Source organism: Metopolophium dirhodum, chromosome 1 (assembly GCF_019925205.1).
Source record: "Metopolophium dirhodum isolate CAU chromosome 1, ASM1992520v1, whole genome shotgun sequence".
NCBI classification, from domain to species: Eukaryota; Metazoa; Arthropoda; class Insecta; order Hemiptera; family Aphididae; genus Metopolophium; species Metopolophium dirhodum.
In genome coordinates, this window is record NC_083560.1 from 76,472,726 (window position 1) to 76,544,814 (window position 72,089).

Sequence of the window (72,089 nt, forward strand, 5' to 3'; positions counted from 1 at the left end):
GGCGGCCCGTTCCCGAACACGTGCGTTTTTACTGCAGACGAACACTAATCGATTCCGACCGATAACGCGAAACCAGTAGACTGTGCACGGCAGCAGGACACGGGCCGCAGCGGAAAAGGAACCTTTTTTTCGGAACGCGTTAGCGTTATTCAACACAACAAATAATTATTGCTTAGGTACCTACCTAGAACTATATCATACATGGCCGGGCGTCTGGTTTTGATTTTCGGTGAAATTCAAAGATTTATTTTTCTTCCAAACAGCCAGAGTAACTCTCCAAATACTTTCAGCGTGCGAGAGGGCGGCGGTGCTGCTGATGAGAATATAATATTGTATATAGATGGCGACGCGCAGTGTTTGTATACCAGCCAGCTGAAAGAAAACGAAGCGGTCACGCTACAGCGAAAAAGCGCACAGTATAATATGTACACCGCTAATGTGTCTGAAGGGTTGAGACACCATTTATATATTTTTTTTCATCTATTATTTTTATTTGCCATCATCGAGGGTCCATGCAGTTTGAACGTTTGAGTATTTGCTACGCTTGAGGAACAACACAAAACTCATTTTAGTATAATATTGGTAATGGACAATGAAATACAATCATAGGCCCCCCCAAAAATGTCCATAGCCCCTCCCCCCCCCCCCAAATGTCAGACGCTATTATTTGCGACTATGAATACAATCTACTGTTTCGCGGTGAAATTGTAATCGCGTAAGTCTATAATAAGCACTGCAGTGTCTTATATTATTGATCATTGACAGGATTCTGTTTCGTTTTGGATAATTAAAATTATTATAATCTGCAAAATCAATAAAATATTATTATGATTTATGTATGACTCTTATTATAAGTATGGCAAAGGTGTACCATATTTTCTTGATTCAGCTGCAGTCTGTAGAAAATATTATTTTGCATTGCAATCAACTGCCAAAGCCGAAAATCCAAGACTTTCGTGGGCCATGGCCCTGTATATGGTTTGCTACTGGGTTTTACCATACAAATATAGTGGATTCAGTTATATTAACTTTAACTGAAATAAGGCCATAAGGGGACAGGTTCAATATTTAGCTTACTTCTGAATTTTATCAAGCTGCACCAGGTCCGATATGCGACCTACCGGCTTTCATCAGTTTTTTATCATGCGCATACCATGGTATTGTAATTTTTATTACCATTTATCGGGCGTCCGTGCACTTATAATATAAAATTTAATATTTGTTTATTATTATAAAAAAAAATATAGCATATCTTTATTTCTCTCTGATTTATGAATCACTGCCTAATATGCGTATACACATATTGACTTACATAAACAATACTTATTCGATTTTACTGCGTCTTAACGTTAAACGCACATCATTATAATAATTTGGTGTAATATAATATAACCATTTTCTATATAGTAATAGGTTGTTGAAAAATTTGTTACTTGTATTATTATTGGAGATAATTTATATTGGAGATATATTAGAGATGGATTGAACTTAAAAATATGGTTTTTAACCAAACTCATTCATTGCATGTCAAACAGAATATGAACCGAACAATTCAGTGTAATATAAAACATTAACAAACATTTCGTTTAAAGCTGCGCATGAACTAAACCCGTACCAAACTTTTGAATTACAATTTTTAGTATAAACCAAAATAACCAATTTAATACTAATACCTATTCAAGTTTTAATTTAATATTTAAGCCTTATCGCCAAACGGTTCTCTGTTAACTACTAACCGCCAATCGGTTTATTAAAATAATACGGCTGTATTTTTCGTAGATGAAAATATAAAATATAGAGTATAGGCAATAATATATAAAATAAAAATTTTAAATAAATTCCTGAGAAATTTTATTAAAACCAGGTCTGACTTTGGAACTCGAACTGATCACCTAAAATCCAGTTGAATTTTATTATATGATTTGTTATAATTTCATACCTGTATTTTATATTTGGCAAAACCACCCAAATTACTGTGTTACAAATCTGTGTAGTTAACATTAAACGGTTTAATACGGGGTCTTATTTATTACGGGCAACGTCGTGAACGATCAACTAGTATATTATATTATATAAGATCGGTTGATATATTTATATATTATATTATCTATGTAACAAAATAGTAAATATTTAAAGTGATTGGTACCTATAGCTGATTGCTATAGATGTCGACAAGTCAAAGTTAGCTGTAGTGCACATTATACTGGTAGGTACCTACATAATAATATTATATTTAACGGTATAGGTCATACTCATGTACATAGTGTATTGAACCATTGTCAAAAAAAGTGCCCACATTACAATAAGTTCACTGTTTAGTGTTCCATGTTAGGTGTCTGGGATACGGGTAGATGCGGGTGGGGGCTGGTGACATGTATACGCCATATACAATATAACTGTGCCAAACTATACCAAATTATCAGATTCGCGCAGTGGACGTTACCATCTTCACTACCACGCGCGGTATAGAGATATACCAGGTATACCATATAATATTGAACAGGCATTAACGCTTAAAATAATAATAATATTATTATTATTATGTGTGCGAACGACGCGCGTGCGAACTGGCATCCCGACAAGACGAGGACGAAGCATTCGGGGACTGCACGTGTCGTGCGACCGCGACGATTCGCCGACGCCGAGTTTCTGTGGAACGCCGCGGATGACAGATGAGACGACCTTGTCGCGCGCGCGCGTGCCGCCGCGTCGTGAATACACGATACACATGTCGTCGTCGTTATTCAATTATGATGGTGATAGCTCATACGGAGACGGGAATCGAATTACGGTGCTGGGAAGTGGGCGCGACGTGTTGTATAATATGCGCTGTTATTTCCGACGGTAAAACAATATTACGATACGTACCTATAATATGTAAAAATTCAATTCAAAGAATAATGTTGACAAATATAAATATTATAGTTTATTATAACAAATGTAGACGGAACTACGAATCGGGACGGCGACAATTATATGTACGCGACAGGTAGGTATATCAAGTTATCGTTAGAAATTAGAATCAACCGCCACATTGGCGTCCAACGACGAAAAACATTTTCAAACCATATTTCCATACACGCATTGTCGTTCGTATTCATGTAGACATATAGAACAACTAGATAGCCGACGATAATTTGTTATTGAAGTCGCTCCCCCATCCCGTCCGCTCTATGCCTAAACGGCAATGCTTACTCCTTTTTATGATAACAATGATAAATATATATTATGCATAATAAAATATAGAAATTGCCGTTTAGACAAATGGCCGCACAACCTCAACGCATTGCATGACAGTTGTATAGTAGTCGGCTATCTAGTTGTCCCATATTATCCTATGTTGGTATACGACTAAAAGTTGCCGCGTTCGATATTATAATATTTAGATCTAACGATATCTAAAATGTAAAATCAATATTACCGATATAGATTTCGACGAGGTAAATATACGTCCTGTACCCAAACAATCGTCGTCATTGTTTTCTATACGCTATAATATCACCTGCCTCCAGTATTTTAGACGATTCTATTGGGTGGCAAGACGTACACATATTATATACAGGTATCATCACAACATTATATTTCACGGGACGAACAAACAAATTTGTTTTCCGCCGGTATAATCGATCGATAGGATTACAGCGGGCGGCAAAATAACGAGATAACGATGAGCTCGGTGCACTGTGTGGCTTCTTTTTTTCTTTTTGAGACGATCGCGAAAACGCGTTCGTTTGCCAATCGTTTTACCGGCGTACGCCGCTACTGTGTAGAAAAAAAAAAAAGATACACGTTATTATTATCATCATTATTTATACTTACACGCGTGCACTTTTGCTGCATTGGCGATTGCTGCTCAGGCCCCGGCCGGTATAATATTATACAAACGCTGTCCGGCGATTACAATATTATTATAATATAATAATAATAATAATAATATGTCACACACGTGCACCGTGCATATCCAGACACACACACGCACATTTGTATATTATAATATTATTATCGACCAGACAAACGCTGCCGACGCACACGTGGTGTTTTGGTCCAGTGTCGACCAGCCGCCGCGAACACGCTGCACCTACGCACACACAAACACACGCGTTCGGTCGGCTACCCACGCGCACCGCGAACCGTGCGATAATATTATAAATTATTGCCAACGGTTTTCATTATAATAATAATAATAATAATAATAATATCGTCGCGTGTACAATAATCATTATATTTGCGGTCCGTCGTATACCGTGGTATACGAAATCTGTCCACCGTCACTGCGTCTCAGGGGTGGAGAGGGGGGGGAGCGTATTTTGTACCATTAACATGTACGGCGATTATCGAAAAAGGTAGCGCAGCAGCAGCCGCGGAAGACGTAATATAACGATAATGTTATTAAGAGTTAAGACACGATGGAGGACGGTGATGGATGATGGAACGGTTAAAATAATGTTATTTTATTATATTACAATGTGTACGCGACTGCTGCGCATAAGGACGAACGCGAAACGTCAAACTTGAATCGCTTTCAACACCTGAGGCTTGACGAATTAATTACTCGTAAAAGTTATTACAACTGAAACAAAAAAGTTTAGTGATGTAAGGCCACGCACATTTTGTGATTGACATTTTGACGACATTAGATATTCTCAATCTTGAAATATATTTTTATATAACGTAATAACGATTTATCCTCTTCTTATATTTCTAGGTATAAATATTAATCGCAGAACCTTGTAACATTCCACTATTACTTTAATAAATTATCTTTTTCTATACACGATGAAATTTTCAAAATATTTATACTACTTTTACCTTGAAATTTGCATCAATTTTTTTCTCTTTAAATGTTGATAAACAATAAATTTCATATCCGCTCGAATAACATGAAAATGTAAAACAAGATTCCTCATATAAGTTGTGATTATACCAATGAAAATAACGATGTAATTTTTATTTTTAATATGCGTTTGAAGTTAAAAATTATTTCCACTTAGAACCGTTTTTCGTTTGAAACGATATTTTATATTTTTATCATTGAATTCAAATTTAACACATTAATTACAGCCTACAGGAACGTCAGTGACGAACTGACGATTGACGAGGTACATTACGACACCTGTTATACAGCAGAGATATTTGGGCGTATATAATTACTAATTTGTGCCAAAAGCAATCTCCCCAAAAATATATATACCTATGTAACTTGTGCCATATCTAAAAATTAACTTTGGTAATTTGCGACACTTTTTAAGGATGTAGTTTGAATTACACAAAACTAAATAAAAGGGCAATGAATTATGTGCGCCATACCCACCTAAAAAAATTGTAATTTGCGCCATTATTCACCTTGTGAAAATTGTAATTATTGCGCCACTTTAAAATAACTAAATTATTAAGTTTATCTTAATAGGAAATCAGTAATATTATAATTATAAATACACGTATATAAGTATACATACATAATATTATTAATATATTTGCGATTAATATCGGATAAATATCATGATACTGCGCTGTTCAATATTGTTCGATATTTTAACGATTGATAATTTTTATTAGATTAGACGTAATCGATCTCGTCTCTACTTATTATTAGTAGTACACAGCAATATTATATATTTATATCCGGCATGTATTAGTATTATCATCGTATACCGATGCGATATCGGTAAATTTATCTACCGGTAAATTCCAACAATTAAAGTTGAAAGTGTGGCGCAGATTACATATTCCATTTCGTTTTCTGTAGTGGGGCAAATTACCAAAAGTAATTTTTAGATATAGCGAAAATTAAATACGCGCAAAGCACAAGTAATTAAATTGGCGCAAAATACCATATGGTTCCCAGGTTTTTTCGTTTTATTTTGATATCGATAAATATGCAGGAAGTACTGGGGGGGGGGGGGGGGCATAGTATAACCTCCACGTATTATTTTGTTTTTGTCAATATTACACGGGAATCCAGCCCCCCCCCCCCCCCACAAATTGATCTATTTGTGCCTATATAATAATATGAAATGTTTATATAGAGCAGTTGTATACCCTAAGCATTGTTTCTCAAACTATGGGTGGTCCTGAGATATAATTGTTCATATTTATTATATTCATATACCTATATAAAGAAAATAAATCATAGCTATTCACGCATTTAATAATACATAGGATAAGATCACGATTTTATATTTATTTGAATAGATTCATGTCAAAGGCAACTACAAACATATAGATCATGTCTTATTTGACATGTGTATATACTGCGGCCCACGAGGGAGTATTACTGTCGCCCGACAAAAACACGTTCGATTCCGCGCATCGCCACGTATTTGATATACACTAAATAGCACAAAGTGGGGTGGGGGTGGGGGGGGGGGGGAATGCCTACAGCCTGCATGCGCAAAACTGTAATACTCTCTCGAAGTATAGTGTATAGTGTACCTATACTTGATTTGGGTTTTTAAAACTGTTCCGCAATTTCGTACCAGTATAACATAGAGGAGACGTAGAAAAAAGTGCAGGAGCTACTCCATTTGACGACATTATAAATGAAGAGACTGCGTGGCCTTTAGAACGTTAAGAAACACTGCACACTGCAAGGACCATCATAAAGCAGATAATATTATATTGATAATAATCAATGATGATGATTATAATATTCTCGACTATCAAGTTTATGATGACTAATCAGCTAGGCGTATTTGTGACTCGGTCGTAATAATTATTTAGATTTAAGTAATTATAGATGATTAATACATTTTTATTCGAGTAGATAATATTATATTATTTTTTTTGTACCTACCTATATCATTATACTAGTTTCGTCGCGGGTACAATCTCCGTGTTTATATTATTTTAATGATAATAATATTATATTATGCAATAATAAAATTTTTAAAAAAACCTTACCACTGAGGGGGGACCGCCGCCGTGGATGATACCTGCAACCCTTTGTGCACGCGGGTCGCGGGGAGTGGTCGGGCGCAAGCGCACTTCGCGCGCCGCTACCACTATCGCGGATGCCCTGCCACTCCAGTCACCCCACCAACACCCCACCACCCACCGGTTACCGGCCGTGCGTTGTCGACGACTGCGACTCGCGGTAGTAGCACTCGAGACGTCGCCGTAAACCGCTCCGCACCCGCGAGGACACACTCGCGTTCGCGCGCGAATTCTTCTCGTCGCGCCCGCCCTACGCGTAATAGGTACAACTGCAATACTACGCGATTATTATAAATTTTTGTTTTCCCGCTAACGACGGCCGTTGTGAAACGTCATAATTTATTATAAAGCCGTCGAAACCTTCGTGCAACCGGTCTACTTTAATATATAATATTATTATATTGTACATAAATCGCGATCGCTGCGATCCGTTTTTATACGCGTCACACATAGTGCGAATTTCGTTTGATCGAACGACGGTGACGACGCGACGGACGAAAAGTGAATAATATTATAATAATATCATTTGCGGCAGCGGCAGCGGCGTCGGAGACGTCGGCGTGAACTTCCGATCTCACAACAATTGGCCACTGAAATTATTCAGATCTAGCTGGTGGTACGTACCTATACTTAATATATATTTCTCCCTAAAATATATTATTAACTGCAATATCAACATAATATATACACGCACTGTATTTAATTTGTAATTTATTTTTATAATATTCCTATAACTTTACCATCAATGCGCATAAAATTATCATCTAATATAATATTATATAGCGGAGAACGACGAAACGTCGCTGCAGACGGACTACGGCGAGTGATAATGTATTAATATTAAAATATACGAAATAATATAATATATAGACAGGTGAAGCTTTAAAGCACAGTCGCGTGCTCGAGATAAATCGTGAATAGACTATAGGTCGAGTTAGACGGATAATAATATTATAGTGACGGGCCGGAATAACGTTTGAGAGAAAATATACGCATCGGCGATAATATACGACACGCGTGTACAACCCGATGTGTATTATATATTATGATTTGGTTAAACGTTATTTCGGGGCGGCGAGGGACTGCAGCCGCGGTGTGGCGAAACAATATGATTAAAAAACGAAATATATACGCGACCCCCCCCCCCCCTCCACACTCCTCACCACCATCGGGGACGACGTCCCTCCGTTGAGATATTATAGCACATGGGGACGCGCGGTAGTTTTTTTTACGTGCGGCGGAACATTGTACGATTTGCATAATTGCATACCGTGGTTTTAAGTTTTTGTTGTTTTTAACGCGCATACAAATCGGGCGAATGTCGAAGGATCGAAAATCTTCATAATAACCATATCGGGCGCTCTGCACGAATTGCCTCCCATCTGACCCCCCGAATTGCCCGCCGTGAATTTTATTTTAAAAAAAAGTTAAACCGAATTGCCTCCCGATTTCAAAAATATTATTCACTCGAATTGCCTCCTATTTTAGGTAGTGACCCCTGTGTACTGGAATCGCCTGCGATACCTAAATTAATCCTTTTAGGTACCTATAAGTTTTAACCTTATATTATTAAAAATATTAATAAATTAAATAAACTTAGTAAATCGAGTCAATGCTGATTGATTTAATGTAAATTAATGTTAACTAAATGTTTTAGTAAATAGCAGTAATAATTAATAATAATAAAAATAATAGATAATCAATATAATTTAACATAATTTAGATGAAATATCAGTCTGTTACAGTGTTACACAGTCAAAAACTTTTCGAACTGGATTTTATTATAATAAATTATAATTGATTGGTTTTCAAATAAGCTGAACATATTTATTTTGTACATGTCCATCGTTTATGTCATTAGCTAAGTCTTTTTGAAATCCAAACTTAAAACCATCACATATTATAATTGTTTTACCTTTTTCGCTGATCACGCTGATCACGTTCATTTTTATAAGAAATATATGAACGTATTGGTAGGTATACTATAATAACGTGTTTATTTATCGTAACAGTTGGACAAACGAAACTGACTGTGTTGAACTGGTGATGATAGACTAATCATTAACTGATAAGTGATAATCACTGATCGATAAGATTACTGCATTCGAAAAATTAATCAATCTGAGAAATACTGTATGCCTTAAAAATAATATTTTTGAACTTTACGGAATAATAATATAATAATTATATTATATTATAATAATCGATAGCAGTACACGTACAAGGTACAACTATCGATGTATTAATTAACAATCCAGCTATGTTATTCGAGCAGACCGTTTGGATGTACTGGAATTGCCGCTGAAAACACACAGAGGCAATTCGAGTAAAAAAAGGTCACCTACCTAAATTTGGGTGGCAATTCGAGTGTCACTATAATACCATCGGGTGGAGGTCGCGAATCGAGCAATCAAAAATTTAGCTTTCGCATAAATTTTTTATTGAATAAGTTTGGTTTTGAGTTACCTAGATATTCCGTATAATACAGTGAAACCTCCATATTATAACAAACTTCTATTTAACAAAAGTTTCTGTTTAACGAAATATTTCTGAGAACGAAATCAAATTAGAACCAGATGTACATATTTCATCCTATTTAACGAAATTCTCTATGGTACGAAATTGTTTTGTTACCCATGAGACTATTCGTAGTATGGAAATTTCACTGTATAACGTGTTATTACCACTAGGAATTTGTTTGATGCATGAATAACTGGTTGTCGGATTTACTCTACTATATTATACTTATTAAACTAATACTACATTAATACGCCACCTCGTACGCCACCGATTCGTGACGATAGCTATTATGACTTGACTTATGGTCTCATACTTAGTACTATACAGCGCCGTATCTTAATCGCCCTCAACCTGATAAAGCTCTAGCCAGCCCTCGTCAACAATTAACTATTATAATTTTTACATAACATCGAATATTGTTGTGTCTTGTGCTCTTATTTCAAAAAAACCTTTTTAGGTTCTATATAGGTAGACGCGATCAAAATAGAAGCATCGAAAATATTATATTCTTTTATACATTTAAACGTATGTAATAAACATTGTACATGTGAATGTCAAAGTTTAGTTCTTTCACTCTACGGCTTAACAGATATTTGAGACATCTTTTGAAACTATATTAACGCATTTGTTATTAGAAAAAGCTTCAAGTTTCTCTTTATTTTTTACATTTTGTATTGTAAATTATTCAAGAATTTTATTTCACGATTTTCCTAGTTTAATTGTTGATAAAATCGTACAGAAATATACAAATAAGTATGTCTTACATTGGTACTTATTATGGTGTATAAAATCTCAAATCTGTCAATAAAATCATGTTCATTTTAGCGAAAACACTTTAAAGACTAAACAGTGATACATTCGTAGACAATTCTAACAATAATAATAACTGTAGTGTCCAAATTATTGCGGACTCCGTAATAAAAATAACCTAACCTAACAATAATAATAAATAATAATTCGTGAACCCTCTTCAGCATTTATGCGGATCCCTATGGGTCCGCAGTCCACATTTTGGGAAACGCTGGTTTATAGGATACCTTTAAATATGTATATTGTGTACTTAGGCTAAAAATGCAAGTCTCAACTCTCGAGTACTTACTCAACAAAACTGGACGGTAAAGTTATATCCTCTATACCTAACCTAACCTAACCTAACCTAACCTAACCTAACCTAACCTAACCTAACCTAACCTGTACCTAATACCTAGTTAAGCACAGTAAATAATATACAATTTAAAAAATTTAATATATTTAGGTAGGTACTAAAACATTGTAAATATGATCGTAATTTAAACACTTTTTATACCCTATTGACGACTTAATCGAGTAATCGACTATAAATTGCTGCCTGATGATGGCTATTAAAGTGAACTAATATTGACTTTTATTAGCTTATAACTCGTGTATAACTCGTTAGTGCCTACTTTTATGTGTTTCATTACATGAAACATGTAGACAGTCGACACGATAAAAATAAAATTAGTCTATTTGCGCTTGGGTGTTTTTAACACACTGCAGTTTGGTTGTTTAGAAGAAGGCATTTTTTTCAATTTTAAATATTAATATTAAATAAAATATAATAAATATAACACGCCCCTATTGGGGCTATTCGGGGAGAAGGGAGTGGGAACAAATTAAATCTAATCCAATAAACATCAAATACCTGTCTAATTATATCTATATAATTAAGCACTCAATACTTACGGGCGAATACACTAATAAATAAATGCTATTTATGGTTCTGTTAAATTATGTATACTATTATGTGAACTTATACAACCCCAATTCTAAAAAAACGTAATATGCAATTGGCTTATATATTAATATAATTTATACCTACATTGATAGGTATAGAATATATAGTCAATGTACCTACATAATATACATATATCATATATTCAATGCTAATACTATAAAAAAACTCACATTAGTGGATATTAAAGAGCTGAGGGACCACACAACATAAATTATATATAATTAAAATATTTAAATGTGCGTCCTTTATATTGAACATTTTGTTTATGTACTATTATCTATAACGTTTCAGTTAATTTTTTATACATAACGATTTCTATTTCTATTATGATACATAAATAAATAATATTTTGAAGCGTAGTCCCATAGACTGTACTTAATTGTTTAACAATACATATTATCTTAGGTACCTATATTTATGTTTTTTTTTTTAGTAATTCATTTTTTTTAATAACTTTGTCACTTTTGATTGTTTATTCTGTGTAAGCGTATTCTTTTCTTATTTATTTTTTCTTAAAACCTGATTAAAAAAACTATGACTTATGATATTATATATCCACATATAAGTACAATAAGTTATGTTATTTAATTTTAGTTTTTAACTTTGATTACATTAAGTCATCATTTGTAAATCACGGTTTTATTTGTTCTTTAAATGGATCAAAAAAAATGTATAAATGTCTAATGTATATATTATGTGTCTGCTAATTAGATACTTATGCAATATTCGTATACGCAATATTTGGCGGTCTTTCACGATGATCTGCTATTGTAGGACTTATCAGCTATTCATGATAAGGTTCGCTGCAGGACGTGGATAGAGTACTTAAAGAAAAGTTTTATTCCTGGAGGTTTCACTGTAATTATTGTCAATTAGTACGTAATATGTATAATAATATACATATCTTATAAATCAAAACATTCATAACATTCACCTAATCCAATATTTTTCTAACTACCTAAAAAAAATTCGTGAGGTTAAAAATTAAAACTATGATTGATAAATGTGAAAAAACGGCTCGAAAAATATCCCTTCAGGTACGAAATGATGTGCATATATGTAGGTGCGATGTGTTTAAAAACAAAATACCTACATACGGTGCATGGTATACCCGCGGTGTCCCTCCCACCCCGACTTCAAGTGTACAGATTTTTAGTGTTTCATCGTCCGCACCGTTGCATTCGTTAAAACGCGGTGTCGCCACAGTCGTCACGCGCGACGGTATTTACGACGTCGGTTGCGTAACATATTATTACAATAATAATAATAATAATATAGCATAATAATGTTCGTATCGCGTCATCCGCGCATTAAAATAATGCTTTTTATTATATACACGTGAAATACAAACAAATTAAATATATTAATATATTGTACACGAGTCAGATACGTTATACGCGTGTGGCCTCGTACGTTAGGTCTGTGCGTTAGGTTTGTCGAGCGTCGGACTTTTCCAGTGTCACACACAAAGTACAAACCATAAACATTATTATACGGGGAGATTCTCCAAGCGTGATCACCCAATTTTTAATTTAATAATTTATGTATTCAAATTCTGAATCTAGGAACTATAAAATAATATATCTACTTCAAGACCATATTTTAATTCTTGAGATTTTTTGTGTTCTGCAGTGATACAAACTTCTGTTTTTAAATAAGAACCCCCCTTTTTACTGTAAATGATTAAATGGATAATATTTTTGAAAATTTTGATGTACATAATTAGAAATTTGATTATTAAAATGTATATATTAAGGATAATAGTCGTAAAAAATGGCTTAACAAAAATATAAAATAGGTACTTGTAATACAGGATTTAATATTCATTGAAACATTTTTTATAAATTATAAAGTAGGAACATATACATTTTATAGACTAATGTAGATTATTAAAATTTTCAATTTACTATTCCTTCTATACTTCTCTTCCAAAGAAATCAAAAATGTTCAGAAAAATTATCCGATAAATAATTTACCGTAAGACGTATCACGCGTTGAAAAATCTCAAGAATTTGAAAATATTGCCCTTAAGTGGGTATATTTTAAAATTCCAAAATTCAGATTTTGAATAACCGCTGCATCGTCGACGTAGTAAAAGGGGATGAGGAATACTCGGTGAATCATCCTGTATAGTCGTAATAATATTGTGTATATTATATATTAAAATATTTTACTGCTCTTTCGTCGTCGCGTTGTCGTACGACAACAATAATAATAATAATAATAATCATATAATACACGTATTTTATTCGGTCGTTTGTTTTTCTCGTGCTCGCGAGCTCGTGCGTATTATGGCTGGCTGTGACAGTATGTATATATATATATATATATATATTATATACATACATATTATCATCGTATAGATGTGTATACCTAATACGCGCGCAGTCGGCCGCGGCCCGTTATCGACTCAAGAGATCTCGTCGCCGCGTCATCTCGCCACCGCCGGACACCACCATACTCCGGTATACGGTCGTCGTTGTCGGTAACCGCGCGTGCCCCGCACACACACACACACATGATGGGCACATAAATATATTATAATAATATATATAATGTACATGCTCGCGCGGGCTTATCGAGTCGTTTACACGCGTGTATATATGTCGTAAGTATACATATTATATTATGTATATACGAACAATCCGACTTACGAGCGTATATTATGAGCGTGTGTGTGTGTGTGTGTGTAATATGTATGATAATATTTATATACAACGACTCACGGCTGCAGACACGCGGGTCGCAATATATTATCACGGCGACGTACATAATAGTGCTGTATACACATATGTGTGTGTGTGTGTGGAGGTAATACCTATCGCTCGACGTCTGCAGCGCGCGCGCGTTTAAATCTCTCCGCGTATATATACCGAGGTACACGACGTCCATTCCGTTGCAGTCTTCGCGGTTTTTACTTTTTACCCCGTTCTGTCGTATTGTATATACCTACGTATTATACCTATATGATATAGTCGCGTGAAATCGTCATAAATTAAAACGATATTATTTGCAATATCGGTTATATTATTGCCCATCGGACAGCGGGTATAGGTAGGTACTACGATTATTATTATATTTTATATCGTTACCGTCGTGCATTATAAACTATATGTATACCGGCTATAGTATGTATACATGTATATCGTGTACATGCGAATACGTCGCGGGTGTTCACGATTTCTGTGTCTAGACATCATCGCGGGATTCAACAGAAAATCCGACCGAGCACAACAACTGCACATCCACTACATAGGTTAGGTTGTATACTTATATACATGTCATATCTATAATATAATATAAAATAGTGAGCACTGCTCGGCGTGCATGTATTATACAGTACAATATTTTTTTCGTTACCGCTATCGCCGGTCTTACATAATAATAATAATAATAATACAAATAACAATAATACGATCTATAGAAAAAGCTATAATCGTGATGCGTTATTATAATATATATTATTATTATTATATAATTTATATAATAATATTATTATACCTACAATATGTTTGCGGTCGTTTCGATAGATCAGAGTCTATATATCGCGTGCAGCACCCGACATCGTCGCCCACGAAATATTATACGTGGTTTGCGATATCGATTTCCGTATATACAGAGGCACATCATATATTATAGTATTAACCTATATAGCTATACGCAGCGGTGCTGGTGCATCGCGCGGACTCTGCGGCGGGTTGAGTTACGGCGAAAATCATCGGTCGTGTGTGCCGTAGGTACCTATAGGTATACATCTGTATACCCAGGTATACCTAGTGTTGTACGCACTGAACAGTGATCGCGTTGCACCGCACCGGTTTCGCGTTACCAGCTGCTGCACCGTGGCGGTCCGCCTCGCCACCAGTTAAAAGCGCGGATGGATAACGTACGTGCGTGTGGCGGTGGACTTTCAAAGTGTTCGCCGCGTCTGTAGTGTTGTTGGCGTGAGGTTAATTTTTTTGTCGGGTGTGGGGGGAGCCGCTCGTTCTGGATCGGTGACGATCCGTGACGGCGACGCGGCGGTGCGAATCGCGTGACGTGCAGTGGGCCGGCCGACTGAAGAAGGGACGAGCTATAGATATATAGATGTATATAATATCTATTGCTATAATATACAATACAAGCGCGTAAGTACGTAACGTCAAAATGGCCGCGACTACCGATGGCGGATCGCCTGCAAGCGACGCTATATATAAATACGATATATTATATATATTAATATAAATTGCGTCGGCTTAATATATATATTATATAACATCGTCATCGTTTAATCACTTAAAAGTATTAAATACAATAATTATTCGTAGGTTTAGGTATACTGCGGCTACTTAAGAGAGGATTACCTGCAGGTATTCATATCTTTTTCTCACAACACGCCAGTGGGAAATGGGGGGGGGGGGGATCTTATTGCTAACACTTTAACTCCTGGTGCCGTTTATTAAATAAATAATTACACAATAAGCGTCGAAGGGCAGTGAGTGGACAATGCCCTAGCTTTTAACACTCTCTTACATAACACTAGATTTTAATTGACAAATAGCTTTAGCCATACAATACCTTTGCCTGTGGATGGCGCACACTGTACTTAATCTAATATTACTCCGGGTTCCTCTCGCCTATAGCTGTTCAAGTTTTCAACTTGTTCTACCTCTTACTTTTGTCCTATCACCAGTCTTAAAAATGTGCTGCTACAGACTCCCGTATTCTTCAGTTCTCAACTATTTTTCCCACTATGGTCGTCGTCTGTCGGGTCATGTGATCCGATCACGCTTTCCTGCAGGTCCTGCCGTTCTTTCCTTTCCGCAATGCATACTGAAAGCGCATGAAAAGTATTATCCCGGGCCTTGGTACAGTCCTTGCATGCCGGTATTACCTTCTTGCCGATGCTCTAGGACCTAGGCCTTCATAATGTATATAACTTTAATATTAGAGCGTATTGATCTATTATCAAACTTATATTATATAGTAGTGTACCCATAAGAATATTATCTGTGTTCTCTCCTTGGCTTTTTAAGATTTTAAAATTTTAAACAAGTATTTTTAAATTTTAATATTTTACACTACCTATATAGGTACTATAATAACTCGGTAAAAATGTAAACATCAAATAACGCCAACAAGAAAACATAGATATAATGTTTTTACCTTTGAGTTTGATAATATATAGGTCAATATAAATTTAATAATATTAAAGCACACAACACGAGCGTGGCGTCCTCTTAAAGCGCAACTTTGTAAAGTTACATAATTAATAATAATAATAATGTATAGCGAATGTATATGCTCGATACAAATAAATTTGTCGTGTGTTTTAACCTATTGATCGATGACGGCGTGGCCGCAGTGGCGTAGGCGTGTAGAGGCCACCACCTCGTCTCCCACCATAACAGTTGTCACTTGTCCCCCCCCCTCAATTGGTAGGTTTTAGGGAACGCGCGTCGACAAGATGAGCTTATGACGGGACGGTAGTATATTATAGCTATATAAAATATATGATATATGAAGTATGAACCCATTATAGTATAATATACTATAATTTCTAAAGCTATTTTGAATTATAGCTTTATAATGAAATGGCATACATTATAATATCCTTTTGGGAAATTTCCTATAACCATACCAGTACCTAACCATATTATAATATTATGCAGCACCCCAGCTCCAATCTTTTTTTTTTTTAATGCTCTGTGGCTTTATTATTTAAACGACCCAGAGATCTTTATAAATATATGTTTAACAATTATATTTATTTTACATACTAGATATAAATTATATATACTTTATATGTTGATGGAGTCACTTCCAATGAAGTGGCTCCTGTCTTAATCTAAGATCTTAAAGTACATAAAGTTACATAAAGTAGACGTTTGCAGTTTTTGATGGTTAACTCGGAGCTAGTGGGGTCCGATTAACCAATAAAGTTTTCACATTTTTTCTATATTTTTGAGCTGAATTATTACAATTTATACGCATTACATCTATACAAAACAACAATAATTATAAATTATTATCATCATAAAAAATGTAAGTACCTATGACATACTCCGAATGGTTGTTTTTAGTTTATTATTATAATATAGTATATACACTACTATATCATATTTTGATTATAATACCTACTTAAAGAATGATTTATTTACACTTTATCCTAAGATTTCAATTAAAAATATAAAGCAACTACTTCAACAAATTATTATATTTTTTATTGAACGCGGCTTATCTATGAATTTTGGTAGTCCGTGAAAGTTCGTGTTGAATGATGGTGTACACGCAACCTGCAACTGCTCGAAATATTTCAACACCCTGAAATATTTATAACAAATAATAAATATTATTATACTTACATATTTATACTATGAGACAATTAGGTATATACTATTGTATACAAAGAACATAATAATATTAATATAGGTTTTAGCCTTGGATGATAATATTATTGACTCATAGATCGATGATGATATATTAAAATATTTTCTCGTTACAATATTTTCTAGTAACTGTTGAAAATATGACTGGAGATAACAAATTAATTGAGTATAGCTTCATTTGTATAATATGTTGCTGTATCTGTCATCTGTATCGATTAGAGTATGTGCTCGCCTATATTATAATAATATGATAAAAGAATAATAATGTATAGTAATATAGCAATATATAGTCATACTCTTTACATCAGCGTAATATAATTATGTATGTGTTGGTGCATCGTAACAACTGTACAGTTTATTGGTATACCAGCTATACCGAATAACGGCTATATAATGGTCATAGCTGACGCACGATAATCAGTTTTAATAAGTATTAATGTATTATATTGTGTTATATGTTGAAACCGAGCTATTGTGGTTCCGCGCGATCATGTACAATATACTTATACCAAAATACCGGTTAATAGTTAGAATCACCGTCGGTTATTATTTACTGGTCCCTTCTGAATGTCACTATACTAAAGGGACTACAGTCGGTCGTTTTTCAAGGAGGAAACTATATAGGGACATTTATGTGACGGTATTTTTATGAATTGTGAGTGTGGGACAAGTACCTGACAAGTACAATATGGTATATTATAATGTATGCTAGTCTAATCTAGAAATACCAGGCGTATCAACGATAATATCATGGTAATTATTTTCAAGTCACTCAAAACGATGTATAAAATACGATATAATATAGCCTGATAAGATTGTAGGACATTACTACCTAGGTTTGACAGATTTTAATTTCCAAAACGTCTTTTGATTTATAATCTTTCTAAATTTCAATCGATGAGTTTATCATAATCCATATACTGCTTATGTTAATCAACTTATAATTAAAATATAAAATTCCGTTTTTCATTCACGGATATTTCAGTTATTGAAAAAAACGAATGGGTGCGTGGCCAACTGGCAACCCTTTGCATCGTTGTACCCCCTTTTTTTATGGTAATTACAGAAAGGTTCTGCAAAGGCCACCGTAACTTAGTATTACTGCAGGTCATTTGTGATTTTTTAGTCTTTTGAAAACGTTGCTTCACTTCAGGTCACATGCGCAATGATATATACATTATATTATACAATATACATATTATTTATATACCTATATAATATATTATGTTTGTATTTCCACGTGAATACGAGATCCCTTGTATATTATATACTATATATAAGAGAAAACGGTAAAGGAAGGGACGGCAGATGGATGGATAACAAACACCTGTAATCATAATGGGCCGTAGTTTTATTATTTATTTTATACTAATTTTAGTGCCCAACGCGGCAATTTATATGCTTAACGTTATAGCACTGTGTGATGATATTATTATTAATGATAATGGTCGTTATTCCTAATAGAGACACAAAAACGATGTATTGCTAAATTAATATGTCTATAGTATAGTAAATATGTACGTTGTACAATATGTACATTAACATTATTGAAATAATAAATAAAAAATAATATACACGACGGAGTCGTCGAACGACAAACCGGGCGTGGCACTTTATAGTTTATGTGATTATAATGACCGGTCGTGCCGCGATATCGTAATGCCACCGGTAATCGCGGGGAAACGAGGCGGTAATTAAAATAAAATCGTCTTAAGCCGGGTTCACACTATACGTACACCGTGTCGTGTCGTCGTGTTCCGTACCTATATATATATATATAGGTATCCAAATATTGGTAACACTTGTTAGCTACAAATTCAGATACAAAACGGGTGTAGTGTAAATCCGGCTTTTGACGTTGCCGTTATAGGTAATAATATTATCTTTTAGACGGTCGTCACGACGTATTGATTTTTTTTTTTTCATTTGTTTCGTACCGAACTGCAGCTATACACGGGATTATAATCACGTGGCAGGATTTGATCGTTTTAATATACCTTTTTTTCCGGTTCGCCTATATGCTTTTGTCACGTACGTATAATATTATGCGCGGTGTCGCGATCAGCTGCAGCGTAGGGGAAAGGAGGAAAAAAATAACAAAACGAATACCGAAAAACAAATGACGACGACAGAAATCATATAATTAAAAATAATAATAATAATGTAAAACCATACGGTTCGACGTGTGTTTATATGATTTTTGTCCTCGGCACTGGGGAAGACTTAACCTACACACCGCGGCCTCCGACCCGTTGTCTACCGTATGACGACATGCCGCGCGCTCAGTGTTGGGGAGTAAGTTAGAAGTTAGTACTTCCAACTGTAACGAACTAATGAAATACATTTTTCGTAATAAAATTACTAAATGTCTGGTTACTTTATTTTTTTAAATTAATCTTGTGAATCAATTGATCGTATATTATGTTTAAATATAATATATCATATAAATATGATTTTCTGACAATAAAGTTTTTGTAATAAGTACCTAGCTATCTTTTTGACAAAAAAGTTATATTCTTAATAAGTTTTAATTTTAAGTAAAATACGTAATTTTAGAAAATGCTTTGAATTATATTTTAAAATACATTTGAGTATAAAGAATACAATATTATGTGTTAAGTGGACGCTACCCATATTATTTGTTGTCTCTGTCTTACACACGCACGACATAGCAAATTGTCGTTCACTAGTGTCAATGGCGTGTGCTGTTCTTTTGATACTAATGTGAATTGACCTATTATAAAACTTTTAGGTAAGAACATTATCTATTTTTCAAAATATTCATTTTTAAGCAAAATATGGGGTATGTGAAATATCAAAAAATAAAAATGATCATACCTCGTTTGAAAATTAATATATCGAATAAAAGCCAACGCTTAAGCACAGATAATATTATCATCTCAAAAATTGATAATAGGTCAAATCACTCTAATATCAAGACTAATAGCACACTATTGAAACTAGTGAACGAAAATTTGTTATGTCGTGTACGTGTGTAAAACGGAGACCACAAATGCATGGGTAGCATCCTCTTAAACCATTATTGGGGGACGGAGTGGCCGACCCGAGTTCGATCCCTCGGCCATGGGTGGCAATTTTCTTCGGACAAGTCACGGATACCTACTTGTGCTCACTTGAAAAGAAATCTGCCAAAAACTACACACACGTGTTTACCAACCAACAGTATCCTCCCCTACAAATAAACAAACAAACAGCTAATGGCCATAGTTGCCGGGCTTAATGATAAAAAAAAAAACCATTATTATTGTCTTCTTTGGTTCTTAAATAAATATTCAATATTGTGAAGATATACTGTATATTGACTGTATATTTAACTTGATAAAGTGATGTAAATTGACTAAATACAAAAAAAAAACTTAAGAATAATTTTGTAAGGTACCTAATATTCGTGATAAAATTTAATTTCCCAAAATATGTAACTTCCCTAACCTAACCGCAGGACGGTGCGGTAGAGGCGGCATAGAATAAAAATACAAAAAACAAGCACACACACACACACGCACACACACACACACACACACACACACACGAAATACGCACCGACCGGGCCGTCGAACGTCAGGAATTTATTATTATTATTATTACTATCATCGTTATTATTATTATTATTATTTTTACGCGCGTTTAATGCGTAAAAGACAAAACGAAAAAATTAAATTAAAATAAAAAAAATACGACCGAATGCGACGACCACGAAAAACCCGGTTCGACGACGCGTGTCACCTACCCGCCCCGCCGCGGACCCGCTCGGTGATGTATGCGCGCCGATAACATCATCATCGTTGTCGCGGCGGCGTGTGTGGGCCCCGTCGCCCGTCTCGGCGGCGGCGGCGGCGGCGTTGGCCGTGTCACACTTTTTTTCCGTATTTTTTTTTATTATTTTCCCATTCGTCCGTATTTTTTCTGTACAGTATATTATTATTATTATTCGTATTCGTATTATCATTATTCCTTCGTTTCACACGAGTCTCGTGTCGTCGTTTCCGAAAACCGGCGCTGGCTGCGACGACGAAATTTCACATTTATAATAATATACCTACCTTGTGCATTAGGTATAGGTACTATACATATTTTAATAGGTACGTTATAGTATTATATTATTATTCCACGCGTAAATCAAATTGATACGTCATACATACGAATATAATATTATTATTATGAGATACATGCTATATATTTTATTTACTAATACATAGGTAGGTATATTATTTGTGTCATCAGTTCTCTTGTTCGAGTTAATAATGACAAATATTAACACAAGTAAGTTTAGTTAAGTCGACGCTGAATAAGAACGTCGCAAAGTTCTAAGTTGATGGTTAACAAACAATAGTATACTATTTACCTGTCAATACGGTAAGAAATATTTATTTATTTAACTTTAAAAAAAGTTAATCGATTCTTTTTAACCATTTCCTGGGCTATACATTGTTATTAGGTACTGTATTAGTTATAGTGATCTCGCAACTCTTAACAAAATGCATCCTATATAATATATAGGTATACTATATGACCACATAATCCTATTCTTATTTATTGGCTATTGCAAAATCTAGCTGTAGTGTTTTAAGCAATTATACTGTGTCAACTAAATTATTGAATCAAGAAATATTTATTTATTTATGATATATAATTGAATGCCTATGCAGTTTCTTGAAGCAAAAAAAAAAACGAATTATTTATTAATTTTAACCGCATAGTTAAACATTAAACATTAACATAATCATTTTAACTGTGTGAATTATATTTCTAGAAAAAAACTAAATTATTACAATGGATACTTTAATTACCTAGTGAATGCCCAAGTATTAAGTATAGTTAGGTTATAATCGGGATCAGACCTAAGGAAAATTCCAAATATTCAATAGGAGCGCATGGTCAGTTAGAATAAAAATATAATCATGTCCGTCTATGTTATCTAAAATATTCTTTTCGTTATTGTCGTAATGATATCCTATTAAAAATTAAAATATATTAATATCATCAAGTATAAAAAAAAATATTGCTACTACCTCGAGCATCTGCAGAAAACCAAACCCAACATATAGTTTACTTTAGACTTTCTAAAAATCACGAGAACCCGATAGGTCCTTTCTGATTAATATAATAATATAATACAAAATATAATATTGTCTAATATACCGGCTATACCTTCGTTCCATACCTATACTATACCCTATACGATATAAAGGTATATGGGTATAGTATGGACCACCGCTTTAATTGGACTAACCTATATTTTAATATTTCAATTCGGAGAGGCTGAAAATCGCGTACTATTTAACTAAACGTCGATATACTATTATTATAGTTTTTATATTTTGATTACCAGCATTAGCCGAGGCGCATACATGGGTGGGTATACACTATACATGTGATATTATTATAGCTACCCGATGAGTGAGTGGTACACGGGCTTTATATATTTAATATTATAATATAGATTCCTGAAATTTTTTTTAAATCCCTTATAATAGAACATCTATAGAGCATTGCAAGAGGAACCACTATTAAAAATCTATAGTTCATGCGTTATGTTGTTTATGAGAAGTAGCCATGAGTGTTTGAATTTTGTATAATATTATACACCAAACTATCAGGATCTAAAATTTTACGCGTATAAAATATTAAATAGTTGCATGCAGGGTTTTAGATTTCAGGATATATGAATTCCATAAAACGAAGAACACAAATAATTATACTGTATTAAAAACTTATAGTAACATTTTTAAATAGTTATCACAAATAATATCCGTAACCATAACTTTCTCACGAGTCACGGTTGTTGATGAATTACAATAATAATAATACTGTTATGCAATAATAAATATTCATAATAATTATATTGACATAATAAATTATCATATTACTATGCTAAATCGTGTGATTGTTGTATTGTCAAAAAACGTTTAATAAACACCGCCAACAATTTAATAATAAAAAATCAGATTATATTACGCCTATGCAGTTTTTTTTTATATTCACAATGTATGACTTAAGAACACTGCAGTTTGTGCATTTTTGAAGAATAACTTATAATAATATTTCACATTGTCAATTTTAATTATGTGGTAAAAAAATAAGTTTGTTAGTCATGTATGCCACATTAAATTAATACATTGATACGAGTTTTAAAATATTATATTATGGACAATTTTCGTGGCCTAAATTACGCTATGACATGTATGATATATCACATATTGAATTATTTTTTTTTGTAAAGATATGATAATAATAAACTATTAGGTAAGTTTATTAGGGAACTCTTGTACCTAATCTATTATAGGTACGATTTTATATTTTTTGTTAAATTATTAATTGTAGGCATGCCATTTTCTATGTACAAAAATATTTTAATTCCAAACCATCAATGCTTTACCGAAGACGTTTGATTGAAGTAGGGATATATTGATATATTATGGTTGTAAATTTTTTTTAACACTAATTAGGTAATTGGCTATTAAATTTTTTAAATGTTTTTATATAATGCCTTTTTTGTCTCTTTTTACTTTTTGCGTGATTGCATATCAATAAATCGGATAAATATTTGTTATAATTTACAAACTAACCTTCGTGTGGCTACACCAAATTTTGATAAGACATCAAAGTAAGATTTTTGAAGTATATAGTACCACGATATCATGCATACTACAAAATAAAATATGCTTGATGGTAAATTGGTAGGTAACTGTTAAGAAATATTGATAACATTTGATAGATCACGACCATACACCATACACTTATACGGTTAAAATATGGTAGTAAATCACCTGCTACACGAATGCCTCAAAATCAGATGCTAAAAGTTTAATTTTCTCGAATTACACATACGATTAAAAGGTATAGTAGATCAACTACTACACAAATGCCTGGAAATCAGCTGATTATATATAGCTAAAAGTTCAATTTTTCTGAAAGTGCTATAATATTATCTCAACCCGTTACAAAGGGCTGGTATTATACACAAATATTATATTATATTATTTAAAGTGAACGTTGTCGCGCGTATTCACAGTGATCTCCGAATCGAAGTGTCTTTCGAAGCATTAGGTACAATAATATAATCTCGCAAACAATAAACGACCTCTTACGAGTACACCGTTAAATAATAGTAAGTTATAAGAGTTATAACACTTATAAAGTTGTAATACTGCGATGTACCTACCTATATATAATTTATAACGCCTGTTGTATATAATCTTTCGTTTCCTGCGCGTACCGTCGTGTAATCCGCTTATGTACATTTTTGATGCGGTTATCGTCGACTTCCGGCACCACCGCCTATAAGGCGATTTACGCACGACATCGAAGTGCAATTTTTCATCTCCGTTTCCTGCGAGTGGCCGCCGTGCTGACGCTCGCAAATTTTTATACCACTACGATAAATAGTAGGCAATTAACGCACGGGGTATAATAATATCACGTCATACGATTACAGTATTTATATTTATGGCGGACGTTGCAACTGCAGTAAACAAATAAAAAATATATTGTGCATACCTATATAGTTTAGACGTACGTGAAGTGAGGTCCCAGGACTCTATGCAAAATTGTTCAAACTTATTGCAAACAATATTGTAAATTCGCAGGGATGGAATGTAAATATTCCATCCCTGTGAATTTGGAAATGCCCGCCCCTTAGCCATTAAGTCAAAAATACATTTTGAGGGTATATTTCATGTAACCCCACACCTCCTCCCACGCATACTAATGTCCGGTCGCGCTTCTGGACAAATTGTACACAAATGGTTGACTTAACAGTCGATGGGACGAATTTGGGGATTGAATTTACAATATGACCTATTAACAATTTATTTATACAATATTGTTTGCATCAAGTCGAGGGGTCAATTTCGTGACATATTAGTACGGTTTAATGTAGTAGTAAAATCACGGGCATAATAAAGCCTATTGTGACTTTTCGCTGGCTGCAGTCATAACGTTTTATCCTATATATTTATACTTGATTTTGATGCGCCGAATTTGAATGTGAAATCGGTTTATAAAACTATATTACAATACACCTAGAAGGTTAGGTTTTTCGTCACTTAAGTATTATTACCTATACAGTCATATATTACAGTCAGTAATTAATGTATAAAACCATAAAAACAAACATTTCAAAAACATTTTTAACTTGATGGATTATTTTAAAATCAACTGAAATAGCTAACTTACCAATATCAACAGAGAATTGAAGTAGTTAACTTAAAAAGTTTAAAATATTAACATTTTAATTTGTTAATGCGCCAGACCCCATACCTTAGCTTACAGAAATAGACAATAGCATAGGTGAACATTTGGAGGAAAGCTTACCTACTTAACTCACAAAAAAAAACCCATTGCTTCAAAAAAGTTATACATTTTTTTGGTTGACAAGTATTGTTACTGTGTAGAATGTAATATTGATAAACGTTCAATGATGTGCTATATTAAAACAATTTATAAGCTGGATTAATCTTGGGTTTAATTTTTGAAATCAGTTATCTTCATTTTCTTTAATAAAATTATCCTTTTATTCTTGGTCGACATTCTTTGTCACCTTATCCTGAAAAAAAAAATATTGTATATTTTATTATTAATTATTACATAATATAATACTATGCATGTGTAAGTTGGAAGGTTACTCACCAATATTTTAAGTAAAAAATAGAGAAAAAAGAATGTTACGATTGATTATTATTAATAATCAATTTAAATATTTTGTCCTTTATGAATCATAATATTGTTGATTGCAAAACTAGTAATATTTCTGATATACAAAAGGGAACGAAAATATTTTTAACTTATAATGGATATTAGAGGGATGGGTTAGTTAAAAAATAGTTCACACCACCCTAAAATTAGAATTCCTCCTATTAGCATCATTCAGTATAATTTATAAGCATATTAAACATTATGTATTTATGTCTAATGTTATTATTATAGTTAGTATTAGTTTGAATGTTTTAGCTCTATAAAACCTTAAAAAATACTTAAAATAAAGAAATAAGTACTAATAATTATTTTAAGAAACTCGTTTGAAATACTTTTTATTCGTTTTAATTTTTTTAGTCTATAGCATACGCCATAAAGTGTGTAACAAAAATAACCAAAAGAACTAAAGAACTAAATAAACGTTAATTTTTTCTAAATATATACGTAATATTAATAATTATTATAATAAAATCATAATCGATATTTAAAAAAATAATCGACAATATTAAAATATAATATTTTATTAGGCTGTTAGAGATGATAACATTTGTCAGTTCTTTATATATTATCCATAAACTACCTACTATATATCTATTAATTGGTTAAGAGTGTGTTTTACCCGCGTATAATATACATTATACATAATATATTATGTGGGTTGTCTCTGTATTACTATTGCATATAACATGGACATTTTTATGTTAAGATGCATCCTTTTACCGTGTTACTTCTAATATTAGAATTAATTAAACTATTACCATACTAAAAGGTAATATACTATTATCTAGGGTATCTAGATAGGTCAAAGTAATTTCGTATATTTTTATTTTGATGTTATAGTTATGATAATTTAAAATTTTTAAATGAATGAATCATTAAGCACACACCATCGCAACGCATCTGAACACGTTAAAATATGACACGTTACCGTGGTTCGACAAAAGACGTTGTACTCATTTTTTGGTTTTTTTGCAGATTTTGACACACAAAAATTAGCGTACGAGAAGTGGCATCGGGGTTCGGTCGGATGCGCGACGATTTTGATCTTCAGCTGGTGCGGCAGCAGCAGCAGCAACAGCACCAACAGTTGCAACAGGAAGACGTGGTCGTCGCTGACGACGACGATCAGCGGCGGAGGAGCAGACGGCGGATGCACCAACACCAGCAACACCACCATCAAAACCACGACGACGACGACGACGACGGTGACGACGACGACGACGACGACGACGAAGACGAAGACGACGAAGACGACGGAGAAGACGCTACTGACGACGGTGAAGGCGGCGGCGGCGGCAGCAGCGGTGTCGGTGTCGGCGGTGACGATCGCGACGGTAACCGCGGTCAAGGGCGGCGTGGCCGTGGTCAGCGGAACACCGACGACAGTGGACCGGACGCTAATCGGCTGTTGAACGATACGGACGAGACGGACGACGAAGCCGACGTGGTCGGCGGTGGCGTTGGTGCGAGTACGAGCGGCGACGCGACTGCCAACGTGACGGCCGACAGCACCGGCGACGGTGGCGTCGGCGGGGACGTGGACGTGAACGACGACGACGACGAGGACATGATGATGATGATAGATTCGAGTAGACAGCCGGTGGCCATTGGTGGCGGTGAGTCTTCTTCGCCTCCGCCACCAACGTCGGCCACGCTTGGGTCTACCAAAGTCGACCCGGCCACGACATCCTCCTCATCATCTTCGACGCCTCCGCTGCCACCTGCGCCGACGACCACTTCGACGGTGCCGATGCCGTCCATCACCACCAGCACCACGAGTACCACCGCCGAGGGCCAACAGGTATAAACTACGAGTGAAAATAATATTATTTTAACTTGGACTGCGCGTTTATAGCATATCAAATATTATGTGTTTCTAATACAAGGTGAACCTAAAAGAAAGACCAGACAAATGAAAAAAACTTTTGTTCTAATCAATATTTTTAGATTTTTTTTAATACTAAAAATTAGAAAATTTAAATCGATATAAATTTTTATTGAAAAGTTCAAAATGCCTAGCTAATTTGTAAATCTAGTTTTTAGAAAAATGTTGATTGTAAGACATTTAATTAAAGTTAATCCAGCTGTAAAACAACTTTTTAAATTCAAAAAGTATAAACTTTTTAAAAACATTTCATGAGAATTTTTAAATTGATAATTGTTAAAACTTAAAAATTGTTTAAAATGTTACTACTTTTAAACCAATGAAATTAAACCACTTGACTTTTATAAGTGTTTTTTAAATCAAAAGTTTTCTAAAAACCATATTAATAAATTGGCTTTTTTGAATTTTTCAAAAAACATTTAAATCAGATTTTATATGTTAAGTACGTGTAACGCAAGAGTCAATAAATTATATACATAAAAAAAAAATTAAAAAAATTGACTAGAACAAATGTTATTTAATTTGTCAGGTTTTTCTATTGCACTCTGATACTGTATAAATGTATAATATATTAATATGCCATACTCACATAGTTAAAAGTTGTTTTTTTTTGCGAAAAACAACACATTTTAAGATTCCTATTATTGGCATTCCCTTATCAATTGAAATATGCAATATATTAAATCTGTTTGCTTATCCAAAAATGGTATGTTGGCAACTTGAATATTTAAGAGAACTTTCGTCAGGAAGTTCCATGACGATGGAAGTGGTATTTTATCGTACTTATTAATTTAACCGATACGTTGAAACAAAAGTATTAAAATTATCAAACTAGAAATAGTAATGATATTGACTTCAACAATTTATTAAATCCAACATATTATGACATCACACGACAAAGTTAGGTTGCATTTCGTAATTGTAAGAGGTTCAAATTAAAGAGATTCACTGAATAATTGTCACCACGCTTAATTGTCTTGAATTAAAAATAAATATTGTTCTACGAAAAAATCAGTATTTCTTTTTCTACATCCTATCGTTATAATTTTCATGTGGATCAGCAGGAAAATGTATTTATATTACTCTTATATTCATGTAAAAAAAAAGTATCTGTCATAAATATGTTTCCCTTACAGCTAACAGTTTGAATCCATTACCCCTGGACACTAAGGAAAATACAAACCAACTTTGAATCCACGAAAAGGACGCAAATACACATATATGTGATAATACCTAATGAAAATTAAAAACTAAATTACTAATAATAATTATAAATTATAATCCTTAAAATAAAAATTAAATTAAATATCAGTTTTAAAATTGTAGGCATATTTTATACATGGGTAATTTATAATAATAATAATAAAAAATAATCTTTTCTGGTTTTAATTTTAGTAGTATCAAATGATATCATTTTGGTTGTGATATTTCCACCGCTAACAATTAACAATTATTTGCTCATCCAATAAACTAATATATACCGATTCGACATTTTTCGTATTACAATCGATACTTCGCCAATTCATTTTTTTTTAAATCTGTATAATATATATGTATTATTATTATTTTTTTTTTATTGAACTTAAGCCCGGCGACTATGGCCATTAGCTGTTGTAGGGGTTATGAACTGTGGTAGGGGTAAGGTTGGTAAGGTAGGTTGATTTTTTTACGATTGTTTTAACGGTTGTTACAGTAGGTAGCAAACACGTGTATGTGTGGCAAGGTTTTTAACTACTATGAACCCGGGTGGTCACCCATCCGGGAGCTAGTAGCTGTGGCCGTTACTTACTCCCAGTCGCATTCCACGACTGGTAGCAGCCAACGCGCCACGCCAAGCCACTATATATATATTATATTATATAATATCCGTTTTAAGTAGAGATGTTCCGGGAAAATTTTTTATTAACTAACCGGGTAGCGAGTATTGGCTGAGTAATAATGTCTGTTTAAACCGAGTCTAGGGTACTGGTCCAGTAATAATTTACATAAATTAACAACATTCTTATTTATTATCGGTGTGGTGGTAACTGTGGTAACTCTATTTTTAAATTGTTATCGGTAAACGTAACGTATGATTATCATTTATACCCATAACAATAATTAATAAATCTTGGAAATATTCTATTTCTATTTTCTACTACATCGCGATAATGCAATGTAGGTACTATTATTATAAATGTATAAAATATTTTCGTACGTATTATTATTGCAGGCAAAAATTTTTTTATTGTTAAATTAATCAGTAAGCCGGGTACCGGGTATATTCCAGGGAAAAAATGTAGGTTTACACCGGGTACCGGGTACCAGTGGCGGCGCGAAATTGTGGAGACTTTGAAGCATATTGTATATTTTAAATATTTTTAACACCACACCATTTATTGAACCAAAATTAGCAGCAGGGGTCATTAATAATTATTAATTATAATATTTACCATGATATTTGTGTTGAGGTCTTACGATTATATATATATATATATGTATACACCCACCCACCCATTTCAGACATGAAGCAATTTGCTTCAAATAATCCTATATCCCGCCGCCACTGCCGGGTACTGTCCAAGTGAACTTTTAATAACACGCCGGGTGACGAGTATCGGTGGGGTACTGAATATGATATCGGGTACCCGGTTTGGACTCGTTGTTCGGGTACTCGGAACACCTCAAGTTTTAAATACAAAAATCACTAACCTTTTTCACTTTTAAATTTTAATAAAATATTTCGTACGTAATACATTGCATACCTACCTATACCCAGAAGCGAGAAGTAAAAACTTAAATAAGATATCATTTACTTACACCGTATTCGTATAAATGATACGTAAAATTTGGTGTGATTCATCTATCGTTTGTTAAAATAATTAGAAATTCAAAATAAAATGCCTATTTTATTTTTGTCTGATAGTCGCCTCTTTCAATTTTTTCGGCAGCCCAATAAAATTGTCGTGCACTCAATATACTGCAGCGCTCAATATTTGTCGGGACACCGATTATTTGTGCTATAGCAACTACACATAATATTGATATTAAAATCGTAGTAAATAAACACGGCATGATTATTATTGACTGTATTTAAATTATTAATTTCTGTATGTGTTTGTAACAGGACGATTACGATATGACGACAACGGTTTCCGGTGTCGGCTACAGTGGCATTGGCGACGGTTATCCCTCTTCCGTGACGTCAGTGGGTCTCACCGACATGATAGGCGGCGTCGGCAATCACCTCCATCCACACCACCATCACCACTTGCTCCTTTTACATCACCAGCAGCAGCAACAGCAACAGCAACAGCAGCAGCAACAACAACAGCAACAGCAGCAACACCACCAGCACTCGCACCCGTCGCAGCACCAGACCGGTGGAACATCGGCCACCGGTTATTACGGCGCTGACGCGGTAGGCAGTCAACATCACCATCCGTCAGTGGCGGCGGCGGCGCTGTCACTACCACCACCACCGCTACTGCTTCACGAACAACAGCAGCAGCAAATCGGTGGAGACTTGCAGTTGCAACTCCAGCTGCATCACCAGCACCAGCACCAACAGCAACAGCACCAGCACCAGCAGCACCCACAACTGATGCAGCAGCACCAACATCAGCAGCACCAGCAGCAACAGCAGCAGCACGAAGACTTATCCCGACATCACCACCACCACCATCATCCGCTGCAGCTGCAGCAACAGCATCTCGTCGATCACCAGCACCACCATCACGAACTCACCAGCGCCACGGCACACCACCATCTGCAGCAGCAACAGCACCAGCAGCAGCACCAGCAGTTCACGGCCACGCACCCACACCACCCGCAGTACCTACAGCAGCAACAACAGCGACAACAGTTCTCGCCGGCCACGGCTGCCGCCACCGCAGCTGCCGCCCTCGCTCATCCGCACTATCACCCGCAGCAACACCACCACCTGCAACACCAGCAACATGGCGTCAGTGACGGTGCTGGTGCTGGTGACGACGATGACGACGATGTAGTAACCACAGCTGCAGCCGATAACGGTGGATATCCGTCGTCGTCGTCGTCCAGGGATGCTGCGGCCACGGCTGCCGCTTACGCTGCGGCGGCGGCGCTGTACGGTGCTGGAGCCAGTGGCCAGGGACACCACGGCGTCCACCACCACGGTGGCCATCACCAGCAGCCACAACAGCAGCACATGTTACTGCCACCGGTCGTGCCGACCGCGTCTCACCAGCAACACGGTTTACAGCAACAGCACCACCATCAGATGATGGTGATCGGCGGCGGCGGCGTTCCTTCGTTAACAGCTCCACCGGCGTCCGGTTAGTATAATTCATATTGTTCGTCCTCAGTCGCTAGTATGTATACAACAGTGACACATTTGGGGGGGGGAGTCCTTATTTTTCCGCGTTTTATTGGCCTGCCACACGCAACTTACAAAGGTCCACTGTATGCGTTAAAAAGTTCAAAGTTCAAGTATATCATGTAAATGAAGTATTGTGCATGAAGAATAATATTACCAATTCTCCGGACAACAATAATGATAAACCTGGAGAAATATCAATCATTAAAATGTTTTGACAAACAAATACTACAACCCTATACACGCACCACTAACTATAGGTACCTATTAAATATGATGGAGATAAAGTGCCTCAATGATGAATAAAATTGGCCTGCTTTAAGTTTGGCACTGCTATTATAAAACTCAAATGACTCCACTGATGTTTATTTTTCATTTGGGGTCTGTACCTATAGGTCTGTACCTATAGTATAGTTCGATAATAAATAGGATATTTTGGCGTAAATTACATGACATTTGTTTAAATGTTTATAAATGTAAATACCGTTAGATTTTCAATTAGCTGAAAAAAATATATTTTCTCAAATATTACGATTTATAATATAGTTGTTTCTTACGTCTGACAAAAATTTCAAAAAAGAAACTGGTGAATTGCATTTTATATAAAAATATAATAACGATGCATATTTTTCTTTTTAAGTTAATATGATGATTGCAGTATTGCATTTATTTGTATCCAATCGATGAATTGGATGCTTATTAACCGGAAGAACTTCAACTTTTGTTTGAATGCTTTTAGTGGATAATTATGAAATATCAGAGTCTTTGATGACAGGTCCTTGTGAATAAATAGCGTGCAATTGCGACCATTTCGATCGGTATTAAATATGGTTGTGACTTGACTATTGGTGATGTCCTATAATTCAATAACTAGGCCAAGTCTAGCCACCTACCATTCCAAGTCATAGAGTGTGAACATTTCAGCATTTCTTTAAAATTAACTATAATTATAAACATACGTCGTTGCATTTGGTATCTGTTGTTTTATCCTCATCTCTTGCATAAGCACCAACTTCGAACGGACAACGATGCCCAATAACTGAAGTTGCTGTTATCACCGTCCACGTCCAGTGTTATGAATAATGATTATTAATTAATAATAAAAAATAACTATTAATAATAATGATATGACGATAGTGTCATCGTTTTTCCATCTTCCAATTTTATTTCAAATAACATTTTTTTTTATCGTGCGCAGATAGTCCTCCTACACCCGCCTTGATGCAACTGAGAGCGGCGGCGGCCGCAGCTGCCGCCGTAGTGGTAGATCCTACCGCGGGAGCGGTGTTGTCTTCGCCATCCGCTGTCAAGTCCAGGCGGACGGCATCATCGGTGGCCATAAACGACGCCGTCAGTGGTGGCGGGGGTGGTGGAACAACCGGCCGTTGCGGCGGTGGTCGGGGCAGGGGTCGGAGAGCGGCTGCGGCCACAGCGGCTGGCGGCCTTTCAGCTGCAGCGGCATTACAGGAACAGCAACAGCAGCAGCCGTTAATATTGCACCCACACCACACGCACCCACATCACCACCCACACATGCAACAGCAGCAATTCGGAACCGGTGGTCCTCCAGTCGGGTCGGTGTCTGCGACGGCGGCGGCAGTGGCTGTGGTGACCACGGAACAGCAGCAGAGCCCGCCGCTGGACAGGGTGTTCGTATGGGACCTAGACGAGACCATCATCGTGTTCAACTCGTTGTTAACGGGTGGATACGCGGTGGCTCATGGCAAGGTATGATATTCCATATAGTATTAAAGACTAAAGTAAAGTTATTAAAGTTATTAGAATATTAATACAGTTAAAATTTGGCCAAGAAACTAAAAAAAATCACTTAAATAAAACAATTACACATTATAAAAAACATAAGACAAAACATCCCCCAAAAATCCTAAGAAAGCACAAAATATAGTATCATTTTATCCTGAAACTGTGAAAATTAATTCAAGAGTATTAACGGATCATTTTTATATAAATACCTACAGGTAATGGATATATCCGAAACAATTTCAGATAAATTTCTTTAAAATTCGATGTATTATATACTATTATACTTATCTATATAATATAGTATTATCACAACAAAAACACTTTGTCAAACTCCATGGAAGTAAAAAAAAAATAGATCTTTAAGCACTATAAAAATGTGGTATCATAAATAAATGCTAAATAAATTGAATTGAACTACACAAGTTTTGTTTCAATAATTTATTTACTTGGCGAGAAATTATTTTGAGTAGAATTAATGTAATATTTATAATGAACTTCTAATGCCTTTATTGTTTAATTTGTTCACGTTATTTCGTGGGCTGTTTCATATAAAGTATATATTTTTTCGCCAAGTAAATAAATTATTGAAACAAACAAATTTTACTTTAATTCACTTGTCACTAATATTTGTAATAATTACAATTTAACAAATTGCATTATATAGAATATAATACATTTAATGTGATTCAACCCGCCAAAAAATTACAATTAATAACGACGCGGTGCTCATCAATAGTTGTTCATCCCTTATTGTTTGCACAGGACCAGCGAGTCATGCAGCAACTTGGGTACCGCATGGAGGAGATGATATTCACGTTGGCCGACCAGAATTTCTTTTTCAACGAAATTGAGGTAAGTCGTAATCGATCCACATACATTTCGGTTCTTATTATAACAATGACGACAATATAACCACATACACCTATGTATATAGCAATATAGGTATAATATATACAATTATACAACTAGATAGCTGACTTGGCTTTAATGTTGACGTCGGTAAAATTGCCGAAATCAAATAAGAGTGTTTACAGCGGGTTAATTGAAATGTGACAAGATAATCACCAAAATAAACAAATTAATTGAATTTTATACAAGGATAAGTTAGTCCCCAATTTATAGATTTGGTTTACACGGTATATAAAGTTCATTTCAGCACTCAGTGATCGTCTAGGTTTTAAAAAATCAGTGGTCTGATTTGGGTGCACTCGGGAGATGAAAATTTAATATTTCCAGTAATATTTGGAAGCGTTGGGGAAAAAAATTAAGGAATAATATAATTATTCGTACACAAAATCTTTGAAAAAAATCGATTTTATTCTTTCGGTGTAACTCAAAAAGTAAACAAACTTGAAATTTTCACCATAATATACATTTATACTAGCATTTTTGTATATGTAACATTTTTGAACTATTTTGACTCTTTTAGATTTATTTATATGAAATTTATATGATTTATTTTTGAATTTTGCAAAATGTTTTAAAATTATTTTCACTTTGTGAAGAAGCTTAACAATGTAATGCAAGCGTCCTCGTAAGTTTTCCCGGTTTCAAAAAGTTTAAATGCGGGTATAAGAAGTCGCAGCTGCCTATAATAGTTGTATTATAATAATATATCTACGAAAAAAAAAACATTATTTACTTACTTCATAACCGTGTTGTGCGCTGCAGGAGTGTGGCGGCGGCGACCAGGCGCAGCACATCGACGACGCCGCGTCCGACGACAACGGCCAGGACCTGTCTGGCTACGACTTTGGCGCCGATGGGTTTTCCGCGTCCACGGCCTCCACCCAACACCACCAGCACCACTTCATCAATCAGCACCACTTCAACAGCACCGGCGCCAATACGGGCAACAACCACCAGCAGCACCTGCAGTACCACCAGCAGCAGCAGCACCCGCAGCAGCAGCAGCACCACCACCAGCACCAGCAGTACCAGCAGCAGCCGTACCAGCACCAGCAGCCGCAGCAACACCACCACCTGATGAGTGCCGGCGGCGGGGGAGCGTCCGTCGCCAATCCGTCGTCCGCGGGTGGTCTGAGGGGTGGTGGTGGCGGCCTGAGGGGCGGGGCCGGTGGTGGAGGTTCCAGCGGCGGTGGTGGCGTAGACTGGATGCGGAAGTTGGCGTTCCGGTACCGGCGGGTCAAAGAGTTGTACAACCAGTACCGGAACTCGGTCGGAGGTAATTATAATACCAGATGTTACCTATGGTGTATATATAGGGCTGGGAAATCGTTCGATTGACATTTGAATATTAATAATCGATTATTTTAAAATTGAAAACATTAGGAAATAAAATTATATAGAAGAATTGAAAATAATTGAACGCAATACGAGAAAATAATCAATGTAAATAAATTATTGCTAATAATCGAGTAATAAAACTAGGAACACCACTAATATTATACCGTAGTGTAGTCGATCGTATACGCGGTATTATACGACGTATAACGACTCTCCATTTTTTTATTGAGGCGTATGTATACGGTATACCTACTTATGATATAATGTGTCTTACGCAAGTATACGTGTAACGTGTATAATTACCTAAACTAGCTAAATGTAATTTTGACCGTTGTGTTTATACGAGAATCAATAATATCAAATCAATTTCCTTGTATTACGTTTAGTAGTATCTACCTAACAACTATCAATGTTTTTATATTCAATTTTGGAAAAATAGTTTAAGACTCAGTTGGCAACTGCTGCGGGCTGCAGCTATGATTGTTTTATTTTCACTTCTCACCAATCATGTAGTGTAAATTGTAATGTACTAATGTGTAATATTTGTTGACCTTTTTAAGTCTTATGAGTAAGCAGTAACAAGTAACAACTAACAACTTACTATCACTGAAAAGTTATCCCTCCAAATTTGGTGAAAAAAAGATTATGGAAAATGTTGTGACATAATTATGTATAATATGTATTAATGTGTTTTAAATTAATTACAATATTATGATACCTAGTTATATTATACTTTTAAAAATACATTTACTAGATCCGCATGCATACAATTTGGAAATTGCCTATTTCGAACTCCTTAAAAACTGTCCATCTGGAATCCCCTTAAGAAACGTTTTTCACTTTTTATACTATTCGGGTAGTATACCCACTATAGGTATGGCCCAAGGGGGGGGGGGTCTAAACTCGTGGACCCCCTCCTCCGGTTGCTCCACTATGCATTAATAAATATTGAGTTATATATTTTATTTGATTTATTTGATTTATCAAGTATTTTGTTTTTATTGTTGAATACCAAAACTAAATGTTTGTGTATTATATTATTACTAAATTAAAATTAATAAAATTATGACAAGTGGTGAGGGGCTGCGGGGTGAAGCCCCTGCGGGTATATGTGTATTTTATAAATTTAGCCCCCCTACAACAGTTGTCCAAATTGCGCCTATGAATATACATTATATACACCAAAGTACATTAATTTATTACAATTGTGGGTAAAAATATTGCTGTTTGTTGCATAATACATAATGAATCTACCAGGTTCCTACCTAACATAAAGTATAAAATATTAGTACATAGTATAGTTAAAAAGTTATTTGGCCAACTTAAATAGTTACTTTATGCATTATTATCAGTAAAATAAATACTAAATAATTTTTATCGTATTATTGTTTTGTATAATTTTAAAATTGTTGGCACAATTGCTATTTATTGCAAAATATATTATACCTACCAACTTACCTATTAAATTAGTGTAGAAAATTAATAATTATCCATCCGTTTAGCTGACTTAAATATTTACCTAATGCATTATTATTACTATGAATAAAATAAATACTAAATAATTATTTTCGTTATTATTGTTTATTTAATTTTTTTTTATTAGTATTTTATTTTAGATTTTGGGCGTACCGATTTCATTGATTTTACAATGATGTGTTTTTTATTCTTGTAACAGCAGGCAATTTTTCTAGCAGATAAAAATGCACTTATTATCAATTTTGAAGGAGTTCATCACTTATCATAAAATTCGATCTAGTTGGTACTTTTAGGAGTACAAAATTAAAAATTATCAGTGCTTTTTAAAAATAATCGGGAAAAACTAAAAAATACAAACATATTTTGTTAAAATTGTATTACTATTATAAAAATGTATGGTTGTTTGGTTGTCTTGGTTAGAACATCTTCGTTCAGAATCGGTTTTCATGTTTACGATGATTTATCACTGAATTTAAATGTAATACATCCATTAATGTGCTTAATTGAGATACTACTTATCCCACTTAACAGCAGAGCGGCTACCTGTTTTTTTTTTTTAATAATTAATTATTATTATTATTATTAAATAAGATATTTACAATTTACAATTTATCGTTCGATTAACTGTCCAAAACCGATTGTTTTTCAATTATCGACACTGTCTATCCAAGTAAAACATCTACCACACAGGATGATAATATCCAAATCCCTCGTGGTGCAATATTTGCAGGGTTTCATGATAACCGGTCGTAAAATTCGAAAACCTAATAAATTATACTATAATGTGTGACTTAGACAAACTCTCGTTGTTTTTTTATTTTTATTAAAACTAAGATATTACTTTTTAAAATAGATTTGCGCCTTAGCACTCCTATTTTTTCCTATTTATCTGGCCTTTGCATGTTTAAGTTTTATGAACAATTTCGATTTTTGTGTTGTAGGACTGCTGGGACCCGGCAAACGGGACGCTTGGCTTCAACTTCGGAGCGACATCGAATTGCACACCGACGACTGGCTCACGATGGCTGTCAAGTGTTTGAACGTCATCAATTCGAGGTGCGTTTACATGAGTGTACAATATAATATTATTCTTATTTCACACAGACCATTATTTATATTTATATTATTACATTGTATACATTATAGGTTCACAGATATAACATCATTATGCTAGGGCTTGAAATCTTATACGATTTTTCTATTTCAAAATCAATTTTGCATCAGTTTTTCTGATTTCAATTTAAAACAATGTGTAGATTTTATTATTTTATGATTTTTATATCGTTGCACAATACCATCGATTAAATATTTTTTAAATTTGTTATTAGATATTTAACATACATTTTTTTTCATTCGATTTAAAATATTAGTTTTTACATTTTTACAATATTTTAATTTTGATTTCGATGCCTACGATACGTGCAAGATCGTCGATTGTGCGTTCCATATAAATGTTTCATTACGAGTGGGTGTAAAATGGTCTTAGAAGACAAAATTGACTATAGCGATTTTAATTTATTAATAGCTTTGTAAGACAATTTTGATTTTGATATTATACTCTTGATTTAATAGAGGATTTTTAAGGATTTTTTGTACGATTATTATCAATATTTAAAATCGATTTTGAAATTGATTTCAAACCCTAAGTCATTATACATTACTTTAAGGGGGAAGAGGAGATACCACTTAAATCAAATGTCTTCTACAGTGCTCTTTACCGACCTATTGTTGAGTATGGGTCGGTTGTATGGGATCCGTTGGCTGGTGATAGCTTGCAAACAACTTGAGCATGTCCAGTAAACATTTGTTATATAGTTTTGTAATAGTTAAGATATACTTTTAATGTTAACGGTTCTCAGTGACCTTACTCTCCCCCTTAGCTGACCGTCGTCGCTCTCATAATGTTTCCTTTCTGGATCTGTCGACTTTCATTCCCATCTTACACACCTATATAAACTTAAAGGTCCCAATGTACAAAACACCCACAATAAATTCTCATCTGGATGACGAAGTTTGCCAATGAAAACTCCTCGTTACTCTTTTTGCTTAAGGGGATTCACTATTGACCATTTCAAGGCGTTCTATATAGGCAATTTTCTAGGCTCGTGTCGTGTAAATAAGTACGTAGTAAGTGATCATTTTAGTATTTTACCGTCAATAGTATCATTCTTTTGCCAATTGTTTTACGTTTAGGTACCTAACTCATCCTATAAAATTTCTTAAAACGTTTGAATTTGTCATCCAATTTACTTGAAAACGACTTTCTTGCATTTTTAATTCATTTGTTAATTTATGGTTTCAAATTGGTATAGTAGTTACTAGTTTTGGAGTGCAATGCACGCCAACCCGTTGTACACTAATTTTTTTTATATATTAAAGATATAAATTAAATAGGTACGTTATCGGAACCATCCAAAAGTCTTCCTTTTATAATATTTTAGGATATACAATATGACATTCGGATAATTTACAACTACTTATTATAAGTTTAATTTAACATACGAATAATGTAAAAAAAATATCATAATATTCCCGATAAATTCCCGGCCTTGTGAAAATGCTTGGGAATTTTCCGTGACTTTATTCCCGGGAATTTACACGTCACTAACTATACTCACTCCCATTATTAATAATAATGTACCTAATAACTAAAATTAATATTATACTGAACTGTTCTTACGATTATCTCAGGCCAAACTGCGTCAACGTGCTGGTCACCACAACGCACCTGATACCGGCGCTGGCCAAGCTGCTCCTGTACGGTCTTGGGCCACACTTTGCAGTAGAAAACGTGTACTCGGCTTCCGGTGGCGGTGGAGGTCCGTCGACGGGCGGCGGCAAGTCCGGTGGTGGAGGTGGAACTGCGGGGTCCGCAGCATCGGTCGGATCGTCGAAGGAATCATGTTTCGACCGGGTGGTTCAAAGATACGGTAGAAAGTGCACATACGTGGTGATCGGTGACGGAGCCGAAGAGGAACGGGCCGCCCGACAGGTACTTATTATCAGCATAATTATATAATTATTATTATTTAATATCACTAGTTGTATAACCTGACATCACCTAGGAAATAATGAAGAAATATGAAATACGGTTAGGTAGGTGTATCTCGATTTTAGTGTAAGGAATAGGCACCTGAGGACACGGAAAATCGCGACATCGGTGTACCTGGTCGCACTTGGTATTTTTTTGACGTGATTCAAACTACTTTCTAAACTTTCCCCACATCTCCAACTAAAATCTCTGGACATGTCTTTGAAATCGGTCGAATTGTTTTTAAATATATAGACTATATTAAGCTATAAGCTATACAAACATACGTTCATTTTAGATTGTGAGTGGAGTGATATAGAGTAGAAAAAAAGCTTCGATCCTCAACTTTGAGAGTAATTTCTGCAAGGCTGGACAAGTTAATTATTTTTTTTTACCTCGTTACGTGAAGTTATAGAAAAATTTAAGTTTAAAGTTAAAAATACCTTTATTTTTTTTAACTTGTAAAAGTTACAAGTTGATTAGAAAATAAAAGTAACTTAACTTAGTTAAAAATCAGTTACTTCTTTTTCATATAAAATTAATAAATGTACCTACCATTTTTAAAGCTTACATTTTTAAAAAAATTTTTTATTAATTTAAGTTTCACTGACGTACGTCATCTTAACTTATTGTTGTTGAATTACATTTTTTTATCATTTGGGAAAATATATAATAATTAGTAATAATATAATGAATACATATTAGTAATAAAGATACTATTGGCTACGTTTTAAAGTAATTATAAACAGAAGAAAATTAAATTAAAAATTAAAATTAAATAAATAATAGTTATAACAACAGGTCGTATGGGCGTCCAGAAGGTGGGTCACTTAGTTTGTAAAATTTCGCACTGTGGGTAGAAATAATGTGGTCGAAGAAGTTGATTGATAATTTTTTTATGTACTCAGTTATTGTGGGTAACTGGAATAAAGTTTACAAATAACATATAGTAATCCGATAAAAATATAATGTATATATAAATATGTAATAAAATAAATTACTGTATGTACGTCTTATACTTTATTAAATTACGAAATTCAAGAAAATAATTAAATTATTTTTATGCATTTGATTAGCTACAGTTCCTATTTCGATTTCTAAATTTCACACCTATTTGCAGATGAACTTTCCGTTTTGGCGGGTGTCTGGCCACAGCGACCTTCGGGCCCTGTACAACGCTCTCGACATGGGATTCCTCTAAGCCGACCAGCTCGAATCAGCTACATCAGCAATTGCGAAATCGGCTGCATCAGCAGTGGCACCAGTAGCAGCATCAGCAGTGGCCTCAGTGGCAGTTTCATTGTCAGTGATACAGTAGTCACAGTCGTCGACTTGTATAATACCATTGAATATATTATTATTAATTTATACTCAATGATAATATTATGATAAACTATGTGTGATTAAACACAGTGACGACTTTATAATAGACATAATTTTTATATATTATAGTAGTGAAGTAGTATATTGAATAATATTGTCGCGTGTACATAATAATATAAGCCACAAAAGTATCTTGACAACGACAGCGTCGTGTACATAATATTATATTAGACGCGCCGTCGTAAATAATTATATTATGTTTTAATGTTTTGTATATAATTACGTTTTATTATTATATGTATCTTAAATTTTTTTCCGGTGTGCTCGTGAGTTTGTATATTTTGTCCTCAACGTGTAATATTATATTAATTATACACACACATATATATAATTACACTGTATTGCTTAAAATGTATTGTATTGCCTCATAGTTTTATTTCTCGCGAAATCGTCTCCACTCTCTTTTCCCAAACGCAGACGATTATAATAATATTATAACATACAAACTTTGTGTAAATATAAAACTTGTATTCGTTGTCCCGTATATATAAAATATAGACTCATAGCCGCAAATAGTGGCCCCTGTTACCCCTTCTCAGGTACTCCACTTAGGGCTGGGGGACTAAAATCCCCAAAACCGTTGTATTGCACCTCCTAAAAACCTGAAGATTTTACGACACAATGGAATATTATGTGAAAAAATCTTCGTCTCTACATCAAAATCTTCTGCACCCTCAAATCTCAAACACTATTTGCGCCTATGTATATAGTACCTATATAAATAGTATAATATTGTACATTATGTATTTTTTTTTTCATATTTTATTCATGGCTCATGCTATGTTTATGTTGTATATAATATATTATTGTACTGACCGTCGTACACTTTTTAAATATCGCACCATTGTAGATATTTGTACCAATCATAATATTGTGATAATGGAATACTGACAGTATTTCAGGTAACACTAAATTTCTCAACTGGATTACGTTGGATTGAATTTCGGACTAAGTAAAGCTTACCTAAATAAGCTATAGAATACCATAGGAACATGTTAACTGTTAAACTCTCTCGGAAGTTCACGCCCTATAAGACCAGTATTTGTTTTAATAACAACACATATTTTTTGATACATCTTAAGATTGAATTATTATTATTGTTTTTTAATAACAAACTAAAGTACTTGAAATAAAATATTTTATACTCTAAGTAAAATAATATTTAACACTGTGGTGTTATAGACATACATACGTGTAATATCATTTTAAAAATCAACAGTTATATAGCTATTTCCATTACCTAATGTGATAATTTGAGAAGTTATTAACTGTTATAATACCAATCGCTATAACTTGACGAATCTGCTAAAATATAATGGCTAAAAATATATTATATAGGCATATAAAAAAATACGATTTTACTCCAGCACAGTAGTGTATACCGGATAAAACGAATTCAGTAGATAGTGAAAGGGTTATATCTTAAAAAAAAAAAAGTTTTAGCTTAAAATATTAAAAGAACGTCGTACCCGCATGTGTTGTTTCCGTCTTACGTACGACCTGTTATAAAATTTAAACGTTAGATTATTATTAAGAGGATGTCAGCGCACTATTTGTTTTCTCTCTTTGACCTATGCGCAACATCGACAAAACGCATTTGCGCAGAATCATTTTTTCTATGTTTTCAAGTAATCTTAGAGTAAAATCATCCATTACTAAAAAGATAGAGAATAATATTTTAGAGGGAATGACATATCGATTTTATATTTTATTGTTATTTGACTTTGTATTCGAATTTCACAATAAACAAAAAAATGTTGTAAATTTAAATGATGTTTAAATTGTTTTGAAACAATATTTAGAGTAATCGATATGTCATTCCCTCAAAAATATTATGCTCTATCTTTTTTATAATGGGTGATTTACTCTAAGATTACTTAAAAACATAGAAAAACGATTCTGTGCAAATGCGTTTTGTCTATGTTGCACGTGGGCAGGAGAGACAAAACAAATAATACGCTAACATCTTCTTAAATAAATCCAAATGATCGGACTTAAACATTTTAATACATCGAGAAAAAACATATTTATGTTTAAATTTGAAATGGCCCTCATATTCGGCGATTTTTTTTTGATTGTAGACCGATATTTTAGCCAATATGACTAAAAAAACAGGCTCAACCCAAATATAGTAAAAAAAAAGGGGGTAATATAAAAATAAAATAAAAAAAAATACTAGTTATACCGTGCATGCGCGGACTTATAAAATTATAATAATGACGAGTAATTCAGTATGTAAGTACCCCTTATTTTGTCAGAAAAAAAATCCCTATGCAATCCAAGTATCCAACGTAATCTTGAAATAAAGTGTTAGATGAAAATATTGCTCTATACTATCTTTACTGGCTGCAGTAAGGTTATTTCTACTTAACTCGTAATAATGATAATCCTGAGTGTAGTCGGTTGACGTATGCAAAGGTTGAGTGGGTTGCTTTAATGGTTCCATTAGTATACCTATAAGTTTCGTTTAATTTTTATCAAGCAATATGCTACTATTTAATATTGTTAAAAAATAAAAAAAGGTTGTTATTCAATATTATGCTTTATGCCTTTATTTACCGAGAATATAAGATGCGGCTTAGTATAATGGGCGGTGGTAAACACTCCCCATTGTATTATTTTTTTTTATTATTTACTATAATTTATGTAAACGACTTTTTTAAAATTAAATTAAAATGTATATTGAAGTTTAAGAATGTGTATGTTCATGTTATTATAAACATTAAATAATAATGATACATTTATTATAATGAGCTGTAGTCTTATTTGAACCAAAATTGACCCATAATATATACAACATATATAATTTGTACCAATATTTTTGAAAAGCGTTTGTAATTTGCACCAAAATAAAGATAGGTGATTTACACCATATTAGATATTGAGAAATAGGAATTGTAATTTGCATCGAAATTCAAATCGATTATTCTTTCGATAGTACATATAATACAACTCGTACAAGTTTTTATATTAGAATAGGTACATATTATAACACATTGAGATATAATGATAAGCTAATAACGCAGAACATTCCGTTATTTTACTTACCTATTTACATTGTTCTAAGGTACCTACGTCAGGATTGACTTAAAAGCTACCTTATAACAGTGGCGCAACCAGGGGGGTGGACTCCGGGTCTGGACCCCCCCCCCCCCTTGGCACGTATAATAGTAAATTAATTTCATTTTCTCAATAAACTTGAATAAAAATTAAATTTATAAATATAAATTGATTTTTCGACTACATCAATTAAGTAGTGTTGTGGCTACACTGCTACAGTGCAATAACCAATAATAATTTAATACTATCATGTTTACATGTTATCTTTGACCTTAATTATTATCATGACCATGGTTCTAGACATAGAGTGAACTATGGTTCTAGATATCTGATTTGTCAACAACTGTTATCAAATACAATACATTTCGATTAGTTGTTACAATTGTGACATTTTCGTTTTTTTTTCGGTCGTCTTAGAACTAGTCGTATTGATCTATATTCTATATTGTTTATACTTTATAGTTTTAAAAAGTAACAATGAATAGTTCTATAAAAGATTTTTTTACTACTAGTAGACCTAGTACTAATATTAATAATCTCGGTGTAAAATCAGTTGTTGCTATTTCTTCACAAGTTCCTGATCAAAGTGTTCCTTCAGTCGAGTGTTCTACAAGTACCAATGATTCTAAAGAAACTGAAGACAACAATCATAGCATTTTTGATATAACAGCATATATTGATAAACATATGTCAAATAATGAAAAACTTGAAGCGCTTAAAACAATTTGGACCCCAGGTAATAATCATAATTTTTCGATTACGCTGCATGGCAATAAAAATTTAAAATTTCAACTTTCTTGGCTTAATAAATGGAATTGGATAGCTTACAGTAGTTTAGTTGATGGCGTCTACTGTAAGTATTGTGTATTATTTGGCATTAAAAAAGGAGGAAAAGGAGGTCAATTGCTTGGACAGCTTTGTAATCAGCCATTCAAAAATTGGAAGCACGCTACAGAAAAATTTAAATTGCATGAAAGTACAAATTATCATACTAACTGTATTATAGATTTTCAATCTTTGTCTGCTGTTATTTCAGGGAAAACATCTTCTGTGCACGATAAACTTAAGAAACAAAAAGAAGATAATAGAAAAGTAATTTTTCCAGTTATTAAGTCTGTGATACTCTGTGGTCGTCAAGGAATATCAATTAGAGGCCATCGAGATTATGGGCCTTTGGAATTAAATGAACCAACAGAAAAAGATGGTAATTTTCGCGCAATATTGAGATTTTATATAAAAACAACTGGAATATCGGGAGATAATAGCCATATATTAGCTCGAGAAAACTGTAAAAAAAATGCCCAGTATATCAGCATGTCTTTAGTGATTTGTTTAAAAATCTTATTAAAAGATCAAATGAAATGGATATTGAAATAAAAATACCAAGACTTGCTAAAAGACAAAAACATAGAAATAATTTTTCTACAGAAAACCCTGAAGATTATTTTAGAGTATCTATTTTTATTCCATTTATTGATTCTATAACACAAAAATTAAATGATCGTTTCAATAATCATAAAGACATGATATCTGGTTTTCAAGTATTGATAAATCCATGCGCTAAAAGTGATCTTCATCATCTTGTAAAATATTATCAAGAAGATGTTGAAAGTTATGAAAAAGTTGTATCTGAGGTTGATTTATGGCACAGATATTTAAATACAAATAATATTAAACCTCAGAATGCATTAAATGCGTTACTTATATGTAATCAGGACTTCTATCCAAATATTTATAATTTATTGCACATCCTTGCTGTACTCCCAGTTACATCTTGTGAGTCAGAAAGGTAATTTTCTTCACTGAAGCGAATCAAAACATATTTGAGGAACTCGACTTCTGAAACCAGGTTACATGGATTAGCGGTTCTTAACATACACCGAGAAGTTCCAGTTACAGAAGATGAAGTAATTGAAGTATTAGCTTCAATAAATCGCCGCTTAGATTTTTCATTGTAAAATTATGTCTTAAGAGGACGCTACCCATACATGCATGGGTAGCATCCTCTTAATTAGTTTAGTACTTATTTAATATTTAAAATAATAATAAAATTTAAAAAATGTATTGTTAATAAAAACATAAGAATATTGTTTATAAAAATTAAGATGGTTTATTTTGTCAGACCCCCCCCCCCCCCATGAAAAATTCCTGGTTGTGCCACTGCCTTATAATAATAATATATGACAAACATGGTATATAATATTATAACAAATGATAATATATTTTTATTACATTTTAGATTCTGAGCGGATCTATTGGTTTTACAATGGTGTTTATTTTTTTTATCCTGTTTACAAAATTTTTACCAGAAGGAGTTCTTCGATTTCCACATATAGTATCTTATCTTTTAGAAAATTGGATCAAGATGGTACTCATTTTTCTATATTTTCAATATGTATTAAATGAAAAAGGAAAAACCACCGACAAATTAAAAAAAACCGCTAAAAATGGGATTTTAATTTCTAACACTTTGTTTATCACCATAGAAACAAATAAAAATAAAAATAAAGATTTTAGTTATTTTGTTGTAATTTATAATATTAATTCAATTTAAAGGCTATAATAAAATATAATAACAATATAAAATATCTAGACTGACAAATGACAAACCATATCCGCTCAGAATCGTTTTCCGTATACAATGATATGATATCATTGAATTCAAATTTAATACAATCCATTATACAGCGACCAACTTATAACCTACTGAACAGCAGAGCGACATCCACTTTAATTTAAAAATAAATTCATTATTTTAGGCAAAAATACAAAATTCAAACAAGACCTTAAGAGGACGTTATACCCGCATGTGTTGCCTCCGTCTTACAAGTGCGTAACATAGCAAATTTTACGCTCAGCAGGACACGTGTAGCTCCGTTAGTATACAAATTAGAGCGAATTGACCTCTTATAAAATCTAAAGGTAAGATTATTATCTAGGCAACCCCATGGGTTAATACATGTTGAACGTACGTAAAATTAAATGTTATACGATTATAAATCATATTCCTACATTATTATTGCTTCTTGCCTCGACGTGATTGTATTTTTAAAGTGGTTTCTGCTCTCGATAATTAAAAATTTCCTTTAATTAAAAAATTCAAGATAAAAATATATAATCAATTGTAATAATTATTAAAAGTAAAGTATAGAAGCACAACTTATTTATTAATTTGTGTAATATTTAGTTACTGTTGATATTTTAATGATTATTATGAAACAAACATTTCTGTTTCTATTACCTATATACATATTCTTACTTAATAACTATTCATTTTTTCCTAAAATGTATGGATAATAATGTTCTAAATAAAATGATTTAATAATGTTAAAGGTTTTTGACCAATTTGTATCTTTACAGATTGGAAATTATATATGACTGTTCTACAGGTACTGCATCAGATAATTTATTTTTTTTATATTTATACGGACACTTCACTTCAACATTATCATTTTCACCTATTGACCATCAATCATCATATACCTAGTGACCATCGGGTGAAGCGCCAATAAATCCACACTGGTGTAACCATAGTCTAGTTGATTGAACTATAATATTTTCAGTTTCTTGTAAAATATTTACTGCTGTAGTGCTGTTGATTCATTAACCAGACCCCACTCTATTGCACGAACATGTTTAATGCTTCTATACTCATTATTCAATGATTTTAAAAGACATTTTGGTAGGTATCCTTTTTTTGTCATAGTTGATACTATATCTCCAAAATTGCTAACTGTTAGTCCATGTTTTTTGTAAATAAGCCATAGATAGTTTTTAGCTTGGCCTACAGTTTCTTCGTCAATTTTTAAAACAATGTCATTAGTGACTAAAAGTTTTTCTGTGAGAAAATGTTGTTTATTTTTCAATGTTTGCAATTCTTGAGCGATTTTCTTTTTTTTTGTACATCTGTTTTTTGCCGCACTACCCGTTTACATTTTTTAAAACACTTGTTCATATCAAAAAAAATGAGTGAAATTATGCCGAAAAAATAAGTTTTAATATATTAAACTAAATTCAACACAATATAGAGAATCGTACACTGTAAACGGTGCCCTTGATAATAATCTTACCTTTAAATTGGTAAATACTAGTATTTAGTACCTCGATATGGGTAATAACCAATAGGTGTAGTTCACTCATAATAATAATTAATAAGCCAGCTTATACAGGTTGCTTTGATGCTTTAATGCATATAATAGATATAACAATCTTGTATGATATAATATTATGCGGTAGTTACTTATTTACTATTTGGTAATTAACACTTGTTAACAGTTCATATCTTTAGATTTTAGCTGTCAATGGTTCTCGTGGAAGTGTTCTGTATTGACGGATTTAATTTCTATTTAATGTTAGTAGGTTATGTAATTTAGTTACAGAGTCAAAATAATAATCAAATTCGAAAAAATATTCATAATTATTCTTATATTCTTAATTAGGTCATAATAAATACTTTTTCTACTAAACATAGACTTAAGGTTTCTTATTGGTTATTTTAAGGTGTGTTTTGTTAAACAATATAGGTAACAATTAAACAAGGACATTATTGACTTGATTTTTAATTAGGACGAACAGCATTAATATTTGAGAAAAATAAGGATCTGTATTATAATATACTATTATATTACCTACCTGGTGTTGCTGGAGATTTGTTAGTTTAAAATAATTAGAAGACACTTTAAAATTTTTATAATGTTTTTTATCCATATTCATACTAAGATTTATAGTGCTTATCAGCATAGGCGTAAATAGGGGGAGAGGAGGCTTTGAGGGCTAAGCCCCCCAAAAAATATCCACAGACCCCCCCAAACATTTCCTACATTTTGTTTTAAGCTTATTCAATATTATCAGAGTTAGGCTTTAGCCCCCCCCCCCTCCCCCCAAATCACGAATGCTATTTGGGCTTATGCTTATAATCACATCTTTTGTACCATTTTTATTTTCCCAATTGAAATTATTATCGTATTCTTTTGGAAACCAATGAAACTTACAGAATTTTTGTACTGTGTACAATTGTGTAGCTTACTAGCATGACGGTACAAGTTACCTACAACCAAATACAGTGCAATTAACATTGCTTTTATAGTTTTATTTTTGATACTATGTATTGAAGTAAACATATTTTATACAAAAAATAAATGAACAAATTTGTATATTATATTTGTGTTTACAAGCTTTTGTAATTAATAAATTAGCTAATGTATATAAATAGGTATGCTAATGTGGAATTCAATGTTATATCATATAACTTACTCTCATGTCAGACAAAAAAAAACATGAATCATTTTAAAGTCAATTCAAAAACTAATATTCAATAATTTTTCATCCGTATTAAAATTATTAACATTGTGTTCCGAAATAATGTGCAACTATGCGTTTATTACACACAAATAAAATACAATTTGTTCGCGTATCTTGTGTGTTATATTGCCTACACGATTCTCCGTGAAAAAGACAAGGTTAGCAATAATATTTTCAAACTGATAAAATCGCAGATATCCAATATTTCCGGATAGATGTAATCCTTCAAATTGAACCATCAATTTTTTTTCGATACTCGTCATTATGAAATAAATTGTTGGTCCATTAAGAAAATGTTCTAAATCGTTTTTATGAAATAGTCCAGGAGAGCAATTTTAGGGTTTGAGTTCAAATATTCAACTCTTTAAACAATATTTTTTATGTTTGGAGTTCTAAAGCATAGAGCAACTTGTATAGTTTAACTAAACAAATTATAATAATAATTTGGTGTATTAGTTAGTATAAAAATTAATTAAATACCATTTATAAATTGTTTAGTATGAAAAAGTACTAACATTAAAGCCTTTTAATCCGCCATGCGTCTCAAACTAATGTACCAGCATTATTTTAATTTTAATGCAAGTCTAGGCTGAGTCCTATAAAACTGAATCCAATACGCTATATTATGTGGTCTACTACATGTTTTTACATGTAATTAAAATATCAATAAATACATAAATGTAGACATAATAATGTAATTATAATAATATTAGAAAAGGTAGGCAAGTAGGCGTAACTCTGCTGTACAGACTGTAGGCAGTATTGGGTATAGTAACAAAACTCAAATTACAAATTACTGTAACGCAATTAGTTTTTCAGTAACACAGCAGTAACTTTATGACGTTTTACTTAAAATAATGCAATTGCAACATAATTACTTTTTAAATGACGTAATTTCTACGAAGTAACACATTAACGCGTTATTTTCCACGTTCTTAAAATAATAGTTTTGAATGTATTACAAAAACAAGCCGATAGGTTATTCTAGAAAAATTAAAAATCAATTATATTTATTTTCGATTCCGATAATAGTTGACAATATTATTAAACATTCAAGGAATTAATGTTATTACTTTATAATCAGAAAGAAAAGAGTTCGGTTTAAAAATAAAATGTAATTATTAATAAAAATTATGATTTATGACTTATGACTTATACACATAACCATAAAGGTGAGATGATTGTACATTTGTACATAATTATAGGTCTATTATCACTAGGCCTATGATTGTAAAATATAGGTATAGATAATAATTGATTCATGTGGAATGAATATGGTTAAAAAAAATGATAACTGTAATCAATGATGAAAAAAGTAACGTTATTTGTAACGCACTAATTCATTAATTTTAAAGTAATGTAACGATAAAAATAATTTTAGTTAACGCAAATGTAATATTTAAATAAAAATATTTGAAGTGCCTAACAAGTAACGTAATTTCATTACTTTTTATAAAAGTAATTTACCCAACACTGACTGTAGGTTACAAGTGGTCGCTGTAACGGATGGTGTTAAATTTGAATTCAATGATATAAGAAAAACGATTCTGAGCAAGACGGTCAGTCAGCCTATGATATTACTAAGTATATTTGATGATATTATTGTGAATAAAGTAATTTATATATAATATATACGAAGAACGACACGACACACAGTGGGATGAAACACGAATTTAGCGTGCCGAGGTTTTCACAATAATATCTACAATATATTTATTTAAAGAAAACCATTTTTGTAAATTACTGTTGAAACTGAAAGCAAAAAATGTTTATATTTTCAAACAGCTATCAATTTCCTTTACAATATGTATGTATCTAATAGTTGGTAAAACTGCGTAAATTTAAGTATCACTCATCAAAAGTTCAAAAACCACTAAAACACTTAAAAAATCAACATAAAATAGCAATTACGAAAAAAAAAAAATTAATTAAAATAAAAAAATAATATGTCCTTGTTACGTGTTGTAGGTATACAATGTAATGTATAATGTAAATTATGTAATACACATGGCTCATTAGGCAAGTTATGAGTATTTTAAGATGTATAAAAAATTTACAATTTTAAAATACTCATAAGTATAAGAAGTTAATAATTCCATTGTTAAAAATGGCATTAGTCAAATCATCAGCTCATGGTCCACGAGGACAAATTACAATATAAAACAGTAAATATTAAGAAACACGTACGACGTACCTATCACGATTGCGTCACAATGCGACGGCGACATCGATAATAATTAATATTGAGGACTGAGGTAATTACGAACGGCGAGACGTGTCTCATAGTTTACATAATTAAACACCACTCACATAAGCATTCCCTCTGTACCCGCGCGCTCATATTTGCGAGACGTTGCATCGCAGCGTCTATTAGATTTAGATAAAATACCATATTTGGAATAACCCGTTTCGCTAGCTCGTACGCACGACCGTATCTATTTTAAGAATTCTATAACTGTACAACACTAGGTACAACAAAAAACCGATTTCAACAAATACTGAAACATACATCATATATTTTATAATATAAAATCAAATTTACATTTTTAAATATTTTATAAAACAAAATAATAATTATTTATTTGTCCTGTGTTCTAATTTCTAAGTGGGGAAACGTTGTCTCTTTGTCTCCTATGACGCTTCACCACTGTTGACAAGTTTATGTATACTAATTTTAGGAAATATTAAATAAGAATGATTTGATAAATAAAAAAAAAAAAATTAAAAATTCACATGTGTTCCTATTAAGATGGATTATCATGTACGTATTTAGATGAAAATAAGTAACTACATTGCTTAACTTTATTCTTACATAATACGATGAATTATCGTGTACGATAACTAAACGTATTCAAATATTATTTAACATTATTTAATTTATTTATTTAAAAATACAAAACAAAATCGAGTTTTCTTTTTGTTTTGAAAATTTCGGTCAAGTCTGTGACAATAAATTGTTAAACAGCTTGTTTTCAAAACTATGGATCGAAATCATGAGCAATTTAATATATAATATTTATATATTTTTTTTTTTTTTGTAAAATAGTATTAAATTATATATTTTAAAGTTGATCGTACAGAGTGATATACTCGAAAATGCAGACCGTAGAGCCGTGTTAATAAGTTTCATACTAGTTTTTTATTCTGCAGGTGATCAAATATAAAAACTATAATTTGACCTATATCCTGAGTTTACAACAAATGGCGAATTATTGTTTCATATATGTGTGGTTGATGAACCAACAACTTATTATCAACATTGTGTGTTGTATTTTCTGAACAGAATATTTTTCTGTGTATTTCTTACAAAAAAATATAAACTTGTACGATTATAGTTATACGTTTTTAAAGTTTAGATAAATATAATGAAGTGGCACAATGATGGCTCTATCTCTCTTTATTGTTGATAATCTATACCCTGCTTAAATAAAATCTAAGTCCCTTCCTTTATATTTTCATTTTAATCTATAAAATATTAACCGGGTCTAAAACTGATAACCGTTAAAGATTTGATAACCGAAAACCGACTATCGATAGCCACATTTATTTGTGTTATTTTACCGGTAATCAAGATTCCCAACACCATCTTGATTGGTACTTAGATATAGTACCTAATATAATTCTATACCTACTATATTATATTTATATCGTTGAATACTAAAACCTTACACTTGCGGTAAAATACAAGACAAAACCGCTCAATTTTTTTAATTATTGTATCCAAAAACCGCACACTTATGATTTTGACCCCAAAAAGGTCTTACTATAATACTTTATAATATACCTATATGTAAATGTTTAAATTATTGTTTATTCAAACCAAAAAATATATAATCAAATTTAAAAACTTAAACAAGTAGGTACTCCTAAAAATAAATACAATTTAATTAAAAGTAAAAAATGTTACTATTAATTATTTACCAACTTGTTTTTATTTTTCAATTGGTCGGACAATATTTTACACTCCCCGCATTGATAAAGGATGAAACGGTGGAATGGATGAAGAACATGACTTTGGAGCTATAGCATGACCCCTACTTATATACAATATGGGGAACCTCATCTTGTCTATTTTATGTTAATAATGTAATTGTATTTATTAATGTTTTTATATATTTTTGAGTTTTATCACTGTTGACCATATTTTAATTTTATACATGTTATACCTTTTTATGTTTTAAGTGTTTCTGGTGTTGCTCATAGACACCATACAAAATAATAATAATAACTATGGTTTTCAATCACAAAATGTAAAAATGTATATTATACTGTAATATTAAATAAATGTCTATACATAAAAATATCTATAGATAAATTGATATAGATAGCTAAAATTTTCATCTAGTCAGAAAAATACGATGATAACGATTTTATTTCTTTAAAAAAAAAAAATTAGTAGCAGCAGGTCAGTGTCGCGGAGAATCGTGTAGTCAATATTACCACATTGAACGCGAATAAATTGTATTTCGTATGTTTGTAGTATACGCGTAAGTAACATTATTTTGGTATTCAATTTTATTAATTTCAATTCGAATGTATAATTATTGAATTTTAAGTTCTGAGCTGAGCCATGAATATATTTTACTGTATAATGACTGTTATTATAACTCAAATTACCACTTGCTTGTGAAAATGATGTACATCTATGCATGACAAATTAATATAATATACTTAGGGGATCAACAACTGTCTATGTCGCACGGTGGGATGAAACACAAATTTAGCGTGCCAAAAGTACCATTTTTTAAACTAAAAAATTATTGGTTTTTTTTATCAATAATTTATCATTACAATATTCTGACGCTTAAACCAGAATTTCAAAAGAATTAATTAACATTAGTGATGGGCGCAACCGACTAGTTTTGACTATCGATTGTCTATCGATAGTTTGAAAAACTACCGAGTTATTTTTCGATTAACCCATCGAATGAATTCATTATTGATAGTATTTGATAATTGATAAATAATAATTGATAAGCGCTAACTGTGTGCAATCTGGTTCAAAATTTCACATGTTCGTCGTTCGAGCGATGGTAAAAAAAAATTACAAATAAAAAACAATACATTTGTAAGTATGTATTTTTGTGCTCTACAATTAATAAAGTCTTAACATTATAAATAATAATTTATCGTCCGTCAATTAGCCAGGATCATCATAATGATCATCAAATAATCGACAAATAATTGAATACAGAGATATAATATGTACCTACTTATGAATTATGATGATGCAAATTACAAACTCCTTTATAATGACATTATATATAAACGAAGTTATTACAAACTTAAGAGAGTTTACATGTACTCGTCGCTCATCGGGTACCCAGTATTTCAATACTATAGACCCAAGAGAGTTTACAAAGGCCATTTGGCCACGGTTATTCAAAACGGTAAATTCCCAAACGGCTCCTATTTTTTACAACTCAAAATCCTTCCCTCTTCATTATATAGACTTAGGACTGCCTCAAAAGAGAGATTAAAAATGAGTTGGTGTTTTTTAAATTTCTTGTTCTAGTAAATTATAAAATTAAATTATAAAATCATATATTTGATATTGTGAATTACAAATAAAAGATGAAAACATTTTGTACATAGCTATGTCCTTTATGCATTCCAAAACCGTTCATCCGCTTGCGAAGAACTTTAGCACAGAGATAGATTAGACCTCAGGGAAGAAGATATGCTGCATTTTGTCGTGAAAAATGTAAATAAGAGGTTCAAACCGGGGAGGTTCTCAAATAGGGATTTTGACGATGGAAATGTTTGTTTATAAATGGTTGCTATTGGGTTTAATAATAATTATTATTATTTAGCCGACAAAGGGTTCTTGATTAGAGATATTTTGCAAACTGGGGTCCATCTAAATATACCACCCTTTCTTAATACACCACAATTTACTAAAGAACAAATGTATTTAATTGAAACTACCGCTCGAATACATGTTGAACGTACGTACAATTAAATGTTATACGATTATAAATCATATTCCTACATTATTATTGCTTCTTGCCTCGACGTGATTGTATTTTTAAAGTGGTTTCTGCTCTCGCTAATTAAAAATTTCCTTTAATTAAAAATTTCAAGATAAAAATATAAAATCAATTGTAATAATTATTAAAAGTAAAGTATAGAAGCACAACTTATTTATTAATTTGTGTAATATTTAGTTACTGTTGATATTTTAATGATTATTATGAAACAAACATTTCTGTTTCTATTACCTATATACATATTCTTACTTAATAACTATTCATTTTTTCCTAAAATGTATGGATAATAATGTTCTAAATAAAATGATTTAATAATGTTAAAGGTTTTTGACCAATTTGTATCTTTACAGATTGGAAATTATATATGACTGTTCTACAGGTACTGCATCAGATAATTTATATTTTCTATATTTATACGGACACTTCACTTCAACATTATCATTTTCACCTATTGACCATCAATCATCATATACCTAGTGACCATCGGGTGAAGCGCCAATAAATCCACACTGGTGTAACCATAGTCTAGTTGATTGAACTATAATATTTTCAGTTTCTTGTAAAATATTTACTGCTGTAGTGCTGTTGATTCATTAACCAGACCCCACTCTATTGCACGAACATGTTTAATGCTTCTATACTCATTATTCAATGATTTTAAAAGACATTTTGGTAGGTATCCTTTTTTTGTCATAGTTGATACTATATCTCCAAAATTGCTAACTGTTAGTCCATGTTTTTTGTAAATAAGCCATAGATAGTTTTTAGCTTGGCCTACAGTTTCTTCGTCAATTTTTAAAACAATGTCATTAGTGACTAAAAGTTTTTCTGTGAGAAAATGTTGTTTATTTTTCAATGTTTGCAATTCTTGAGCGATTTTCTTTTTTTTTGTACATCTGTTTTTTGCCGCACTACCCGTTTACATTTTTTAAAACACTTGTTCATATCAAAAAAAATGAGTGAAATTATGCCGAAAAAATAAATTTTAATATATTAAACTAAATTCAACACAATATAGAGAATCGTACACTGTAAACGGTGCCCTTGATAATAATCTTACCTTTAAATTGGTAAATACTAGTATTTAGTACCTCGATATGGGTAATAACCAATAGGTGTAGTTCACTCATAATAATAATTAATAAGCCAGCTTATACAGGTTGCTTTGATGCTTTAATGCATATAATAGATATAACAATCTTGTATGATATAATATTATGCGGTAGTTACTTATTTACTATTTGGTAATTAACACTTGTTAACAGTTCATATCTTTAGATTTTAGCTGTCAATGGTTCTCGTGGAAGTGTTCTGTATTGACGGATTTAATTTCTATTTAATGTTAGTAGGTTATGTAATTTAGTTACAGAGTCAAAATAATATTCAAATTCGAAAAAATATTCATAATTATTCTTATATTCTTAATTAGGTCATAATAAATACTTTTTCTACTAAACATAGACTTAAGGTTTCTTATTGGTTATTTTAAGGTGTGTTTTGTTAAACAATATAGGTAACAATTAAACAAGGACATTATTGACTTGATTTTTAATTAGGACGAACAGCATTAATATTTGAGAAAAATAAGGATCTGTATTATAATATACTATTATATTACCTACCTGGTGTTGCTGGAGATTTGTTAGTTTAAAATAATTAGAAGACACTTTAAAATTTTTATAATGTTTTTTATCCATATTCATACTAAGATTTATAGTGCTTATCAGCATAGGCGTAAATAGGGGGAGAGGAGGCTTTGAGGGCTAAGCCCCCCAAAAAATATCCACAGACCCCCCCAAACATTTCCTACATTTTGTTTTAAGCTTATTCAATATTATCAGAGTTAGGCTTTAGCCCCCCCCCCTCCCCCCAAATCACGAATGCTATTTGGGCTTATGCTTATAATCACATCTTTTGTACCATTTTTATTTTCCCAATTGAAATTATTATCGTATTCTTTTGGAAACCAATGAAACTTACAGAATTTTTGTACTGTGTACAATTGTGTAGCTTACTAGCATGACGGTACAAGTTACCTACAACCAAATACAGTGCAATTAACATTGCTTTTATAGTTTTATTTTTGATACTATGTATTGAAGTAAACATATTTTATACAAAAAATAAATGAACAAATTTGTATATTATATTTGTGTTTACAAGCTTTTGTAATTAATAAATTAGCTAATGTATATAAATAGGTATGCTAATGTGGAATTCAATGTTATATCATATAACTTACTCTCATGTCAGACAAAAAAAAACATGAATCATTTTAAAGTCAATTCAAAAACTAATATTCAATAATTTTTCATCCGTATTAAAATTATTAACATTGTGTTCCGAAATAATGTGCAACTATGCGTTTATTACACACAAATAAAATACAATTTATTGGCGTACAACGTGGTAATGTTGGCATGTTGCTTACACGATTCCCCACGAAAAAAACTTAGTAACTTATTTTATTTTAAACCGAATAACATGGTAGACATCATAAAGATTGATAAATAATGCTTGGTTACGTTTTCAAAAAGTGATGTCAGGCAAAAGAAAACTAATCATTACAAAAACAATTCAGAAACTTAAATTCAATCATTTTACATTCGTATTAAGATTAATAAAATCGAATTCCGAAATAAAGTGCACCTACGCATTTATTACACATAAATAAAATACAATTTGTTCGCGTATCTTGTGTGTTATATTGCCTACACGATTCTCCGTGAAAAAGACAAGGTTAGCAATAATATTTTCAAACTGATAAAATCGCAGATATCCAATATTTCCGGATAGATGTAATCCTTCAAATTGAACCATTCATTTTTTTTCGATACTCGTCATTATGAAATAAATTGTTGGTCCATTAAGAAAATGTTCTAAATCGTTTTTATGAAATAGTCCAGGAGAGCAATTTTAGGGTTTGAGTTCAAATATTCAACTCTTTAAACAATATTTTTTATGTTTGGAGTTCTAAAGCATAGAGCAACTTGTATAGTTTAACTAAACAAATTATAATAATAATTTGGTGTATTAGTTAGTATAAAAATTAATTAAATACCATTTATAAATTGTTTAGTATGAAAAAGTACTAACATTAAAGCCTTTTAATCCGCCATGCGTCTCAAACTAATGTACCAGCATTATTTTAATTTTAATGCAAGTCTAGGCTGAGTCCTATAAAACTGAATCCAATACGCTATATTATGTGGTCTACTACATGTTTTTACATGTAATTAAAATATCAATAAATACATAAATGTAGACATAATAATGTAATTATAATAATATTAGAAAAGGTAGGCAAGTAGGCGTAACTCTGCTGTACAGACTGTAGGCAGTATTGGGTATAGTAACAAAACTCAAATTACAAATTACTGTAACGCAATTAGTTTTTCAGTAACACAGCAGTAACTTTATGACGTTTTACTTAAAATAATGCAATTGCAACATAATTACTTTTTAAATGACGTAATTTCTACGAAGTAACACATTAACGCGTTATTTTCCACGTTCTTAAAATAATAGTTTTGAATGTATTACAAAAACAAGCCGATAGGTTATTCTAGAAAAATTAAAAATCAATTATATTTATTTTCGATTCCGATAATAGTTGACAATATTATTAAACATTCAAGGAATTAATGTTATTACTTTATAATCAGAAAGAAAAGAGTTCGGTTTAAAAATAAAATGTAATTATTAATAAAAATTATGATTTATGACTTATGACTTATACACATAACCATAAAGGTGAGATGATTGTACATTTGTACATAATTATAGGTCTATTATCACTAGGCCTATGATTGTAAAATATAGGTATAGATAATAATTGATTCATGTGGAATGAATATGGTTAAAAAAAATGATAACTGTAATCAATGATGAAAAAAGTAACGTTATTTGTAACGCACTAATTCATTAATTTTAAAGTAATGTAACGATAAAAATAATTTTAGTTAACGCAAATGTAATATTTAAATAAAAATATTTGAAGTGCCTAACAAGTAACGTAATTTCATTACTTTTTATAAAAGTAATTTACCCAACACTGACTGTAGGTTACAAGTGGTCGCTGTAACGGATGGTGTTAAATTTGAATTCAATGATATAAGAAAAACGATTCTGAGCAAGACGGTCAGTCAGCCTATGATATTACTAAGTATATTTGATGATATTATTGTGAATAAAGTAATTTATATATAATATATACGAAGAACGACACGACACACAGTGGGATGAAACACGAATTTAGCGTGCCGAGGTTTTCACAATAATATCTACAATATATTTATTTAAAGAAAACCATTTTTGTAAATTACTGTTGAAACTGAAAGCAAAAAATGTTTATATTTTCAAACAGCTATCAATTTCCTTTACAATATGTATGTATCTAATAGTTGGTAAAACTGCGTAAATTTAAGTATCACTCATCAAAAGTTCAAAAACCACTAAAACACTTAAAAAATCAACATAAAATAGCAATTACGAAAAAAAAAAAATTAATTAAAATAAAAAAATAATATGTCCTTGTTACGTGTTGTAGGTATACAATGTAATGTATAATGTAAATTATGTAATACACATGGCTCATTAGGCAAGTTATGAGTATTTTAAGATGTATAAAAAATTTACAATTTTAAAATACTCATAAGTATAAGAAGTTAATAATTCCATTGTTAAAAATGGCATTAGTCAAATCATCAGCTCATGGTCCACGAGGACAAATTACAATATAAAACAGTAAATATTAAGAAACACGTACGACGTACCTATCACGATTGCGTCACAATGCGACGGCGACATCGATAATAATTAATATTGAGGACTGAGGTAATTACGAACGGCGAGACGTGTCTCATAGTTTACATAATTAAACACCACTCACATAAGCATTCCCTCTGTACCCGCGCGCTCATATTTGCGAGACGTTGCATCGCAGCGTCTATTAGATTTAGATAAAATACCATATTTGGAATAACCCGTTTCGCTAGCTCGTACGCACGACCGTATCTATTTTAAGAATTCTATAACTGTACAACACTAGGTACAACAAAAAACCGATTTCAACAAATACTGAAACATACATCATATATTTTATAATATAAAATCAAATTTACATTTTTAAATATTTTATAAAACAAAATAATAATTATTTATTTGTCCTGTGTTCTAATTTCTAAGTGGGGAAACGTTGTCTCTTTGTCTCCTATGACGCTTCACCACTGTTGACAAGTTTATGTATACTAATTTTAGGAAATATTAAATAAGAATGATTTGATAAATAAAAAAAAAAAAATTAAAAATTCACATGTGTTCCTATTAAGATGGATTATCATGTACGTATTTAGATGAAAATAAGTAACTACATTGCTTAACTTTATTCTTACATAATACGATGAATTATCGTGTACGATAACTAAACGTATTCAAATATTATTTAACATTATTTAATTTATTTATTTAAAAATACAAAACAAAATCGAGTTTTCTTTTTGTTTTGAAAATTTCGGTCAAGTCTGTGACAATAAATTGTTAAACAGCTTGTTTTCAAAACTATGGATCGAAATCATGAGCAATTTAATATATAATATTTATATATTTTTTTTTTTTTTGTAAAATAGTATTAAATTATATATTTTAAAGTTGATCGTACAGAGTGATATACTCGAAAATGCAGACCGTAGAGCCGTGTTAATAAGTTTCATACTAGTTTTTTATTCTGCAGGTGATCAAATATAAAAACTATAATTTGACCTATATCCTGAGTTTACGACAAATGGCGAATTATTGTTTCATATATGTGTGGTTGATGAACCAACAACTTATTATCAACATTGTGTGTTGTATTTTCTGAACAGAATATTTTTCTGTGTATTTCTTACAAAAAAATATAAACTTGTACGATTATAGTTATACGTTTTTAAAGTTTAGATAAATATAATGAAGTGGCACAATGATGGCTCTATCTCTCTTTATTGTTGATAATCTATACCCTGCTTAAATAAAATCTAAGTCCCTTCCTTTATATTTTCATTTTAATCTATAAAATATTAACCGGGTCTAAAACTGATAACCGTTAAAGATTTGATAACCGAAAACCGACTATCGATAGCCACATTTATTTGTGTTATTTTACCGGTAATCAAGATTCCCAACACCATCTTGATTGGTACTTAGATATAGTACCTAATATAATTCTATACCTACTATATTATATTTATATCGTTGAATACTAAAACCTTACACTTGCGGTAAAATACAAGACAAAACCGCTCAATTTTTTTAATTATTGTATCCAAAAACCGCACACTTATGATTTTGACCCCAAAAAGGTCTTACTATAATACTTTATAATATACCTATATGTAAATGTTTAAATTATTGTTTATTCAAACCAAAAAATATATAATCAAATTTAAAAACTTAAACAAGTAGGTACTCCTAAAAATAAATACAATTTAATTAAAAGTAAAAAATGTTACTATAAATTATTTACCAACTTGTTTTTATTTTTCAATTGGTCGGACAATATTTTACACTCCCCACATTGATAAAGGATGAAACGGTGGAATGGATGAAGAACATGACTTTGGAGCTATAGTATGACCCCTACTTATATACAATATGGGGAACCTCATCTTGTCTATTTTATGTTAATAATGTAATTGTATTTATTAATGTTTTTATATATTTTTGAGTTTTATCACTGTTGACCATATTTTAATTTTATACATGTTATACCTTTTTATGTTTTAAGTGTTTCTGGTGTTGCTCATAGACACCATACAAAATAATAATAATAACTATGGTTTTCAATCACAAAATGTAAAAATGTATATTATACTGTAATATTAAATAAATGTCTATACATAAAAATATCTATAGATAAATTGATATAGATAGCTAAAATTTTCATCTAGTCAGAAAAATACGATGATAACGATTTTATTTCTTTAAAAAAAAAAAATTAGTAGCAGCAGGTCAGTGTCGCGGAGAATCGTGTAGCCAATATTACCACATTGAACGCGAATAAATTGTATTTCGTATGTTTGTAGTATACGCGTAAGTAACATTATTTTGGTATTCAATTTTATTAATTTCAATTCGAATGTATAATTATTGAATTTTAAGTTCTGAGCTGAGCCATGAATATATTTTACTGTATAATGACTGTTATTATAACTCAAATTACCACTTGCTTGTGAAAATGATGTACATCTATGCATGACAAATTAATATAATATACTTAGGGGATCAACAACTGTCTATGTCGCACGGTGGGATGAAACACAAATTTAGCGTGCCAAAAGTACCATTTTTTAAACTAAAAAATTATTGGTTTTTTTTATCAATAATTTATCATTACAATATTCTGACGCTTAAACCAGAATTTCAAAAGAATTAATTAACATTAGTGATGGGCGCAACCGACTAGTTTTGACTATCGATTGTCTATCGATAGTTTGAAAAACTACCGAGTTATTTTTCGATTAACCCATCGAATGAATTCATTATTGATAGTATTTGATAATTGATAAATAATAATTGATAAGCGCTAACTGTGTGCAATCTGGTTCAAAATTCACATGTTCGTCGTTCGAGCGATGGTAAAAAAAAATTACATATAAAAAACAATACATTTGTAAGTATGTATTTTTGTGCTCTACAATTAATAAAGTCTTAACATTATAAATAATAATTTATCGTCCGTCAATTAGCCAGGATAATGATCATCAAATAATCGACAAATAATTGAATACAGAGATATAATATGTACCTACTTATGAATTATGATGATGCAAATTACAAACTCCTTTATAATGACATTATATATAAACGAAGTTATTACAAACTTAAGAGAGTTTACATGTACTCGTCGCTCATCGGGTACCCAGTATTTCAATACTATAGACCCAAGAGAGTTTACAAAGGCCATTTGGCCACGGTTATTCAAAACGGTAAATTCCCAAACGGCTCCTATTTTTTACAACTCAAAATCCTTCCCTCTTCATTATATAGACTTAGGACTGCCTCAAAAGAGAGATTAAAAATGAGTTGGTGTTTTTTAAATTTCTTGTTCTAGTAAATTATAAAATTAAATTATAAAATCATATATTTGATATTGTGAATTACAAATAAAAGATGAAAACATTTTGTACATAGCTATGTCCTTTATGCATTCCAAAACCGTTCATCCGCTTGCGAAGAACTTTAGCACAGAGATAGATTAGACCTCAGGGAAGAAGATATGCTGCATTTTGTCGTGAAAAATGTAAATAAGAGGTTCAAACCGGGGAGGTTCTCAAATAGGGATTTTGACGATGGAAATGTTTGTTTATAAATGGTTGCTATTGGGTTTAATAATAATTATTATTATTTAGCCGACAAAGGGTTCTTGATTAGAGATATTTTGCAAACTGGGGTCCATCTAAATATACCACCCTTTCTTAATACACCACAATTTACTAAAGAACAAATGTATTTAATTGAAACTACCGCTCGAATACATGTTGAACGTACGTACAATTAAATGTTATACGATTATAAATCATATTCCTACATTATTATTGCTTCTTGCCTCGACGTGATTGTATTTTTAAAGTGGTTTCTGCTCTCGCTAATTAAAAATTTCCTTTAATTAAAAATTTCAAGATAAAAATATAAAATCAATTGTAATAATTATTAAAAGTAAAGTATAGAAGCACAACTTATTTATTAATTTGTGTAATATTTAGTTACTGTTGATATTTTAATGATTATTATGAAACAAACATTTCTGTTTCTATTACCTATATACATATTCTTACTTAATAACTATTCATTTTTTCCTAAAATGTATGGATAATAATGTTCTAAATAAAATGATTTAATAATGTTAAAGGTTTTTGACCAATTTGTATCTTTACAGATTGGAAATTATATATGACTGTTCTACAGGTACTGCATCAGATAATTTATATTTTCTATATTTATACGGACACTTCACTTCAACATTATCATTTTCACCTATTGACCATCAATCATCATATACCTAGTGACCATCGGGTGAAGCGCCAATAAATCCACACTGGTGTAACCATAGTCTAGTTGATTGAACTATAATATTTTCAGTTTCTTGTAAAATATTTACTGCTGTAGTGCTGTTGATTCATTAACCAGACCCCACTCTATTGCACGAACATGTTTAATGCTTCTATACTCATTATTCAATGATTTTAAAAGACATTTTGGTAGGTATCCTTTTTTTGTCATAGTTGATACTATATCTCCAAAATTGCTAACTGTTAGTCCATGTTTTTTGTAAATAAGCCATAGATAGTTTTTAGCTTGGCCTACAGTTTCTTCGTCAATTTTTAAAACAATGTCATTAGTGACTAAAAGTTTTTCTGTGAGAAAATGTTGTTTATTTTTCAATGTTTGCAATTCTTGAGCGATTTTCTTTTTTTTTGTACATCTGTTTTTTGCCGCACTACCCGTTTACATTTTTTAAAACACTTGTTCATATCAAAAAAAATGAGTGAAATTATGCCGAAAAAATAAATTTTAATATATTAAACTAAATTCAACACAATATAGAGAATCGTACACTGTAAACGGTGCCCTTGATAATAATCTTACCTTTAAATTGGTAAATACTAGTATTTAGTACCTCGATATGGGTAATAACCAATAGGTGTAGTTCACTCATAATAATAATTAATAAGCCAGCTTATACAGGTTGCTTTGATGCTTTAATGCATATAATAGATATAACAATCTTGTATGATATAATATTATGCGGTAGTTACTTATTTACTATTTGGTAATTAACACTTGTTAACAGTTCATATCTTTAGATTTTAGCTGTCAATGGTTCTCGTGGAAGTGTTCTGTATTGACGGATTTAATTTCTATTTAATGTTAGTAGGTTATGTAATTTAGTTACAGAGTCAAAATAATATTCAAATTCGAAAAAATATTCATAATTATTCTTATATTCTTAATTAGGTCATAATAAATACTTTTTCTACTAAACATAGACTTAAGGTTTCTTATTGGTTATTTTAAGGTGTGTTTTGTTAAACAATATAGGTAACAATTAAACAAGGACATTATTGACTTGATTTTTAATTAGGACGAACAGCATTAATATTTGAGAAAAATAAGGATCTGTATTATAATATACTATTATATTACCTACCTGGTGTTGCTGGAGATTTGTTAGTTTAAAATAATTAGAAGACACTTTAAAATTTTTATAATGTTTTTTATCCATATTCATACTAAGATTTATAGTGCTTATCAGCATAGGCGTAAATAGGGGGAGAGGAGGCTTTGAGGGCTAAGCCCCCCAAAAAATATCCACAGACCCCCCCAAACATTTCCTACATTTTGTTTTAAGCTTATTCAATATTATCAGAGTTAGGCTTTAGCCCCCCCCCCCTCCCCCCAAATCACGAATGCTATTTGGGCTTATGCTTATAATCACATCTTTTGTACCATTTTTATTTTCCCAATTGAAATTATTATCGTATTCTTTTGGAAACCAATGAAACTTACAGAATTTTTGTACTGTGTACAATTGTGTAGCTTACTAGCATGACGGTACAAGTTACCTACAACCAAATACAGTGCAATTAACATTGCTTTTATAGTTTTATTTTTGATACTATGTATTGAAGTAAACATATTTTATACAAAAAATAAATGAACAAATTTGTATATTATATTTGTGTTTACAAGCTTTTGTAATTAATAAATTAGCTAATGTATATAAATAGGTATGCTAATGTGGAATTCAATGTTATATCATATAACTTACTCTCATGTCAGACAAAAAAAAACATGAATCATTTTAAAGTCAATTCAAAAACTAATATTCAATAATTTTTCATCCGTATTAAAATTATTAACATTGTGTTCCGAAATAATGTGCAACTATGCGTTTATTACACACAAATAAAATACAATTTATTGGCGTACAACGTGGTAATGTTGGCATGTTGCTTACACGATTCCCCACGAAAAAAAACTTAGTAACTTATTTTATTTTAAACCGAATAACATGGTAGACATCATAAAGATTGATAAATAATGCTTGGTTACGTTTTCAAAAAGTGATGTCAGGCAAAAGAAAACTAATCATTACAAAAACAATTCAGAAACTTAAATTCAATCATTTTACATTCGTATTAAGATTAATAAAATCGAATTCCGAAATAAAGTGCACCTACGCATTTATTACACATAAATAAAATACAATTTGTTCGCGTATCTTGTGTGTTATATTGCCTACACGATTCTCCGTGAAAAAGACAAGGTTAGCAATAATATTTTCAAACTGATAAAATCGCAGATATCCAATATTTCCGGATAGATGTAATCCTTCAAATTGAACCATTCATTTTTTTTCGATACTCGTCATTATGAAATAAATTGTTGGTCCATTAAGAAAATGTTCTAAATCGTTTTTATGAAATAGTCCAGGAGAGCAATTTTAGGGTTTGAGTTCAAATATTCAACTCTTTAAACAATATTTTTTATGTTTGGAGTTCTAAAGCATAGAGCAACTTGTATAGTTTAACTAAACAAATTATAATAATAATTTGGTGTATTAGTTAGTATAAAAATTAATTAAATACCATTTATAAATTGTTTAGTATGAAAAAGTACTAACATTAAAGCCTTTTAATCCGCCATGCGTCTCAAACTAATGTACCAGCATTATTTTAATTTTAATGCAAGTCTAGGCTGAGTCCTATAAAACTGAATCCAATACGCTATATTATGTGGTCTACTACATGTTTTTACATGTAATTAAAATATCAATAAATACATAAATGTAGACATAATAATGTAATTATAATAATATTAGAAAAGGTAGGCAAGTAGGCGTAACTCTGCTGTACAGACTGTAGGCAGTATTGGGTATAGTAACAAAACTCAAATTACAAATTACTGTAACGCAATTAGTTTTTCAGTAACACAGCAGTAACTTTATGACGTTTTACTTAAAATAATGCAATTGCAACATAATTACTTTTTAAATGACGTAATTTCTACGAAGTAACACATTAACGCGTTATTTTCCACGTTCTTAAAATAATAGTTTTGAATGTATTACAAAAACAAGCCGATAGGTTATTCTAGAAAAATTAAAAATCAATTATATTTATTTTCGATTCCGATAATAGTTGACAATATTATTAAACATTCAAGGAATTAATGTTATTACTTTATAATCAGAAAGAAAAGAGTTCGGTTTAAAAATAAAATGTAATTATTAATAAAAATTATGATTTATGACTTATGACTTATACACATAACCATAAAGGTGAGATGATTGTACATTTGTACATAATTATAGGTCTATTATCACTAGGCCTATGATTGTAAAATATAGGTATAGATAATAATTGATTCATGTGGAATGAATATGGTTAAAAAAAATGATAACTGTAATCAATGATGAAAAAAGTAACGTTATTTGTAACGCACTAATTCATTAATTTTAAAGTAATGTAACGATAAAAATAATTTTAGTTAACGCAAATGTAATATTTAAATAAAAATATTTGAAGTGCCTAACAAGTAACGTAATTTCATTACTTTTTATAAAAGTAATTTACCCAACACTGACTGTAGGTTACAAGTGGTCGCTGTAACGGATGGTGTTAAATTTGAATTCAATGATATAAGAAAAACGATTCTGAGCAAGACGGTCAGTCAGCCTATGATATTACTAAGTATATTTGATGATATTATTGTGAATAAAGTAATTTATATATAATATATACGAAGAACGACACGACACACAGTGGGATGAAACACGAATTTAGCGTGCCGAGGTTTTCACAATAATATCTACAATATATTTATTTAAAGAAAACCATTTTTGTAAATTACTGTTGAAACTGAAAGCAAAAAATGTTTATATTTTCAAACAGCTATCAATTTCCTTTACAATATGTATGTATCTAATAGTTGGTAAAACTGCGTAAATTTAAGTATCACTCATCAAAAGTTCAAAAACCACTAAAACACTTAAAAAATCAACATAAAATAGCAATTACGAAAAAAAAAAAATTAATTAAAATAAAAAAATAATATGTCCTTGTTACGTGTTGTAGGTATACAATGTAATGTATAATGTAAATTATGTAATACACATGGCTCATTAGGCAAGTTATGAGTATTTTAAGATGTATAAAAAATTTACAATTTTAAAATACTCATAAGTATAAGAAGTTAATAATTCCATTGTTAAAAATGGCATTAGTCAAATCATCAGCTCATGGTCCACGAGGACAAATTACAATATAAAACAGTAAATATTAAGAAACACGTACGACGTACCTATCACGATTGCGTCACAATGCGACGGCGACATCGATAATAATTAATATTGAGGACTGAGGTAATTACGAACGGCGAGACGTGTCTCATAGTTTACATAATTAAACACCACTCACATAAGCATTCCCTCTGTACCCGCGCGCTCATATTTGCGAGACGTTGCATCGCAGCGTCTATTAGATTTAGATAAAATACCATATTTGGAATAACCCGTTTCGCTAGCTCGTACGCACGACCGTATCTATTTTAAGAATTCTATAACTGTACAACACTAGGTACAACAAAAAACCGATTTCAACAAATACTGAAACATACATCATATATTTTATAATATAAAATCAAATTTACATTTTTAAATATTTTATAAAACAAAATAATAATTATTTATTTGTCCTGTGTTCTAATTTCTAAGTGGGGAAACGTTGTCTCTTTGTCTCCTATGACGCTTCACCACTGTTGACAAGTTTATGTATACTAATTTTAGGAAATATTAAATAAGAATGATTTGATAAATAAAAAAAAAAAAATTAAAAATTCACATGTGTTCCTATTAAGATGGATTATCATGTACGTATTTAGATGAAAATAAGTAACTACATTGCTTAACTTTATTCTTACATAATACGATGAATTATCGTGTACGATAACTAAACGTATTCAAATATTATTTAACATTATTTAATTTATTTATTTAAAAATACAAAACAAAATCGAGTTTTCTTTTTGTTTTGAAAATTTCGGTCAAGTCTGTGACAATAAATTGTTAAACAGCTTGTTTTCAAAACTATGGATCGAAATCATGAGCAATTTAATATATAATATTTATATATTTTTTTTTTTTTTTGTAAAATAGTATTAAATTATATATTTTAAAGTTGATCGTACAGAGTGATATACTCGAAAATGCAGACCGTAGAGCCGTGTTAATAAGTTTCATACTAGTTTTTTATTCTGCAGGTGATCAAATATAAAAACTATAATTTGACCTATATCCTGAGTTTACGACAAATGGCGAATTATTGTTTCATATATGTGTGGTTGATGAACCAACAACTTATTATCAACATTGTGTGTTGTATTTTCTGAACAGAATATTTTTCTGTGTATTTCTTACAAAAAAAATATAAACTTGTACGATTATAGTTATACGTTTTTAAAGTTTAGATAAATATAATGAAGTGGCACAATGATGGCTCTATCTCTCTTTATTGTTGATAATCTATACCCTGCTTAAATAAAATCTAAGTCCCTTCCTTTATATTTTCATTTTAATCTATAAAATATTAACCGGGTCTAAAACTGATAACCGTTAAAGATTTGATAACCGAAAACCGACTATCGATAGCCACATTTATTTGTGTTATTTTACCGGTAATCAAGATTCCCAACACCATCTTGATTGGTACTTAGATATAGTACCTAATATAATTCTATACCTACTATATTATATTTATATCGTTGAATACTAAAACCTTACACTTGCGGTAAAATACAAGACAAAACCGCTCAATTTTTTTAATTATTGTATCCAAAAACCGCACACTTATGATTTTGACCCCAAAAAGGTCTTACTATAATACTTTATAATATACCTATATGTAAATGTTTAAATTATTGTTTATTCAAACCAAAAAATATATAATCAAATTTAAAAACTTAAACAAGTAGGTACTCCTAAAAATAAATACAATTTAATTAAAAGTAAAAAATGTTACTATTAATTATTTACCAACTTGTTTTTATTTTTCAATTGGTCGGACAATATTTTACACTCCCCGCATTGATAAAGGATGAAACGGTGGAATGGATGAAGAACATGACTTTGGAGCTATAGCATGACCCCTACTTATATACAATATGGAACCTCATCTTGTCTATTTTATGTTAATAATGTAATTGTATTTATTAATGTTTTTATATATTTTTGAGTTTTATCACTGTTGACCATATTTTAATTTTATACATGTTATACCTTTTTATGTT

The 72,089-nt window shown here is 31.8% G+C and overlaps 1 protein-coding gene across 1 annotated transcript; it reads left to right on the forward strand.

Moving 5' to 3' along the window:
• Window positions 1–7,110: 7,110 nt before the first annotated feature.
• LOC132934514 (AF4/FMR2 family member lilli-like) lies at window positions 7,111–45,270 on the forward strand. Its single transcript, XM_061000828.1, has 9 exons — window positions 7,111–7,549; window positions 27,268–28,093; window positions 31,284–32,472; window positions 33,712–34,241; window positions 35,040–35,129; window positions 35,949–36,462; window positions 38,942–39,056; window positions 40,692–40,992; window positions 42,152–45,270. The coding sequence occupies exons 2-9, from the start codon at window positions 27,320–27,322 to the stop codon at window positions 42,230–42,232; spliced, it is 3,594 nt and encodes a 1,197-aa protein (XP_060856811.1). The 5' UTR covers window positions 7,111–7,549; window positions 27,268–27,319; the 3' UTR covers window positions 42,233–45,270.
• The last annotated feature ends 26,819 nt before the right edge of the window (window positions 45,271–72,089 follow it).

What these genes read in the sequence shown, in the direction of transcription:
- LOC132934514 (XM_061000828.1), top strand. Translation starts at nt 27,320, where the DNA reads ATGCGCGACGATTTTGATCTTCAGCTGGTGCGGCAGCAGCAGCAGCAA. An exon ending in TCTTTTTCAACGAAATTGAG is followed by an intron (nt 35,130 to 35,948) that starts GTAAGTCGTAAT and finishes TGTGCGCTGCAG; the next exon opens with GAGTGTGGCGGCGGCGACCA. An exon ending in GTACCGGAACTCGGTCGGAG is followed by an intron (nt 36,463 to 38,941) that starts GTAATTATAATA and finishes TTTGTGTTGTAG; the next exon opens with GACTGCTGGGACCCGGCAAA.